The sequence below is a fragment of the Corylus avellana genome, chromosome 2 (assembly GCF_965113065.1).
Source record: "Corylus avellana chromosome 2, dhCorAvel1.hap1.2, whole genome shotgun sequence".
NCBI lineage: Eukaryota > Viridiplantae > Streptophyta > Magnoliopsida > Fagales > Betulaceae > Corylus > Corylus avellana.
Window position 1 is genome coordinate 25,682,584 of NC_142491.1, and position 72,089 is coordinate 25,754,672.

General features: G+C 36.3%; 2 protein-coding genes and 1 long non-coding RNA gene across 7 annotated transcripts; 1 reads left to right on the plus strand and 2 right to left on the minus strand.

The window, feature by feature from the left end:
* Nucleotides 1-23,681: 23,681 nt before the first annotated feature.
* LOC132167432 (uncharacterized) lies at nucleotides 23,682-33,104 on the minus strand. Of its 5 annotated transcripts, XM_059578401.2 has the most exons (4): nucleotides 32,916-33,104; nucleotides 32,418-32,476; nucleotides 25,260-25,362; nucleotides 23,682-25,165 (listed from the first exon to the last, which is right to left on the minus strand). In XM_059578401.2, exon 4 carries the CDS (start codon nucleotides 25,150-25,152, stop codon nucleotides 24,055-24,057), a length of 1,098 nt encoding a protein of 365 aa, XP_059434384.1. In that variant the 5' UTR covers nucleotides 25,153-25,165; nucleotides 25,260-25,362; nucleotides 32,418-32,476; nucleotides 32,916-33,104; the 3' UTR covers nucleotides 23,682-24,054. The 5 variants fall into 5 exon arrangements, with proteins under 5 accessions (XP_059434384.1, XP_059434383.1, XP_088370132.1 ...); XM_059578400.2 differs by lacking the exon at nucleotides 25,260-25,362; XM_088514006.1 differs by having other exon boundaries at nucleotides 23,682-25,320.
* A 1,767-nt stretch (nucleotides 33,105-34,871) lies between these two features.
* Nucleotides 34,872-45,398, minus strand: LOC132181789 (mitogen-activated protein kinase kinase kinase 1). Its single transcript, XM_059595024.2, has 8 exons — nucleotides 44,424-45,398; nucleotides 41,874-41,958; nucleotides 41,641-41,703; nucleotides 39,231-39,388; nucleotides 38,803-38,875; nucleotides 38,626-38,685; nucleotides 36,757-36,867; nucleotides 34,872-35,794 (listed from the first exon to the last, which is right to left on the minus strand). The coding sequence occupies exons 1-8, from the start codon at nucleotides 45,290-45,292 to the stop codon at nucleotides 35,576-35,578; spliced, it is 1,638 nt and encodes a 545-aa protein (XP_059451007.1). The 5' UTR covers nucleotides 45,293-45,398; the 3' UTR covers nucleotides 34,872-35,575.
* A 3,861-nt stretch (nucleotides 45,399-49,259) lies between these two features.
* On the plus strand, nucleotides 49,260-50,970 carry LOC132168014 (uncharacterized). The gene is made up of 3 exons (XR_009438746.2): nucleotides 49,260-49,279; nucleotides 49,822-49,868; nucleotides 50,778-50,970. It is a non-coding gene; the product is annotated as an uncharacterized LOC132168014 (long non-coding RNA).
* Nucleotides 50,971-72,089: the final 21,119 nt, after the last annotated feature.

Below are 72,089 nucleotides of genomic sequence, written 5' to 3' on the forward strand. Positions count from 1 at the left end.
CTTATGTTTCTTGCTTTCATTTTGTTTTGTTAAGGGACTAGTAAAATGTAAGTTTTGGGGTATTTGATGAGTACCAAATATTGTATATTTGGACCCCTTAATCTGCATTTGCGAAGCCTTTAGTTTTATTATTTTCTGATTTGTTGGTTAATTTTGGTGTTTTAGTGTTTTGTAGGTTGCTAAGGGAAAACTGTGCCTTTAAAGGGAAAATCCATTAATTTTGGGGCTAAAGACACTTCAGGGAACATTGGCAGCAAATTTAGATCGAGCAATGATTCGCACCCGACGAGTCCCACTAAAAAGACCATATCTAGAGTTGTAAAGCTCGGATTGCAGCGATCTTGGTGTCATTGGAAAGCTAACTCAAAGATCTACAAATTCATGCTTCACATGAGTTGACTAATTTCGCAGGTAGTGCACTTGAGCGCACATATATTCTGATTGATCGCACTTTTGCCCATCGAAAGTGGAAAGTGCATGCTAGAGTGCGATCGAGCGCACTCGGTCGACCTAGCAGCACTGAAACACTAAAATTAACTTATAAATATCATTGCTTTCTATTGTCAATGTACAGAGATGCACCAGGGGCGCCGTACTTTGTCAATTTTTTACTTTTTTGGGTTTTTGGAGCTTTGAAATCCAATTCTATGGTAATTTTTACATTTTTTTCATGATGTCAATTCATTTTGTTATGATTTTTGTTATCATGAGAGTCTAAAACCTTCAACTATGGTTGAAGATGAAGCCTTGTCATTGATAAACATTCACGTTCTTGTCATTTTATGCATACAATTCAATGTTTAATAAAATTGTTGTTCAAATTTAATTCAATTGCTTGATTAAATTCATTTAATTGAGACTTATATCCATTGTGATCTACGGACACAATGGATGATTTGCCTTTTATTCATGCAAAGTTTTATATTTGTTGTGTTTCATCCTTGGATACATCGAATGATTTGATTGAAACGTATATCCATTGTAATCTACGGATACAGTGGATGATTTTATCTCAATTTTATATTTGTTGTGATTCGTTTAACGGTTGGATTCATCGAATGATTTAATATGAATATTTACAAAATTTGAACAATGTATAAAACCAATTGTTTATTGGATGTATGCATAAAATGCAAGAATATGTTGTTTGATTTGGCGAGGCGGATTCTTAAAACCTTAGTGCTTTTCCTTTCATTGTTTTTAAAATTACCTTGTTTATTTTATTTTGCACCACACAATTTGAAAATTCGGAACTAGGTTGAAATAGGGTTAATTTAAATTATAAAAATTGGTTTTTGCAACACAACTCCTTGTGGTTCGACGTCGCACTTGCACACACTTTATTGCAAACGACTCGTGCGCTTGCTAGCACAATTAAATTTGTACATCAACCTTGCTGTAAGACCTTCATGCTGTTATCAGGTTTGTCTTATGATATTAGTTGCTCCATGTCTTAAATCTTCGAGGATTGTACTTGTACCATGATAACTTATAGATTTCTCAGATTTATTTCACATTCCTATGCATTAACTCTAATAATGCTTAGAGGGGCAGTTCCGATTTAGCCACCAGTTGGTTAAACTGGGTAATTGCCAGTAACTCTGCCAGACTGGCCAAGGCCAATTTTAGGGGCGTTACACTTTGAATCAAGCTAATATCATTCCAAAATCTCTTGATCTGAGATTGAATTTTACCAAAATGGTTGTGATTACACACTTTAAGAGCTGATTTGGTGCTTTCTAATTTCTTGGATAAAGAGAATGCATAAGAACCTTCCAGACCACTGGACATAGACAGCTAGGCCCATGCTACTACATCATGACTAGAGAGATCTTGAGTCCAAAAAGCTTCAAATCTAAAAGGCTTTGGAAGATTTTAATAGGAGATTTGCAGGGACAAAAGCAAGTGACAATGATCTGAATTGGTAGCAGGGAGATGGTTGATCAAAGAATTTGGATAGAGAAGAACCCAGTCACGATTATCCAAACCCCTATCTAATCTTTCTCTGATATTGCCAGTACCCAGATGGTGATTACTCCAAGTTGAGTAATCAGACCATTTGAGTTGTTGTGAAATTTTAAGGTACTCGCAAGTGCACGAATCGTTTTGCAATATAGTGTTGCAAGTGCGAGGTTGAACCACACAAGGAATTGGATTTTTGAAAACCAATTGTATCTAAACCAACTAAATCTTAACCTAGTTTAGAAAGATGAGTAATTTTTCAATAGAAAATAAAAAGCATAAACTAGACAAAGTGAAATTAATCAAATGAAAAGGCACTAAGGTTGTGAAATCCGCACTCACAAAATCATAATAACATATCCTCATGGTCATCAATATATCAAAAATCGTATGTATGTTCTACTTTGCTTAAAAGAATTAGGGGTAACTTCATTTTAGTCTCCTAAATTACCACCCGATTTGACAACCCTCCCCCCCCCCCCCCCCTCCCCAAAAAAAAAAAAAAAAAAATTCAAAATCTCTCAATTTGAACCCCTAAACTTTCAGTTGCAGTCAATTTAAACCCCACTGTCAGATTTTAAATGTTAAAAGTGAGACAATGACGTTTATACCCCTAATTTTTTTTTTTTAATTATCAAATTCCAAATTTACCCTTTTTCTATTTCTTTTTTGTTTTTTAAAAAATAAACGAAAATCAGGGATATTTTGGTCTCTTTAGGTATTTCCGTTAGAAGTTAATGGCTAAATCTGACGGAGAGGTTCAAATTAACTATAATTGAAAGTTTAGGGGTTCAAATTGAGATGTTTTGAATTTTGGGAGGCACTTGCCAAATTGCGTAGTAATTCAGGGGTCTAAAGTGAAGTTCCCCCAAAGAATTAATTAAAACATCCAATGTATCCATTCATGGCACAAATCACAAAGGACACCCAATTTAAATTAAATCATCCAATGTATCTGTGAAACTAAGAACAATAGATACCCAATTTAAACCAAATCATCCAATGTATGTGTAGAACAAATCACAATGGGTATCCAATATTTTGACAAATGAAAACACAAGCAATCAATTAAATGAAATTCTTCCACTAATTGAATTGAAATAAAACATTTAGAACATCAAACTCATATAATCGGAAAATATCAAATTACATGAGAACATGGTTGCTATTCGTCAATGAGGCTTCATCCTCAACCTTAGTTGAGGGTTTAACCTCTCATGAAAGTGAAAAAGAATACAAGCATCTTTGAATCAATAGAATTTGAGAAGCTTACAAAATGAAAACCCAAATTAAGAGCCACAAAAACAAAAACAAAAAAAACCCTAAGACTTTTTTCTCCTTTTTGTTCTCCCAGCCGCCATCCTCTTTTTCCCTTTTTTCTCTTTTTTATTCTCTTTTTCTAGGGTTATTTCCCAAAAATCGGTGCTTAAGTGAATGGGGCCGAATTTTTTCCCCACTGTCTGATAAGTGCGCTCGAGCCCATTGAGCGCACTCGTTCTCGTGGATTTCCCTCCTACGGCGCAGGCACTCGAGCGTAAGTCAAATAGGCTCGAGTGCAGGTGCACTCAAGCCTAGAGTTGGGGCGCTCGATCCCTATTCCACTTGAGGCCTTTTTGTAAAAGCTATCCGCAATTTTCCTTAGCAACCTGCAAAATACTAAAATCACAGAGCTAACACAAAACATTAAATTATAATGCAACTAAAGGATTAACAGATGTAAATTAATGGGCTCAAATATGCAATATTTGGCACTCATCAGGATTGAACAAAATCCTCAAAGCTTCAATGAGAAGACGACCCATAAGCGTGACCACCACTCTTCTTCGAATTAGAAATAATGGAATTGAAGTCCCCAAGAAGCAGCCAAGCCTGGAAAAGACCTATTGATTCTAGAAAGCTGCTCCAAACAATGGCTGCATCTGATGCTGATGGGTAGGATCAGAGTAAACAAGACAAGTGATTTGGTGAGCATCTTGTTTAATGGGCTCTAAATCAACCCTATTCTTCCATGCCAAAAAAAGACCCCCCACTAAGACCAACAAGAGGATTTGAACACAAAGAGAGAAAGCAATTTTTTTGCAAAACCGATTGAATTTTAATCAATTGGATTTTTGTTTCAGACAAAAAGATAATGTCAAGCCTGTGAAGCTTGGTCAGTGCTCAAAGAAAGTGGATTCTCAGGGCTCGACCAACTCCTTGACAATTCCAAGCCAAGACCTTCATTGATGAGGGGGAGGGGGGGGGGGGGGAGAGAGAGAGAGAGAGCAAAGGCCGCCACCTTAGCCATTTTGGACTTGCCCGGAGAGACATTGTTGGTAGCTCATTCCATATCCCTAAAAGATCTAAGGGATTACTAGAGAAATAGCCAAGGTAGCCATAGTGGTCATAGCACCATGAGGCAGACACAAAGCTTGACTATCCGGCATTTCAGCTAAGGTATGAACAACTACTGTGGAAGATAGAAAATCCATATGTTTTGAGCAGTGAAGACCTCCCCTATCAGGGTGCAAAGGATTAGTCAAGAATGCAATGACTAGTCCCATTTGAGGAAGAGAATGTTATGAGAATGGAGTTTTATGTGGAACAATTATTAATATTATGATATATTAAAATATATATGATACAATAGGATATTTTATTGTGTTTATTTTTATTTGATATTGTCTTTATTTTATTCCATGTAAGAGTCTTGATGACTCGGCCCTAGAAAATATTGTAATAGTTTGCCTATTTAATGGCCATTATGTTATGAATAAAGGAAGCAGAAAATTATTCCAAATCTTGTATTTGAAAAAGATTTTAGGTTTCCTTCAACGAATCTAAATGGTTTAGGTTCCCTTAAAACCTAACAATCTACCATGTTGCGTGTATGTGAAAGCATTCGCGTAACATTGGTATTAGAGACAAGTTCAATGGCGGATCAAATAATGGATTGTTTGGAACAACAAATTGATCATCTTGAAAACATGATGAAACGTGTGATGAAGAAGATGAAATAAGTTAATGCCAAATTGGATGGAGTTCTCTGTGAGCAGCCACAAAAGGTACAATTACTCAAAATAGAATTGACTCAAACACAACATCTCATTCCTCCACAACCTATATCTAACCCTAGCCACCACCCAGTCAAACTGCCTGACCCATTCCTAGCCACTGTTAGTGTAAAAAAAAAACAAACCCAAAACAGAACCCTAATGGAAGAAACCCACCCTTGATAGCGTACACTACATCCTCAGTCGCAAGTAACCCATACGTACCTCTACCAACCACTACAGCCAACAACCTAGGGGAATCCAACCACACCCAAACCGAAAGTCACAGAGTCCACCGCCACTGCCATCCAAGACCTCAAACCCACTACTCTGAATGTACCGCTCTAGCAATGTTCCCACTTGCTAGCGTCTTCTGCGATCACTACTGCTCTACCATCTTGCGCGTCAATCCACCATGCCCACGGAGGTGGAATTGCATCCACCAGTAAAATGACCCACTAGAAAGGGGTTGAAAGGTCAAGATGAAAACACTGCAAAGCTCTCATCAACGATTAAAATCATTCCTTTCTAAGTTAGAAATTGTAGGAGGTGCTGAAGGCACCGATAGAAGGAAAAAAAAAATGATATTGCGTCAGAAAAGAGAAAAGAAATTGAAGAATTGTGATAAGGAAACTCAAAACTTTCTCCACTTTGACACTTGGTAGCCACATGATGATCATTATGGGATATGATATCTTGTCATCTCATATATTTCTTAACAGAGACATGAAGACCACGGAAGACTCTATGCAAAGGAGAAGTCAGCAGAAAAAAATAAAATAAAATAAAAAATAAAATGTGGGTCAGAATTTTTGTTTAAGAATTCATGAATCCGACTTCAAGAGCCGGTCTGGGTCATTATGGTGCTTTTTCAGTATTGTTAATTGGTTTACATTATTAATGCATACATGATACATTTGGCAACCAACTTCAAGATCAAGATTTTAGGACCTTGAGGACAAGGTCTTCTTCAAGGGGAAAGGAATGTTATGAGAATAGAGTTTTATGTGGAACAATTATTAATATTATGATATATTAAAATATATGATGCAGCAAGATATTTTATTGTGTTTATTTTTATTTAATATTGTCTTTATTTTATTCCATGTAAGAGTCTTGATGACTTAGCCCTAGCTTATATTCTAATAAGAGCTGATGACTCAGCCCTAGAAAATATTGTAATAGTTTGCCTATTTAAAGGCCATTATGTTATGAATAATGGAAGCAGAAAATTATTTCAAACCTTGTGTTTGAAAAATGTTTTAGGTTTCCTTCAACGAATCTAAAGGGTCTAGGTTCCCTTAAAACCTAACAATCTATCACGTTGCATGTATGTGAAAGCATGCACATAATAGAGAACCTTTTATATCTGTCAAAGTGAGAGCTGCTATTTTCATGCTTGTTAGAGAATCAAAAAAAGATTTCTCAAGGTTCTTCTGCTTTTTTCAGAGCAGTTAGAGAATTATTATCATCATCAAACACCAATCTTTTTATGGCCTTTGGGGTCAAGAGGGATATTTGGGGATGGAGGGGGGGACGTTATGGGAGGAGGGGGAGAGGAGTTAGTAGGGAGAGGAGGGAAGTAGGGGTCGTGTTTTTGGAGGGTAAGGGTGAAAATGAGTGAACTATGAAGAGGGGATCTTGGGTGATTTGTTGAGTGTGGCTTTTGGCTAGGGGTGTAGGATTGTGGTGCTCGGGTGGGTTTTATCGAAATACCCAATTGGTGATCCATGGGAGGCCCTATTTGAAAAGGAAATGGTGGAAAAAAGGAGTTGGGCTATGTTTGAAATTGAGCCCAAGAGGAGAGAGGAAATCCTTAAAATGGTTTGGGTGGGCTAAAGGAATTGGATCATCAGAAATATCTTGGATTGGAAAATGAGAGCGGTCTAGTAAGGTGGAAGGGGCGTAGGCACAGAGAGTGCAATAATCATCAAGCCTCTCATACTAGAAGTTAACCCAAAGTGGCTCCTTACCATGGCGAGGGATATGAAAACCTGGAACGAGACTACAAGAGGCAATTGTGTATTTAACTCTACCTTTAAAAATAGATGTTGTCAACATATAAGGCCAAAATTGTCGTGGTTTTCAACTTCCAGTAGCGTACCCAAAGCTTTGCCAATCCTTATGGCATTTTGGGTTGTTATATTTTGCAAAGGAAGCATGCCCACTTGAATCCAGAATAGTGCAGCAAAGTACCGATTAGTGCAGCAAATCTTCCTCCTATCAGCGAATAAAGAATGAGTTGGCAGTTTGGTTGAAGAAAATAGTTTATAGTTTTGTTAGTTGTAATTAGTTAGCATTCTGTTAAGTTAGTTTGCTTACTGTTAGAACTGTTATACATACGGTTGAGGTTAGTTTATAGTCAAGGAGTATATATAAACAAGTTAGTTGTAAAGGTTCATTTACTCAATGTTATACAGAGAACACAAATTCCTTCTCCAACTCTTCTTCAATCTCCATGTTCTTCATTTCTCTTTCTCTAGCTCTCTGTTTTATATTGATGTTGTATTGTAGACATGGTATCAGAGCCATAGCAATCGTGCAATCTCCACGCCTTCTTGATTCTTCTTTTCTTCTTCTTGCCTTCATCCACCATGGATGATATCAATGCTTCTCCAAGTTCTAATCCAGCACCAAATTTTGGTTCAAATTTCCCTGAAAACTCTATTGATGAATCATTGGACTTGTTTTATCTCCATCATGGAGATAATCCAGGGACAATTCTAGTACAAACTCTTCTTTCAAGTGAGAATTACCACACATGGAGCTGCTTAAAGGAGATGGCACTAGCTGCGAAGAACAAGCTTGAGATGGTTGATGGATCCATGCCACCACCTGCAATCAACTCTCCAAATTACAAAGCTTAGAAGAAATGTAACAATATGGTTCTAACCTGTATCACGAATTGTGTTTCAAAGGACATTGCAATAAGTATCCTCTACATCACCAAAGCTAAAGATGTATGGAAGGATCTCAAGACTAGATTCAGTTTCTGTTCTTTCACAGAAATCAAACTCGGTGAGCACATATTATACTCAATTCAAAGGGATTTGAGATGAACTTTCAAATTATCGTCCAATTCCTCATTGGTCTTGTGAAAAGTGTACTTGTGGATCAATGAAGAATGTAACTGAGTTTCATCTTCAAGAATACATTTATTACTTCTTATTGGGTCTGAATGACTCATTCCATAATGTTCATGGACAAATCTTGTTAATGGAGCCATTACCTCCATTTAACAGAGTATTTTCCATGATTATGTGAGATGAGAGACAGAGGCAAATCTCATCTTCTGCATTCTTTAGTGATAGTGCTGCATTTTTATCACGAGCTCCTGCTCTTGCTCCTATTGCATCTTTTAGTGATAATGCTACATTCTTGTCACGAGCTCCTGCTCCTGCTACTTCTATTCCTTTTGGCAGAGGTAATTTTAGAGGCAATGTGCACAAGGATAAGCCTATTTGCAGTCATTGTGGTGTAGTGGGTCACAACATTGACAAGTGCTACAAACTTCATGGTGCCTCTTCTGGTTTTAAGTTCACAAGGAGCAAACCTGTTTTCAATCCTGTAGCAAACCAAGTCCAGCCAATTAATAACCAACCCTCATTTCCATTCAATCAAGCCCAGTGTCAACAGCTGATGGATTTTATACAGCACAATAATCTAGCAACATCACACACACCATCAGTTCATCAAGTAGGTAGTATTTCTACCGATGATCATCTCTTTGCCAAACCATCAGGTAACCCTTCTGTTTCATCTTTTCTTGATCCAAAGCATTCTGTTTGTTCATATTGTCATGCATCTATGCTTTCCAAAGGTTCTGAAATCTCTCAAACACATACATGGATCATTGATACTGGAGCTACTAATCACATGCTATGTTCAATTTCCTTATACATAACCATCACAACCACCATTTCCTCAAGATTAAGACTACCCAATGGTAAATTTGCCAATGTCACTGACATTGGCACTATCAGAATTTCAGAACATTAACACTCACTAATGTTTTATGTGTTCCTTCATTTTCATTCAATCTACTTTCAGCCAGCAAAATCATTAAGTCTTTCAATTACTATTTTGTTTTCTAGCTAACCTTTGTTTCATACAGAATCTAGTGTCATGGGTGACGATTGGTGTGGGTGAGGAGAAAGATGGGCTTTACTACTTGCTGCAGAAACCAAAGTCCTTCCAACCAGATTCAACATTCTCTTCAAAGTCTGTTTTTTCATCTCTTTTTTTTTTTTTTTTTTTGCTTCTATTAAGAATGTTTCATCTGATATTTGGCATTATAGGCTAGGCCATTTATCAGATTCTACAATCAAGATGTTATAAAATTCAAACCCTTAAATTTCATGTAATATCGACCATACTTGTACTATTTTCCCTCTACCAAAACTAAAACGTATTCCATTCCTTGTTAGTGTTAGAAGATATCATGCTCAGTGTTCTCGGGTTCCACGATCGAGCGCAAGTCTAGTGCGCTCGATCGCAAGAACTCAACTACTCTCGGGTTCAGCGATCGATCGCAAGCCCAATGTGCGTTCGAGCGCAAGTCACGGTGGAGAAACTCAAATACTCTCGGGTTCCGCGATCAATCGCACACCGAGTGCGCTCGATCGCAGCTACTCAGAAGTTAGAGGCGGTGCAGATTCTCAAAACCAATATGGAAAGATCCTACAGCTCCCAATCAAAGGGATTCAATCATACCAAGATTTTACACTTGTGCAACAAGGAAAACGTGTTCCTTGTACAACAAGGAAAACGTTTCCCTTGGTATCTAAGGAAAATCTTGTATTGTAATTAACTTTGATACCCTAGGTTTAAGGCTATATATATACGACACTTATGTATTGAAAACGTTAAGACTTTGAATAAAAACTTCATCAAAGTTTACATGGTATCAGAGCTTCTTAGGCCAACGCCATAATTTTTCCTTTGATCCTTGCAGCACTGTCTACACCATGACAGCAGCTAATTCAGTCTTTGTCCCACCTACTACCACCCAAAACTCTCTTCTCAAGCTAGATTCAGGCAACTATACCAGCTGGGTGACACAGATCAACCCCATTTTGCGCACCTATGATCTCATGGCAATTGTGGATGGTTTAGAACCATGCCCTCCACAAACAATCACTGACGATGAAGGGAAAACTTCTCCAAATCCAGAATATACCAACTGGAACAAAAAGGACCAATTCCTTCTCAGCATCATCACAGCATCTCTCTCAGAGAAAGTCCTGGCCATAGTTTATGGCCTTGATACCTCTCATCAAGCATGGACTGCCTTAGCAACCAAATTTGCTTCTAAATCCAAGTCTCGGATTGCCAACCTCGAGAAACAACTTCAAAGTCTACCACAAGGACCCAAATCCTGCTCAGATTATATTCAAACTGTAAAGAATCTTGCAGATCAACTTGGTGCAGCAGGTAACCCTATACCTGAAGAAGAAATCATCTCCTCTATCCTTAATGGTTTGAACTCATCCTTCACCCATTTCATCACCACATACTCATTTCACACCCGTACAAACACCATCAACTTTGAAGACTTTCAGGATGAACTCCTTAGCCATGAGATGCTGCTACAACAACATCACACACCTGTCCAAGATCCATCAACTTTTGCTCTCACAGCACATAATCCCATACACTCTCAACTCTCCAAGGCCAAACCTCCTATGTCTTCTAGATTTTCATCCCGGAACTACTTTCCAAGACAAGGCAATAATTACACAGCACCTAGGCCTTACTCTCAACCACTTAATCGTGGCCCTCCATTCAGCCGTGGTCCTCTACAATACAGCAGAGGTTCCAACCAAAACCAAAGAGGCAACTTCTCCTTCCCAAATCAGCAGTACAACCGAAGTCTCAATTACAGCAATCAATATCCCCCAAGGCAGTCCAATCCGAGCAATAACTATCCCCCCAAACAGCATATGCCTAACTCATCATCAACTTATCAGGACCAACCCTTCTCTCATGGTCCTAGAGCTCCCTATCAGATTTGTGGAAGAACTAGTCATACGGCATTTGATTGTTTTCATAGAATGGACTATGCTTTTCAGGGCAAGCATCCCCATGACCAATTGGCTGCCATGGTTGCACAAACCACTCCAAACTATGAAGAACAGCAGTGGATAGCAGAGAGTGGTGCCAATGCTCATATCACAAATCAGCTTGAGAATCTACAAATTTAGCAGCCTTTCCAGCAGGCAGAGGAAGTTACAGTGGGCAATGGCTCTGGTTTGGCCATAGAAAACACTGGTTCCACTCTTCTCTCTACACCCAACACTGACTTTCAACTTACCAATATTTTACATTGTCCTCAGGCCTCTACCAATCTTCTTTCTATTCATAAGTTTTGCCTTGACAGTTTTTGCTACTTTATCTTAACCTCTTCTCATTATTTTGTCAAGGATCTGCTAACCCATGCAACACTCTTGGAGGGGAGGTGTGAGAATGGCTTGTACCCCTTGAAGCTTGGAAGGACCTCTCACAGAGACACCAAGAAATTTATTGCTTTGCTAGGAATAAAAACCACCTCTCTAGTATGGCACTTTAGATTCGGAAACCCTTCTTTGGATATTGTTAACCGTGTTGTCAAGAATAGGGGTGAAGTCGTCTACCGGCTTCGACTAAACTGATATAAACCGTAGCCGATATGCCGATATCCTTATCGGTTAAAAAAAGTATACAGGAATTCGGTCCGGTCCGGTTAAGGTGTTCTTATCGGTTAACCGGTTTAACCGATAAGAACCGGTATACTGTTCACCAAGTAGAAAATGACGCCGTTTTAGTGTAGGTTTTAAATTCCCTTTTTCGGTTTTTTTTTTTTTTTTTGTTAAAGTCGAATTTCAAACCCTAACTCCTAGCTCCCTACCCACTGACCGTCACCCACTGTTTGCGCCGCTCTCTCCCCAGTCCCCAGTCCAGTCCCCTCTCTCGCAACTCGCAAGCCGAGTCTCTCACTCTCTCGGTCTCTCCCCTCTCTCGCCTCTCTCGCAACTCACAAGCCGAGTCTCTCACTCTCTCGGTCTCTCCCCTCTCTGGCCTCTCTCGCGAGACTCGAAGTCTCGAGCGGTCGAACCCAGTGAACCCACTGTAACTCTGTAAGTGCACCGTGCACGGCCGTTGCTCACTTGCTCCGAATCTCCGATTGCCTAGCCTATTCACCCAAATCCACTCGTCCCAGGCTCCCAAAGTCCCAGTACGATCAGAAACTCTTGATTCCTCGCCTCTCTGTTACAGGTAAACCGTAAACTCTGGAATTTTTTTTTTCTTTTGTTGTTTTCTTATCTAGCATCTCTAACCCTCAGGCAGTGCACCGTGTGTGAATTATTTCAGTTCACTTCCAATTTCTGACTTCCCACCAAATCAAGCTCTGATCCCTTGCTTCAGGTAACGAAATCGTTTATGAATTATGCTCAATAGTTTGGAAAATCTTTGGTTGTTGGTTGAGATTTAGAATGGGTATTTCAGTGTTGTGTTTTGATATTATTTCGTTGTTGATTTGTGGGCGGTTGAGAATGAGAAAACTTTTCTTGGCTTATTTTATGGTACCCACGGCCACGGGTTCACTGGATAACACATTACACATGCATCTTGAATCCTTGATTTGCATTTTGCACTATTAGGTGAAAAACTCAGTTTATGAACACCATAAATCAGCAAATTAGTTTTGCTAATTAAAACCAACCATTAGTTTGAGTTTTAGTCATAGCCCATAGGTCAAGCATTGTCACATTAGCTAATTAAAATCAACTATTACTTTTTACTTCAGAAGTTCATATGGCTGCACCTCGACCTTCGACATCAACTAGTGCTTCTTGTCCCATAGGCATAGATGATAATGAAACCTTTGATGATATTGATGAATCTGATGAGTTTGATACCCAAGGGATTAGATGTGCTGGTTCTAGGGGTTCTAGGGGAGCATCTCATGGTCGTACTCGTGGTCGACGACCCCCAATCCCTTGTAAAAAAAGATTAAGAACAAAAAGATCTTCAGTATGGGACCATTTTACTAAAGATGCAAATAGTTCTGAAGAGGCTCCTATTACAAGTTGTAACTATTGTGGGGCTCAGTATAAATGTCATGGGACAAACAATGGCACCTCTAGCATGTTGTACCATTTCAGAAAATGCCAAAAGTATAAGAGCTTAAAAGCAAAAATAGATGGCTCTCAATCTAAATTCACCTTTATGGCCGGGCAGAGTCAGAGTGATGGTAGTATTGGTAATAGCCTAATTGTTGGGAAGTATTCTGAAAAACTTATTAGGGAGACTCTTTGTGAAATGATCATTGTTGATGAATTTCCTTTTTCAATTGTGGAGAAGATGGGTGTTAAGAAAATGTTTAAGGTTCTTGAGCCTCGTTTTGAGCTTCCTTCTTGCTATACAGTGATGAAGGATTGTGTTAAGTTGTTTATGACCAAAAAAGAAATAATCAAAAAGAAGTTGTTGATGGTTGGTCAAAGGGTTTGTTTGACAACTGACACTTGGACTTCGATTCAGAATATGAATTACATGGTTGTAACGGGACATTTCATTGACTCTACTTGGAAATATCACAAAAGAATATTGGCATTTCGCCAAGTGTCGGATCACAAGGCAATAACGATTACTAAGGAAATAGAGCAATGTTTGGTGGAATGGGGGATTACCCGTGTGTTGGCGATAACACTTGACAATGCAAGTGCTAATGATAAAGCAATTAGTGAGTTTAGTAAAAGAAATATGTCCAATGATGATGTTATTTGTCGCCATGAGTTTGTTCATGTGAGGTGTTGTGCCCATGTTCTAAATTTAATTGTGAAGGAGGGTATGAAGGGTGCCCATGATTCAATTGAAAGGGTCCGAAATATGGTGAAATATGTGAAAGGATCCCCCCAAAGATTAGCCCTCTTTAAGTCTTGTGTAGAAAGGAAGAATCTTAGGTGTCGGTCTTCCTTGACTCTTGATGTTTCCACTAGATGGAACTCTACTTATACCATGTTGGAGGCGGCACAAAAGTATGAAAGGGCATTTAATCTTATGTTAGATGAAGATTCGAATTTTGTACATTATTTGAATGATGATTGTGGAGGGAGGGATGTGTTGGGGGCTCCAAATGAAGATGATTGGAATAAGGTTCGACACATTGTTAAATTCTTGCGTGTGTTTTATGACGAAACAATTCAGATGTCGGGTTCCTTGTACTCAACTTCTAACTTGTTTTTTGGTATTCTTCAAAATGTTTATCATTGTTTGGATGAGTATTGTGAAAGTAACGATTATTCATTGAGTACCATGGCAATGCAAATGAAAGAGAAATATGATAAGTATTGGGGAAATTTTTTGGCTATTAACCCCTTGTTGTTTGTTGCTTCGGTGCTTGATCCACGTTACAAGATAAATGTCTTGGAATTTTGGTTCCAGACGAATGTGGGTCTAGTAAAAGCAAAAGAAATTGTTACCAAATTAAAGGATGTCTTGAGCCGGTTAGATGAGCAATATGCTAAGAATGAAAGTGGGGCTAGGTTTGTAAATGAAGAGCGTAGTTGCACAAGTTTCGAAGGTGTGGGTGTGGGTACTAATAAGAAAGATGCTTTAGCTATTTACCATTCATTTCGAGCGTCCAAAAATGTGATGATGTGTCGGACAGAGATAGAGCAATATTATACGTAAGAGGTGGAGACACCAAGTGACAACTTTGATATTTTAATGTGGTGGAGGGTAAATAAGGTAAAGTTTCCGGTTCTCGCCGAGATAGCACGAGATGTCCTGGCAATTCCACTTACTTCTGTTGCTTCTGAGTCAGCCTTTAGCACCGGAGGTCGAATCATAGATCCTTTTCGGAGTTCTTTGGCTCCGAAAACAGTGGAAGCTCTTATTTGTTGTCAAAATTGGTTTAGATCTTCTCCCAATTTTCAGTATGTTGAGTCACTCTTGCCTGATATTGAAGATCAAGAAAGCTACAAGCTTGAGTCGGGTAATATTTGTTAATTTCAAATTTATTCATTATTCTAATTATTTGATTAAATTATTTTTACTAATCCTCTAAAAATTTCATTGTGGTAGAAATTTTGTCTAATTCCCTCACATTTGACGCGAATTAAGGCTTAATGGATGAACTTTGCGGGGTAATGTTTTGTTTAAAGTATTTGGTAAGTTTTTTGCATCTTATTTTTTTCTTATTTGATATTTATTTCTTACTCTTTAATATTAATTACTAATAGCGATTCACTTTATTTATGTTTTGATTTGTTGGATTATTGAAGGAAGCAAATTTAAGGAATTGAAGTCTTGAAGATAATCTATGTTTGAGGTGGCTCAAGGAAATTATTGTGTAACCGTGTTGATGTTGATGTTTATCCATATTGATCACTATCTTTATGTTTTCTCACTTTTATATTTGTGTAATGGTGTTGCCCATGACTTATTTTCCTTTTGCTAAGTGACTTTAATTAGTTAATACTTTATTTATTATTCATTAATGAATTTTATTTTAATTTGGGTTTGGGTAGGTTTGATGTTTTTTTTTTAAGTGATGGCATTTGATGGGATTTCTTTGCCTTTGGTAAAAGCGTTTTTCATTAACTAGTTTTGCTAGTCTAATTAGCATTCATTATGTTAATTAGTCCATTTGCTTTGGAAAAATGTATTTTATAATATAAAAAAAAAAAAAAAAAAAAAAAAAAAAAAAAAAGGTTGAAGTGGATCAATATAAAAAAGCTTCAATTTTTAGCCCAAAAAACAAATATTTGGGTCCCAACAAAAAGTATTTTGGCCCTAAAACAACTCATTTTTAAGAAGTTATTTTATCCCAACAAAAAGTATTTGGGCTCTCAAAAGTAAAAAAAAAACTCATTTTTGGTTTTTGGCCCAACAAAATAAATCAATATAAAGCTCTCGGTTAAATCGGTTAACCGGTTTAACCGGACCGTTTAACCGTGTACCGTTTTAACCGAAATTATCGGTTAAAATTCTTATTGGTTCTGTATCGGTTAATAAACCGTTTAACCGAAAATTATCGGTTAATAACCGATAAGGTCCTTAACCGGACCGTTTTGACCGATACCCAGGCCTAGTCAAGAACACTTCTCTTCCTGTTACAAGTTTTAATTTTAATAAAAATTCTACATGCATTTCATGTCAACTTGGCAAGAGTACAAAGCAGCCTTTTCAAGTATCCAATCGTGTATCCAAGCAACCCCTTGAACTAATCCGTTCTGATGTCTGGACATCGCCAATTCAATCGGTTAGTGGCTACAAATACCATGTTATCTTTGTTGATGATTTTTCAAGATTTACTTGGATCTATCCTTTACGTACCAAATTAGAAGTTTTTGAACACTTTGTAAAATTCAAACTTCTAGTAGAAAATCAGTTCACCTCCCAAATCAAACAACTCCAATCTGATGGAGGAGGTGAATATAATTCTCTCCAGTTTCAATCCTTTCTAACAAAACATGGTATACTTCATCGGAAAACATGTCCTCATACCTCTCAACAAAATGGTTTGGCTGAAAGAAAACTTAGACACATTCTTGAAACAGCCCTAACCCTCTTAGCTCACTCCCATCTATCCAATAAGTATTGGGTTGATGCCTCTCTCACTGCTGTGTATGTCATCAATAGGCTCCCTACTCCAGTTTTGCAATATCATTCACCATACTTTAAACTCTATCATAGGGAACCAAACTATCAAAAACTCAGAGTGTTTGGCTGTCTTTGTTATCCTCTCCTTAGGCCCTTTGGTTTGCACAAACTAGAAAATAGATCTAAGCCATGTATCTTCCTAGGCTACAACTCTGCTGGGTACAAATGTCTAGACCCTGTCACTAACAAAGCATATTTATCGAGGCATGTCATCTTTGATGAGCAATCATTCCCTGCCAAGGATCAAGTCAACTCACATCTGTCATCCAAGATTACAGCACAAGGTGATGCTCCCTTTCTTCTCCCTGTTTCTTGTTCCATTCCATATATTATGCCAACTGTTTCTAACCATACTGCAGCTCCTGCTGAGACTTCACCTGAACCAGCTCCTGCTCCATCTATCCCTGCATCCCCTATTCACTCACCATCTCCCTCAACATCTTCTGGATCAACCTCACCAGTAGCCTCTATCCCATCTAAACCACAACTACCTACTCACCCTATGACTACTAGGTCTAGAACTGGATCACTACAACCTAAGTCCTTCCCTGATTTCCAACTCTACCAAGCCACACTACCTGAGTTTGAACCAGTGACCTATAGACAGGCTGCCACTGATCCAAGATGGAAAGCTGCAATGCAGTTGAAATATGATGCTCTCATTCAAAATTGCACTTGGACTTTATGCCCTAGACCCAAGTTTCACAATGTGATCAGAAACAAATGGGTATTTAAAATCAAGAGGAAAGTCGATGGAAGTATAGAGAGGTTCAAGGCAAGACTAGTAGCTAAGGGCTTTGATCAACAAAGTGGTATCAACTGCACTGAAACCTTTAGTCCCGTGATCAAAGCTTCTACCATTAGAATTATTCTTACTCTTGCTATCCACTTTAACTGGCCCATCAGACAACTTGATGTGTCTAATGCATTTTTGCAAGGGTCATTGGGAGAAGAGGTATATATGGAGCAGCCACCAGGTTTTGTTCACACTACGCCACCTGATCAAGTATGTAAACTTCACAAAGCCATTTATGGTCTCAAGCAAGCCCCTAGAGCCTGGTTCACTTGTATCTCTAATTTCTTGTTGGAACTTGGATTCAAGGGATCTTTAGTGGATACCTCTTTATTTATTTACTTACATGGCTCTATTCAAGTGTACATGCTTGTTTATGTTGATGATATTTTTATTACTGGTACTCACCCTGCCATTATCTCTACCCTCATTAAGAAGTTGCAGAAGGAATTTCCTCTAAAGGACTTAGGGCCCTTAAGTTTCTTTCTTGGCATTCAGGTTACTCGTACTGCTTCTGGTCTTCATCTTTGCCAAACCAAGTATATCCTTGAGCTACTTAGCAAAGCACACATGGTAGACTCCAAACCATCCAAATCTCCCTGTGCTTCTGGCTCCAAACTCTCTAGATATGAAGGTGATCTTTTGACTGATCCCACAGTTTACAGGCAAATTGTAGGTGCTTTACAATATTGTACACTTACACGTCCAGAAATTGCTTACTCCGTTAATCAACTTTGTCAACACATGCATGCCCCTACCTCCGCTCACTGGGTTGCAGCCAAACGAGTGTTAAGGTATCTTAATGGTTCTTCCAATCATGGTTTGTACTACACCAAGAGCAACTTGCAGATCAATGCCTTTTGTGACTCAGATTGGGCAGGATGCCCTGATGACCGCAGGTCCACCACCGGCTTTGCTGTCTTTCTTGGTGATTGTCTTATTGCTTGGAGTGCAAAGAAACAGGCTGTGATCTCTCGATCAAGCATAGAAGCTGAATATTGAGCTCTCTCCCTGACCACAGCTGAACTCTTCTGGATTAGGATGTTGTTCAAAGAAATTGGCATATTTCTCAAAGTACCCCATGTTCTATGGTGTGATAATCTATGTGCTTTAGCCTTGGCATCCAATCCAGTATTTCATGCTCGTACGAAGCACATTGAGGTGGATTATCATTTTGTTCGAGAAAAGGTCCTCAATCGTGATGTTGTTATCAAGTTCATCTCCACCAATGATCAAGTTGCAGATGTGTTGACTAAAGGTCTTTCATCTTCTCGGTTCCTCTCTCTTAAGTCCAAGCTGATGGTGGTTCCTCCACCTATCAGCTTGCGGGAGGGTGTTAGAAGATATCATGCTCAGTGTTCTCGGGTTCCACGATCGAGCGCAAGTCCAGTGCGCTCGATCGCAAGAACTCAACTACTCTCGGGTTCAGCGATCGATCGCAAGCCCAATGTGAGTTCGATCGCAAGTCACGGTGGAGAAACTCAAATACTCTCGGGTTCCGCGATCGATCGCACACCGAGTGCGCTCGATCGCAGCTACGCAGAAGTTAGAGGCGGTGCAGATTCTCAAAACCAATATGGAAAGATCCTACAGCTCCCAATCAAAGGGATTCAATCATACCAAGATTTTACACTTGTGCAACAAGGAAAACGTGTTCCTTGTACAACAAGGAAAATGTTTTCCTTGGTATCTAAGGAAAATCTTGTATAGTAATTAACTTTGATACCCTAGGTTTAAGGCTGTATATATACGACACTTATGTATTGAAAACGTTAAGACTTTGAATAAAAACTTCATCAAAGTTTACAGTTAGCTCTTCTATATCCAATAAAATTTTTGACATGATTCATTGTGACATTTGGGGACCCTTTTCTGCAAGTTCCATAAATGAATGCCATTATTTCTCAACCATTGTAGATGATTTTAGCCGTCATGGGTTCATTTGATGAAATCAAAAGATCAAACTAGAACTTATATTCAATCATTTTTTCATCTCATTGAAACTCATTTTCGTTCCAAAATCAAACATTAAGGTCAGATAATGGTCCTGAATTCAATATGGCAAAATTTTATTCTAATAAAGGAGTTCTACATCAACTAAGTTGTGTAGAATCACCTCAATGCCAGAGTTGAATGGAAGCATCAACATCTCCTCAATGTAGCTAGATCGCTTAGGTTTCAAGCTAATCTACCTATATCTTTTTGGTATGATTGTATTACCATTGCTGCATATCTCATAAACAGAACCCCAACTCCTTTACTTTCAAACAAAACTCCATATGAGATGTTGTTTTCTAAACCTCCTACATATTCACATTTAAAGGTGTTTGGATGTCTTTGTTATGCCTCCACACTTTCAAGAAATAGAAATAAACTAGATCCTAGAGCCAAACCCTGTTTGTTCTTAGGATACCCTACCAGATACAAATGATATCATTTGTTAGATTTAGCCAACAAATCTGTTTTTGTTTCCAGAGATGTAATTTTCATGAGTCTATTTTTCCATATATTCATGGTCTCATTCATCCTAATTCCAATGGCATTTTTCATTCATTCATGTCTAATCTTTCAAATAACCCTATTCTGCCTGCATTCATACATGACACATCTAATTCACACTCCAATTTAGATTCTCATGACTTATCACTTCCTGATTTGTCATTCAATGATGTGTCATCCCCTAAACCAGTTATTTCAGATCAGCCACAAACCACCTTACCTGAATCACCTAATGACATCTCATAAGGGAGAAAATACAAAAAGGAATCATTCGCACGGTGACAATCCTAAAGTTCCTTTAGGGTATTTTTAGTTGACCCATAGGTTTTTTAAAAGGGTTGGCTTAAGTTAACAATGAAAATGGACCACCGAATAATATATATATATATATATATATATATATATATATATATATATATATAATAAAAGGAAAGAAAAAAAAAAATGAAAACCCTAAGCTCGCCACCTACCCTTTGAAAACCCTTTATGTTTTTTTTTTTCTCTTCTTGCCCACCCTATTTAATTGTATAAGACAAACCCTATACAAGTCAACCGCTCTTATACTCTTACAGCACACCAAAAATTTCTTAGTGCTCTCTTCTCCTCAGTGTGCGTGTCAGGTATGGTTCTCTTGCCTCAAAGATTGCTTTTTCTTCTTCTTCTTTTATATATATATACTTATTTAAGAGCACAAGTGTTTTGGTCAAAATTTTAGTATTTCTTGCCTTGGTTGCCGTGTGGTCTTGTAGTAGGAAAGAGGGATTGTTTTTTTTACTCTATACGTGATTCCATTGCCATATCTCACCACTACTTGTCCTTAGAGAAAATAAAGTTATGACTATGTGCCAAACTCACATTTTTAAAACCAGCCATCTTGATTGTCGTTTTAATAGGTTCTCCCCATTAATGTTATTTTCTTCTTTTCCACTCTAGCCGTAGACCCTCACTGTCATCTATGGTTATGTATAAAATATATAGTTATATATGTATAATGTTTTGAAGGATTTATAAATATATACATGAGGACTACTTTAAAGTATATATATATATATATATATATATATATATATATACTTTAAAGTAGTCCTCATGTATATATTTATAAATCCTTCAAAACATTATACATATATGAGATATATAGTTGTAGTACCTCGGCGTGTATATATAGGTGCAACAAGGTTTGAAGTATACTTAACTATATACGTATATAGATATAGAATAAATGAGAGTAATTTGTTATAAACAAAATAATTTAAAGTACATTGAGATATATTATATAAATATATGTATATGAATCCTAACGAATAAAATAAGTTCTGAAAATTTTATGGGAAAACATACTTAAATACTTAAGTAAGTTCATTTTCAATTGATTAGCAAGCCAACTCTTAGTAGTAATAAAATGCTTTACTGTGACGTGTATGAGGGTAGTAACGTGTCTGTATTTCCTTCAGGAGACTAGTTAGCAGTTAGAGGAAATTTTTACTGCAGTCAAGAGGTAAGTGAATTTACTATCTCTTCCAGAAAAAATATCATGTCATGTTATTTATGCAATTTTGTTTCAAACTGCAAATGATTATTTTGTTTATATTATGAAATTATGCTGCATGCATGACAAGTTTAATAAAAATAAACATTGTGAAAATAGTGATGTTTATAAAGAGAATTTTGAGAAAATGATAATAAACCCTCCTACATGTGGCCTTAAAATGAACCTAGAGAAGTACAAGAAATGAGAAAAGAGTTATAAAATGAGGGCACATGTAGGGAGAAGTGTATTTTTGGCCCCAAGAGAAACAAGAGAGAAGCTCAGTATCGATGCTATAGATGAAGGCGCAACCGTTGAAAGAGGCTCTACCAGAAGGTGGTTCCATCATAGTGTTTTTTTTTTTTTGCCACGCTGAGTGCACCCAGAGTTAATCGACTGGCCAAGGGGATGGGGTTGTAGCCACAGTATCTCATCCCAAGTTGCAGGGACCGCGCAACCCTAGTATACGGGGTAACAGTATACATGGGCCCTAGTATGAGATAAAGACTATCAACAATTTTATTGATGATAATATATTTTATGTGCTTTCTGTTTTCTTAAAAATATACTGGAAACATATGTAATTATGAGTTCCAATTTTCAAAACGGAATAAGGAGTAAAATTACTTATAGTTGTGGTTATCACTTACTGGGCCCTCTTTGGACTCATCAGTTTTATTTCTTGTTTCATGTGGTGATCAGGTTGCACTAGGAGGCCGGAATGGGGATGTTACACACACTTTGCATGTTACTTCTCAACATCAAATTGCTGATTTGTTTACTAAATCTCTTGGTTTGGGTCCTTTTCTGTACTTATGTCCAAGATGAATGTCCTTGACATCTTCCCTTCATCTTGAGGGGGAGTATCAGTGAATGAAGAATGAGCTGGCAGTTTGGTTGAAGAAAACAGTTTATAGTTTTGTTAGTTGTAATTAGTTAGGCATTCTGTTAAGTTAGTTTGCTTACTGTTAGAACTGTTATACATACGGTTGAGGTTAGTTTATAGTCAAGGAGTATATATAAACAATGTAGTTGTAAAGTTTCATTTACTCAATGTTATACAGAGAACACAAATTCCTCCTCCAACTCTTCTTCAATCTCCTTGTTCTTCATTTCTCTCTTTCTCTAGCTCTCTGTTTTATATTGATGGTGTATTGTTGACACCTCCAAGCAATAGCTGAGAGTGGAGGGGCTTGAGCGTGAGCAAAGTACCGATTAGTGCAAAAGTTTCCTGATTGGGTAGTACTTCCTCCAGAACATCTAGCTGTTCTAGAAAATTCCGTCCAAGGGCTTCAGTTTCTTCGATCATGGCTTGGAGAACAGCTTGAGAAGCATCCATCACATACAAAGAAAGAAGAAAGGGCAAAAGACGTAGGAGAGGGAAGGAAGTGAGGAAGGGAAACAGGAAGGAAGACAAAGTCTTTAGCGGTTCTATCCATGAAGGAGAGAAAGAGGGAGCTCAGAGAGAGCGAGAGCTTAGTCTTCTCTTTCGCTTAACAAAAAACAACTTTGCTCATAACTACTTGCAATTCAACGCATGCATTGTTTTAAGTAAGGGAAAAGTCCCCTCAAATTACTACTCAATTGACAATGTTTTCCTTCGAACTTTCAATTGAGATAATATTTCCCCGAAATTATCAAAAAATTGACAATGTCACTCTCTAAGGCCATCAGAAAAAATTAAAAATTAAAAAAAAAAACCTAAATTTTTGTAGTAAGACAGCAATACCCCCTATAAATAAATAAAATTAAAAATTAAAAATTAGAATTTTTTATATTTTCACTCCCTGTTTTAGTTTTTTTTTTTTTTTTTTTTTTTTTTAATTTTTAGTAATTTTTTTAAAAATATATTGTCAATTTGCTAGTAGTTTGAGTAGTTTGTGGGGACTATGTTGACTTTTCCCTTAAAGTTAATACAGCCTTCAAGAGGTGATTAGTTACCAAATTCAGAAATGATGAATTGATGCACATTGAAGCCATCCATTTTAGGGTAAAAGAAATACTGGGTCCTTGCAATCTGATGTTCATGCATTTTGACTCATGAATAATAAAATTCCATCCATAAATCTTCAGAGAAGAACCAACCTGTTGATTGCTGCTCTTAAATCAAACGTCTAGTGTTCAATGTTTTTGTAATGTAATTGGTTAATAAATTCAGAACAAAAACTCTGTTATCAACAAATAAAAGCATTGCCACTAATCTACCCACATCAAAGGGTAAAATGTTCAGTTGCAATTGGATTCATTACATGACATTTCAAAACAATGCCAGATGGTGATGAAAGCAAATCACATGTTTACATACATAAATGTCACCTAGGGAGGTGATCGAAATTGAAAACGGGAGGAGGATTGAATTTGGAAATTACATCTAAAAAGAATTACACAAAAGGGAAAGAAACACAGCCATCTTTCCACCTTTCATCATCCTGGCTAATCTACAGCACAATACTAATGAAAAGCAATGGCTCAATGCAATGTGACAAAGTCAAATCCTTAATGTTATTTTCTAATTTCTTTTCCCCTACTGAAACTATGTACCTACGAAACTTTTCCCATTCCTCCCTCCTTTTGCCAGTAACATTTTTTTTTATCTACCTTTGATCCATTATGCCTTCTCTACGTCTACGTCTCCTACCTGATCGTCCCAACAATACTCTGCCATGTCGACGGAGGCGGCTAACCAGTGACCCACCACCATCATTATCATCACTGTTATTATTGTCATCTTGATCAGAGGAAACTGACCCACCAACAGGAGAAGTATGGTGAATGCCAACAGCATTCTGATCTGGTGGATGGTGAAAGTTCCTCTCAGGCTGCCTCAGCCGTCTACCAAGGTCATTCCCTGATGGTCCAAATGCGTGCAACAGAAGGAAGACATTCACCAGATTACTATCAAAGCCCACCTCAAAGCCCCCATTCCTCTCTGCAGCATTTACATCAAAAGCCCCATCCTCTTCATCTGTATCGAACCCATTATGGTTACTTTCAATTACATAATCTCCAAAAACCATTGCCCCTGGCATTGTTGACCTTATTGTGCTGATCACATCATCATGCTCCCGCTCCCGCTCAAGCCGTCTCCATTTCTGTTCAAGTGTGGGATCCACTTCGCGTGGCCGTGCAGAGGGGTGCTCTGCCCTTACATGCTTCCTCAGCTCCTTGTAATTTCCAATAAATGAGCAGTTATCCTGCATGCAGCTTCTCTTTTTTGCATTTAGATATTCTCGTGCAGGTTCAACCACAGTCCAACCTTTAACCTGGCCCCTGCAAAGGGGGCAGGCAAGCTCAGTGAGTTCACACCTATCAACAGTCCCACTGGAATCTGGCACCAGAATGGGATTATTGACAGAGACATGCAGGTCTTGTCCATCATTCGATGATGAGATTACTTTAGTATATGCTTTCTTGTACTGGTCAAGGCAGTTGGAGTACCGAAAGCTAGTTCCACACATGTAAGGACGACAACCCTTGTCATGAGAGGAACAGAGGAGAAGAACGGCATTGTGAGGGCACTCCATGCACACAGAACATGTCACATCTTCCCAGTCCTTTTTATCCAAAGCCTTGGAGCATTTCTTAGGGTACAAGTCCACTGAAACATCCGAGTTATATGAAGGCAGTCGATAAGGAGTTACCCTGGACTGTCGGGAAGCCATCCTGCGTCGTCCTCTGCTACTGTTCACCATTTTCAATATATACCTGAAAACCATATTGCAACATATATGAACATAAAGTTTCCACATTGTCCACAAATACTTTATGAACAAGAAATAAAATTTAGGAATTTCCACACCGAATTGGTAGAATTGATCAAAACTGTTGTTGCATGTCAATCTGCTTTAATCGCCACTGTTCTATCCCATGACAAGGAGGCAGAACATAAGTAAAAATGCAGCCTGATTATTTATTGAAAACAATTACTTGAGAATCTTACCCACCAATTGTGACAAAGCAATATACACGGAGCAATCATTAATAGATTTACAGAAAAATAATCTGTCGAATTTAATTAGTCGGCCAGGATTTTCAAGAATTGCGGGCCCTGCAATACCTAATACAGGAATCTCAATCCCGCTATCACATAGCCCCAATGGGTCAAACAGAGGGTATTGACAATAGTATATCAGAAAGGAACTATCACCAAGGCCTAGGTAACCAGTCTCACTCGGGGATATCCTACAGCAAATGTGAACGACACATGATTATGGTTAATTTGTTAAAGGACTAATAATAAGAAAAGGATAGAAAATATGATTGGCTATTAAATAGCCCTAAGGGGCAGAGGGGAGGGTAGTGGCAATAAAAGCCAAAATGATAATATTATAGTAAATCATATAGAAACAATCCTCGTGGCTTGGGTAACCAAGGCATCACCAAGAATACAAGAGCAAAGGACTAAAAGGCATTAGCTACCATCAGGGAGCAGAGCTTATGGGACACTTGTCTTAAAAAATAGAAGAAAGTCCACATACGCCCCTCAAACTTGTTTTTTAATTTTTTTCTTTAAATAAAAAATTTCCTTAAAAAAAAAAAATTGTAGTCTAAAAGAATTTTCGTTTTTTAAAACAAATTTTTTTAAAAAAAAAAATCGTTTTTTTTTAAATAAAATTTTCCATTTAAAAAAATAAAAATTTAAAAAAAAAAATCGTTTTTTTAAATTAAATTTCCATTTTAAAAAAATAATAATAATTAATTTTTTTTAAATTTTTTTTTTCAAATTTATAGGGGTATTTTTATCTAATTGAGAAATCTAGAAGAGCATTTTTATCTTTTTGCTAGCCTTGAGGGGGACATTAACAATGTTTTGATAGTTTAAGGGGAACATTGTCACAATTGAAAGTTTGGGGAGATATTTTCAATTAGGTGGTAGTTTAAAGTGGGTATGTGGACTTTACCCTAAAAAATATTATATTTTGGCTGCAGCATGTGAAAATTTTGAGAGAAAGCTAACTTATTAAGAGTGTCTGTCCTCAATTGTTTGGGCTGGTGATGCTATTTCTCTTTACTACGGTGTCCGCTACAAAGCTACAGCCAGCAAAACTACATTTTGCACCAGACGCATTATATAACTATTGCAATTAGTCACTTAACAAAAAAAAAAAACCTATTGCAATTAGTCACGTATAAGTACTCTCCAGAGGAATGCACCTGAAACTCAGTTTATCGTTAAAGTCACAAGGAAAGGTAAACCAGGTGGTCAGAATTTACTTCCTCTTTCGAACTCAACCACATTAGCCTAGATTGATCTAAAAATTACTACACTAATATGAAGATGTTAAGGGTGAACATGATTAGCATGGCAACACCTCCATCATTCTTTCACACAAAGCACCAACCATAATACCAGTATTCTTTAGATATCATGTTTATATGCTCCAGAAAAGTGAGGCTGTTAAAAGAAAAAGTAAAATTATTCGCTAAAGACCATGAACTTATCACTAAATAAGATTATCTCAGAACCTATTCTAATGCACAAACATGTAAGTTGTACCTGAAAGCCACCCAGAGAAATCTCATATTACAATAAGTGATAATGATCAAGCTATTGACTAAGCACTGGCCTTTCTTGAAGCTCAATATTACAAAAGAAAAACCCTAGGTTTGATAAAACCGCAAGAAACCAACTTAGAGGCTAAGCAAGTAAGCTGCTGACTAAGAAACTAGCAATTGCTTCATGGTGAAGCACTTAAGGGCCAAGTACGTGATGATAAGGAAGCTGTTGATAAGGAGTTAGCCTTTCTTGAAGTTCCACAATACAAATCTACTCTATGTTTGACCAAATTACAAAATATTCCCATATCGCTAAAGCTCAAAAATGAAAATATTAAAAAACTTTGTCATCGAAGTATTGAAATCAACCTTAATTCACATAATCATCTCTCTGTCCCTCTCCATTGGCAGGTTCTGCCTCAATTATGAACAATTGTTTTGCAGTACATCGATACCCGGGAGTAAACCATTCGTTACAGCTGAAACAAAGCCTTTTTTCTCGTCTTTGTTGCATTTCATCCCATGAGAGCTTCCTCACTTGGGTTTGTGAGCCATTGGGTTGTGGGGTGGAGTTTGATGGATCAGCTGGCGGCTGAGTCATTTTTGAGCGTTGTAATTCATCCTCCCTCGTGCGTGCAAATTTCACAGCCTCTCGCAATGTCCGAGGCTTAAACTTCCATACATTGGTGGAGATGTCAGGCTTTAAACCTACCACAAAAGTGTCGATCAAGGCCTTTTGCGGCCATCCAACCACCCGATTGGCGAGTCTCTCAAACTCCTTCACATAATCCCTCAAGATGCCCCACTGTTGCACACGTGAAAGGGATTCATCATAATCTTCAAATTCAGTTGGCCAAACTGAGCCAACATCTCCTTCTCAAAGATGATCTAGGTAATAGCTTTATTGTCAACACGGTTAACCCTTTTTCAGCCATTGCCACCACTGATTTGCCTCCCCTTCTAGGTAAAAGGCAGCAAGCGTGACCTTCTGGCCATCCTCGGTCTGTTGAGACTCAGAATTGAGCAGCTTGATCAAGCCACGCAATGGGATCGTCCCCTGAGAACCTAGGAAAATCCATCTTAATAGGTTTGGTATAATGACCATCCCCACGGTGATCACAGTTGTGTCCCTACCGAGGATTGGTAGAATCTCAAGTCTCCGTCTCCTGATTCCGTTAAGTCTCGCCAAAGGGTTTGGCAGAGTTTGTTGTTTGGCGGAGTTTGTTGACAGCTCCTTCAAGGTACATTCAATAGATTCCGTAGTTTTGCTCAACCGTTCCGTAGTTTGGTGTAACCGCTGAATAGATTCTTTGACCTCTAGCATATCGGCTTCCAGCTTTTCAATGCAGTCCTTGTAGGTTGTCATTGCTCTAATACCACGTTGATAGGATCTTACTAAGATAATTGGCATTGGTGGTTGAATGTAGGAATGGAAAAGGGGAATATTATTGATAATTCTTCACTCAAGGTAAGAGACACCGTTACACACAAGGTGTTTGCTAAAATACTTCAATGATTATTTCTTACTGCTAATGCTACGTGAACACCTCTAACTCTTAAGATAAAGATAACAACAATCCTACTTATCATACTAAGCCTAACAGAATGGAATTGCTAAGATAAAGATAAAGATAAACATGAAGAGATAGCTTTTCCCATATCCCTCTCCTATTCTCATCCACGTGCTTGAGCTAATCCAAGTAATAGGATTGGAGGACTCCTATCATCAATCTAGTCATTTAGAATCTGCAATGAATTAAGAAAATTATGGCAAAACCTAATGCTTTATTAGCTAATGACATAGAAGGACAACAACTTATTGATGCCAGACAGTTTCTAAGAGTAGTAAAATCAGCTGTATTGTAGAAACAAAGAAGAAGAGAAAATAGTTTGGAAGTGTAGCACCTCACTAAAACAAGAAGAGTCTCACTTCCTTTTTTCTTCATAAATAAATGTAATTAAAAAACACAAAAGAAGCAACCTAAGTATACAACAAGTGTACAAGAGAAACACCTAGCTAGAAGAAGAAAAAAGCTCAAGAAAAGCAAGAGAACAGAATATTAGACTCAAAAGGCAATTGTCCAAAGATAAAGGTCTTGAAGAAAAAAATCTTTTAGATCCCCCAATGTCCGTTCACGGTCTTCAAAACATTGATCATTTCTTTTCCTACAAATACACCACATAAGGCACAAGAACCATCTTCTACATAGCAGCATCCTGAGATCTACCACATTGACCTTTCTAGCAAGCCAAAAAACTACGTGATTGGGCATAACCCAAGCCAACCCTACAAGGCTGAAAATGGTATTCCATAGGGCACCTGACTTCCAGAACCACCTCACTTCTTGATTTAGACTCTTGAGGAATTTCAAGAGCCAGCAAGCTCTAGAACTCTTCTTCAAATTCTCTTTTCTAGCTAATAATAAAACCAAATGAAGTAGGCTGATAACTCTTCAGATTCTCCTTGATAAATGATATAGTTACAAACCTATTTACAGTCTCACAAAGGAGTTTACTTACTGCAAAGAACTTGAAGGCTAAGAATGTAAATAAAATGCTAAGCAAGAAGTGGTTGCTTCATGGTAAGGCCCTTAAGTGCTACATAAGTGATGATGAGCAAGCCGCTGGCTGACTAAGCAGCTACCACCTCTTGAAGTTCAACAGTGCAAAAAATGAACTTGTGTCTTCAACAACTACAAAATAAGTCCCTAAGAGGTTAACTCAATTGGCTAAAAACCACGCAGAGATCACTAGTTCGAATCTCCCATTGGGGACAAAAATTAATATATATATATATATATATATATATATATATATATATATATAACCTACAAGAAATAAGCTGGTAGTCTTATAACAAGAATGATATTTTGCAACCCATTTATAGCCTAACTTAAGTAGGTTACTTCAAGATGAGGAACTTATTCAAAGTGAGTACACTGCTAAGAAAGCAATTACCAAGTTGCTTAAAGGTGAAGCACTTTAGGACTGAGTACAAGATGACAAGCAAACAAACAACCAATAACTAAAGTAGGATGCTAAAGGAAATTTTTGTAACATCTAACTGTAGTGATGAGTGGATACATTATATACACGTGGACGTATTGGGTATTTACGGTGCTAAAAAAATCTTCATACGCATTGAACATAAATTTTTGACACTTCACTTTATGTTTTCCTCTTTTCTTTAGTGAAAAGTAATTGCTCTGCTGTGCACTTTGAGAGAGAGAGAGAGAACCCAAGCGAGTCTAATTGGGATGAGGAGGCACAATACCCAAGAAAATCAGCTAGCAAACTTTTCAACCAAGGAATTTTTTTTTTTGTTTTTAATCTTTATAAAAATAAAGCAAATTCATTAGAAGCACAAAGAGCATAAGCCAAGTACAGAGGAAGTATACAAGATAAAATACCCAGAAAATCAAGAACAAGAAAAAAAAAAAGAGAACAAAAATATAAGTAGCTAGAGAACACAAGGTAAGGTGGTAGCAAAGCTCCACTCAAATGAGGATTTGAGAAGACTAATCCGTAGATCTGCACTCATTCTCTCTTCATTAAAGCTCTGATCGTTCCGTTATCCCATATGCACCAGAATTAGAAGGTATTACATTCCAAACAATAATGTTGTCATTCTGGCCAATCCTCTTATTCCAACGCCAAAAGTTCCACCACCCATTTAGGCCTAACCCACTCTACACCAAGATTCTGAAAAGCCATAATCGATAGCTCTCTAGCGACATCAAAACGAAGAGGAAGATGATCCAAAATTTCCCAACTCTTTTTTTACACATACAACACCAATTTATCACTATGATGTGAACTAGCGTAGATTATCCAAAGTGCGAATTTTCCCCAAGGAAAGCTGTCCACATAAAGAAAGGCAACCTCAAAGGAGCCTTAATCCTCCAAACGCTCTTTCAAGGGAAAGGGGAAGCAACGTTAGGAAGTAGAACCTTTAAAAAAAGTTTTGACCTCAAAAGCTCTTCTTTTTTAGGGCTTCCAACATAGGCTATCATTACCTTCCTGACCCACTCTAACAGAATCCAAAACGTGGAAGAAAAAGGAGACAGAGTCCACCTCTCAATTACTGACAATATATACAACCAACTCAAACCATTAGGCCCTTCCAAATTTTTCTTTTACAAGTATAAAAATACAAACACAAGGAAAGACATTCTTTAAAAGTAAGCCACTGGATATAGCAAACTTCGTGAGGCCAGAAATCCACTCACTAGTGTAACTTGACTCCAAATCTCTCAACATATATACTAGCAGCACGCACTTCCCTCCTAATAATTCGCATTCGACATTTAAGAAGTTAACGTTATGCCTGCATTAGAAAATTGCTATTTAACCTTTGAAAATTCCAGGGCATGAATTTTCCTGCTCCAAATAACATACAAACTAATAAACACCAGTCCTCAAACCTTAATTGCCCCTTTAAACCATCAGATTGCCTCACATTTTCAAAGTCTGAGATACTCTAAGCTCAGCTCTGAACAATGCAAGTAGTGTTGCTGCCTCCATATTGACTTGTCCCACTACCAGATCAATAATAGAGTCTCAGCAGACTACCTAACAAAGTAATTATTTTATCCAACCACATCAGTGAAATGTCCAATCAAGGGACCCATTATATTATGAAAAGAAGTCATAAACACTCTTCGAGGATGGCTTAGAGATTTTATTTCTGGATCATTCAAAGAATTACTAAATTACTGTATTTATAACCTTTTTTATTTTTTAAAGTGTCCTAAATCTATGCCAATCCTTAAAATTCAGATGAATATAACATGAGGAATTAGTTGCACAACAAGAGAAAGTAACTCAGTTTTTTCATAAGCATTTTAACATACAAGGAGGAAAGAATCCGATATCATCTGAACAAAAATATTAAAAACTATAAAAATAGCAACTCCCAAGTCATCAATATCAAAGAGATCCAAATAATCCAGTTCTCAAATGAATTATCCAAGGCTAAAATACAATTTCAAAGACAACCCAAATTGTAAAAAAATTAATGATAATGATAACAAGATATGGAAAAGAAAATTTAATCTGGAAAGTTATTACCTGAGGCAAAAGAAAAATACAGAAGAAATCTACCAGCAAGCAGTTGAAAGAACTCAAATATTATAAATACACACACACACGAGAGAGAGAGAGATTGTTATTAAGCAGAAATATATTACAGCACCATCGATGAATCCAAAGTAATATAACCAATAACAAGGAAAAATCATTAGTTAAAATAGGCGGCCATGTTCTATTCACTTTTGTCTTTATTTATCGGCGAGTGTATACGCTGTTATGTCCAACCATGTAAGAACTGGCAATCAAGCAAAAAGCAAAGCGCTAAAGCCTGATTTAAACCAATTCAACAAAGAAATGTACAATTACAAAGAATAACACGATTCCGAGCGTAATTCAGCAAAATGATGCAGGCAAAGAAAAGAAACCTCACCTGCCTCGCAGTTGCAGCAAATCTAGATTTACAGACAATTTGCAAGGACCAAAGTGCATCTGATATCATACCAAAAACAATGCAAAGTCAGAGGTTGAAATACAAATTTCCGAATAGAAAACGTGCATAGCCGAAGAATCACGCAAAAGAACAGTTAATGATTAAAATAATACGAAGCTATGATGCGAGGGCACATGGCTTATGGCTAGGACCATTATCCATCTGAGATCCAAACTAGTATTATTTTAAAAACATTTGAAAGAAAAATAAAAGAGATAAAGGGTGAAAGTAAAAAAGTAAAGGTGTTCAAAATTATTCAAATAAAAAAATGCTTTTGAAAACTGCCCGTGTTTGGAAGCCAAGAATACAAGGGAAAATTAAAGGAAAAATGAGAACTTCAGCGGAGAATATGGTTTCCCAATTCCCATATCTTGCAAATTTTCAAAAGGAATAAAAAATGTTAAAAAAAAAAAAAAAAGAGAAGAAACTTGAGAGTACCCGAAATTGCAGTTCAGAATGGAGAATCGCTCATCGGAGACGAGAATCCAGAGAGAGAGGGAGAAAGAAATAGGGTTTTCTATCACGAAACGAGAAGCAGAGAGAAGAAGAAACGGAGGGCAAAGGAAGAGAGAGTTCTATCGGATTCGTCGAGTCATTGCTACGCTACTCTGTGTGGCTGTGACATCAGAGAGACGGAGAAAGAAAAGTGGGATTAATTAGAATTAGTTCAGAGATGTGGGGCGAGTGGGGGAAAATGCTTCACGCGCTACTAAGGAGAGTGCGACCAACGCTCACGTGGCTCCTTGTTGTGGCGTCAGTTTCCGCCATTAACTTCCACGTAGGGAGTGGGAAGGCGTGAGTTATGCTCACGCGTTGGCATGAGCGACGCCGGACTTCATTCGCTTCTTAAAAGTTGAAACTTAGAAGCCCTTCTGCGAAGATTTGTTTGGAAAATGGTTGATTGTATTTTTACATCAGTATTTGTTTGATCCGCACGCAAACGTAAGCTTGGTTTTCCAGAAAACACGCAAATATATTAATATCTTTATTTTTATTATTTTTTTCTGAATAATAATTTTTTTTTTTCACGTATCTCCGTATGGGTCATGATACACAGAACGCACGTCAGCCAAAATTTTTTTTTTAATATTTTTATAAAAATTTTGGCTGGCGTGCGTTCTCTTCAGCATTATCCATCCGCGTAAGGAGAGGAAAATAAAATTCAAACTAGTAACATCTGCTTTATGAGGCGTAGTCCTCAACTGATTGAATTACTAGTTTAAGACTTTTTTAAAAGTAGTTGATTTAAAATCCGTTCCCCAAAACATTTTTTTAAACATTTTTTTGTTGGCGCATTTTTGCATTTAAAATCTATTAGAAATTGTTATTTATGATCTCTATTTTATAAAAACCCAATACAAAATAATTAATTTTCTACGATTTGGTTTAAAATTGTACTTTTCCTCTATAAAATCAAATGTCAAACGCATTCTTACTAGACTGCTATACAATTGTTATAAAATTTGATAATGTGGCAGCAAAAATCAACATTTTGATCAACACTTGTAAAAAATTAGTTGATTAAATTTTTATTTTTAGAATTTTTTTCAAAAACAAATTTAATTTTATAAAGGGTATTTTTGTCATTGGGGATATTGAGAAGTTTTTGATAGTTGACAAACTTGATAGTTTGAAGCAACCCTCAATTTTTCTTTTTTTTTAGAATTTTTTTTAAATGGTATTTTTGTCATACAATTAGTAATTTGGAGGGACATTAATAATAAAATAATAATTTGAACGAGTATGTATTTTTCCCAATAAAAATAAAAAGGAAAAGAAAAGAGGTAACAAAAAAGACATTTAATGAAAAAAGAAAAAAAAATAATAATATACAAAACTTAATCCCTGACAATTGTTATTCAACAGGTTGCCTCTACAGTTACGACTTACGAGGTAGAGTAAATGACAAAATCCCTGGCTTTTATTTATGGAATCGGCAGGAATGCATCGTGAATATTCTGTTTGCACGATCCCAATTCCCAGCTAACACGCTTGGGCGTGCCCACATTTTTCTACTTTTGGCGCCTACCAAACACAAAACTAAATGCAGTGCAGCAAGCAATCAGAGAGATCCTTCTGAAGGCCAAAAGCCAACAAAAGCAATAATAACTATTTCATTTTGAAGCACAAGAGCCAACCACAATTCATGGATAATATGGATATATAACAAGTTCAATTGTTCATGTTGGTGGATGCAGTGCAGATAAGGTGGTGATTCACACACATTTCTAACTTCAAAATCAATATTAATTAGGATTAATCTCCTTTCTAATCTAAGTTACCCCGGCGTGTAATCACAAATTATTCAAAAGCAGCAGGTGTTAGGAATAGTGTCCTAAAACTCAACTTCTTGTGTGGCATTTTCATTTAATAATAAAGTTGTTTAAACAGATATAGCATTTTGACATTTTGAGTCGACGCTCCAACGTCAAATTTACTTCAATCGGAGCTCTAACTCAAAAAAAATATGACTATTTTAGTTCGACTAGGTCAATATTGACAATATACACAAACTTTAATAAACATGACTTGGATCAACTTTTTCACCAACTTAACCCTAAACCAAACCTTACAACCAAATATATTTTGGCAATGAATTTGACAACCCTAAAAACCTAATCAAATATCTTTATATAAATTAATGTTAGAAATCACATTTTTATTCCACAACTATCTTACAATGTTGATGTAACAGTCTCAACCAATTCTTTAATTTTTTGTTTTAAAACTGGCACATCAACATTATAGAATAAATGTAAGATAAAAATGTGAGTTCTAACATTAAACGACATATATACATAGTCCTTATGTTGCAAGCTAATAATTTACAGTATTGGGATTGGCCGAATTGCATAATAAGTTTTTCCATAGAGTAGTCGAACTCTACTAGGATCTTGGGAAAAACTTGGTCACCAAGTCTATGATTCTTGGTTGAAAACGCCTGTATACGGAGATCTTGTGCATAAGAGCCCACCCTCTTGAAGCACTGGCCATTCATCATCAAAACCCTAGCCACATACCATCAAGGTATGCGATTATGCCTTGTTCTCTATCATGATGTTTTGTGTTTTTTAAAACACTAGTGCTAAGCTCGACTACTATTGCTGTGTTTGATTCACATATATGTTCCCAACAACAAGGTCAAAGGAATTTCGAAGGGGTCTCCTCACAAATGGATGGTCCAATAGCTGAGCTGCAGTAGGCCGATCATTTGGGTTAACTTGTATGCATTTGAGTATGAAATCTCGGGCGTCTCTTGATAAGGAATCAGGAACTGGAGGAGGTTCACCCTTGCCAATCATAAATAGTGCTTGCATCTGTCATGTTACAAAAGATATAATATACCAAAACTTTTAAGATCCAACTTCAGAAATGGCTATAATATGCCAAAATTTTAGTCAAACTGATGGCACTACAGAAACTCAACTAGTTCTTTAGGATTACAATGGTATTTGAAATGAATAATTTTATGTGATTGAGCATTCCTATGATTCCAATAGAGCCTTTCTTTTCGATACAACTCCATTAATGTTTTTTTCCCTTTTTCTTTATCTTTACATTTATAAGCTCCTTTCTTATAGGAACTACACCTGTCTAAAATTGGTGTACAGCCACTAGCGCTGAAAAAATTGGAACCATTCTAATCTCAAGTCTTCTCGTGCCCACTAATATAAAAAAGGATTAAAAATGTAAACAAGAATGAATATGGCCATGGATGGATTAGGAGAAAGCTAGAATAATTAAAATCACATACAAATCCCAAGCAAGCCTTGAACGGTCTCAGCAGAGTTACTTTATTGTCTCTTGAGACAGTGTTCTTCTTCCACTAGCAAATTCGAAATCAATGTTCTACTAGTAATTCTTAATGAACAATGTGATACATGTAACTACCAATTTTTATAGGTTCAGATCACCTTTATGTAAACAAGTTGATTTTGGATATCAATACTCCTGTCCAATAAGTTTGATATTAAGCTCATGCAGGAATGGTCACTAGATGATGAACCAGATTAACATCTAGACAGTGTCATTATTTCAAATTTATTTTTATCTTTTTAGAGGCCCAAAAAAAATGGAGAAAGTTTATCATGACAACTTCTTAGTTAACAACTCAGCGCGTGATGAGGTTTTAAATTCAACTTGACCGCTATCTGGCTTACATAAATTAACAGATACAGAAGGCAATTAAAAAAAAAAAATCCTAATTTATGAGCATGCTAAACATGAAAGCCATGGGATGAATGGATAATGTTCAATATACATCAAATGTCATACGTACGCTTTCCAAGTGTGAGTATGGTGGCTGACACGTTAACATCTCCAACACGGTACATCCAAGGCTCCATATATCGGCTGGAAGTCCATAGCCACGGTTCTTTAGATTAACAACCTATAATTGCAGGTAATTGGTCAATCCAGAACATCTATTATAAACAAGCATGGTTGGCGAATTGTGGGTCTAAGCATATAAATGCAAAAGTAGCCTTGCTTGTAAATACAAATATAGTAGCAAGCTTTTTCTTGATAAATACATAATAGCAAAGTAAAAAAAAATATTGAAGTAAGAACAGTTGCATCAGAAATCATATACTTCCTAGGGTTGTGCAACATATCCACTGATTCATCAAGTATATTAAGAATGTAATGTTGCACTCAATGTTTAGGGATATCACCAGTAGCATCCAGAATTCTCACGTTATCAATAGCCACTAAATGCCATTACACTATGGGCACTTACCAGAAATAGTGTGTGCACAACATAATCATGCTGTAGTCATATTTATTAAATTAAATTCTTGACATGCATTTATTTCCCTTTCTTTTTATATTAAGTTGGTTGAAGTAGAATCAAGAGCACCTATACGATTGTGAATTGGGCTCAGTAATATTGTGCTGTGTAAACCCAACAAGCTATATAGATGATTTCTATTATATATTTTGTACACAAATGTATTCATATATACTTATCAAAAAAAAAAAAAAACAAATGTATTCATATATACACTTAATATCCTTATATACAATATATATACAAATATAAAAAAGATTGCATGTTACATCATAATAGAGTTTTTTTGTCTAGTGGTCGGGTTCAAGTCTTGAGTTTGAGTCATATTTAAAGCAGTAATTTGTTGAAAACTAATTAAAACTCTTTAATTCCCAGAGTAGAATCCTTAGATTCATCAAGCAGCTGTCCGTTCTGGCCAAGCCTGAACTTAGCCCACAACTCATACTGTATTATTGACTAAGCTTGGGGCAAAGATGATGGCCCAGGAATCAGGCTAGGAAGCAAGCAAGCCCCAACCAGCAGTGGGGCCTGAATGACAGTTTCAGCATTTATGAAAAAAAAAAGGGATGTAAATACATATACGTATATGCATATGTATTATATATGATATGTCAACAGATATGTATAAACACACACATGCGCACAAACACACAAGCTAGTAGCCCCACGTGATGCATGTGAACTACCAGTGTGTTCTTGATATTTTGGTAGGAGATAGTAGTTTTAGAAGTGGATGAAAACAAAAGAAACAAAACAGGATTAGGCAATGTGCGTGAGAGCGAGTTATCATAAGTGGGAGAGACTAAGTCTTACAAAAGAAAAAGGTGATCTAAATGGGTAGATGAGTCATAAAAGAGAGGAAACTTGAGAGATAAGAATAGAATTAGAAACAATAACGGGAACCAAATAAAAATTTATAAAAAAATATGTATATGATGTATACCAAGTTATTGAGTTGGACCAACTCAAATCCTACACTTTATATGATTGCAGTAGGAGATGCCATCAAGGTTAGATTCTAACTGAATGTAAGAATTTTTATGTTTTTATTTAGTTTTTCAGGAGTGAAGGAAAAACACTGCCCTAAATTAACATACAGATTGATAAATAAATTGCTAATATAACAAAAAAGAGAAAGATCATATTTTATATTCCTATAACAGCTTAATCACTTACCAAACAACAGAAAGAAAAAAAAAATGTCAATCTATTAGCATTGATAATCTGGGTCAACACTACTAGCAGGTACTTGGTTTAGGCAAACTCTAACGAGCAAACTGATTTACAAATGCAAAGGAGGCTATTGCATTATCTAATACGCGTTAAAAAATATATAATTTCAATAGAAAGGAGGCAGACCTCAGGGGCCATCCAGAATGGACTGCCTTTGCAAGACTTAACATCATTCAATTTGGTTGCCTGAGAAGAAAAACAACCACAATACAACATTACATGGAAAAGCATTCATTAGTTTTATGAAATGGGCTGGGGGGAAGGGGTGTAGAAAAGTGATTCTACTGTATTGAACAAAGCTACCTTTGCCAACCCAAAATCTGCAAGTTTTACTGACCCAATTGCATCCACCAGTATATTAGCACATTTGATATCCCTTGAAAATTGGAAGAGGAAAAGACAAGTTTTAGCATAAAGCAATCTACATACTATTCAAACTATGTAAAGCAACTTTTCAAGTGCTCCTTCCATGGTCCAACTCTAAAATAAACATTAATGACTGGTATGCTTTCTTTTTCCATAAACTTCAATCAAATTGTAACATGTGGCCATTATAATCACTCTACCATAGTATATAACTTAGCATAGTTGATTCTAGTTTGATATCCTAATAATCCAAATATGCGGTTAGCAATATGATAAATTTGTGGTTTCAAGATTGAGGAATATAAGAACTATGATAAGGAAAGATATGAAACCAAAAAACTTGGTAGTAGTATCATGTATATCACCTGTGAACCACATTCCGATCATGAAGATACATCAATCCGTTCAAAATCTGTCTTGTGTAAGCAGAGACTTGAGAATCCCTCAAGCGATACTTATTATAAAGACTTGAAAGTGACCCTTTAGTTACAAGCTCGAGGAAGATATAAAGCTTGCTTTTATCCTGAAGCGACCATTTTATGAGCAAGAAAGAAAAGCTTAGTATGTTTGGGATTACAACCAGAAAAGAATTTAAACAGCAAATATATATATATATATATATATATATATATATATATATATATATATGGGGGAAACTACACTTACTCCCTAATGTCCCCAAACTACACTTACTCCCTAATGTCCCCCCAAACTTTAAAAAGTTGCAATGTCTCCCACAAACTACCTAGCCCTTTCACTTAACCCCCTTTGTTAGGGTTTTTTGTTAAATCTGGCAGCAAATGGGTCATGTTCGATACGCACAACCCAAAATGACAATAATACCCCTGCATCATAAAGTAGAAGAAAAACACCATGGTCCACAGCTCGATGGCCTGAGACCCATGGCTAGCCACAGGTCCCTAGCCATGGGGATCCACAGCCTACAATCATGGGGCTTCGTTCCTTACTCGAGTTTTATTGCATTTTAGGAAGTGGACGTGATTCATAAGCACTCTTCGCTGAAATCCTTCTAAGTTACCAAAATGAGGTGACCTTTAGAAACTCAAATGGATGATCCTCCTTATACACGACGAGAATAATCTATTCATTATTATATATATTGCAGCCAATTAGTCTGAAGATACGGGTGTTTCGGTTTCTTTCCAAACTTAAAATCCACATTACCAGTTTCAACATGGAGGCTACCACACCTCTGCACTTGGTAAGACAAAGAATGTTCATAGATGCGAAAAAAATTATAAGAATGAACACCTCATAGAATGGCTAAGTGAATTTTCTTAAAAAAGAAATTAAGGGATAACTTCATTTAACCCCACCTAAACTTCTATCACTTTTCCAATCACCTCCTAAAGTTTAAAAAGTTTGCAATAGCACCCCTCTCATTAGGGTTTGGGGTTAAATCAAACAGCAAATGGGTGAAATGACCTTTATACGCATGTACAATTTATAAAATTACAAAATTACATTCATTAAATAATTTTTTTTTTATAAATAAAAAAAAAATGGATATTTTGGGAATTTACAAGGCCTCCGTTAGGATTTAACCAAAAACCCTAATGGATGTTGATTCTAACAACTAATTGCAAAGTTGATCATTCGGACCTTTCAATTCGTAGATGTGGATCTCGAACCTATGAAAACTCGGCAAAATAGCCTAGTAACTTCGAGAGAAGGGGAGCCTCCTCACAAAGGAGGTCACAGTGACCTGTTTACAAAAAAGGAACCCCTCTCTTTTAAGAGGATTCGCGGCATTATGGGTGACATTGCAAACTTTTTAAAGTTAGACACACTAAATTAAGAGTTTTTGAATTTTAGGAGGGTGATTGCAAAAGTGATGAAAGTTTAGAGAGGTTAAGTGAAGTTTTCCCAAAAGTTAATCTAACAGCATAATTGTATTTTCACACATCTCATAGGGATATAATGGACATTTTATGTTATGTGTTTGTCACATAATGCATTTGCCGTTCAAATTCACATAAAACCCTAACAATGCCGGCTAAGTGAAAGGGATTTGTAGTTTGGGAGACATTAAAACTTTTAAAGTTTTGGGAGGACATTGCAAATTAGGTGGTAGACCGAAAGGAGGTAAGTGTAATTTCCCCAAAAATATATTGACTACATTACCCAAAGCAAGTAAATGAATAAAATCATCAAGCCACATGATCACTTAAAAGTGGTACCCCCATAGAAATTATCAGCAGATTATATAATCTACACAGAATATAAAATGCAGAAACACTAAGCCCCCATAAGCTAAGTCTTACATCTCAAAATACTTGAACACGAAAAAAAAAAATGAAGAAGAATTGCAACAGATCCCCTCAAATTTGCAGAATGTCCAACTTCCATGGTTGTCCTGTTAGGACATAACTCCCAAAGAACAATTTGATCTACCTCACAAAGAGAACAACGATACAGGATCTCAATGATAGAACAATTTGATCACGAGTAAAGTTTTCAACAAATAAACAATGGTACAGGATCTCAATGATAGAACAATTTGATCACGAGTAAGTTTTCAACAAATAATCCATCAGGCTTTCAGAAGAAAATATATACTAGATCTACCTCAGAGGCAGCAATTCATTGCCCAAAGGAAAAAAGGATTGCATAACAACAATATAAAGAGGTTTTCATTCAGGAAATGCAGCAGTCAAGAATATGCATTACAAGAACAAAATTATGATTCTATTTCCATGATTGCACATTGTAGGAACAAACGATTAAATCCTAAGTCAGAAGTAAGAAGCATACCTTGTCTGTGCCAAAATACCGAACTATATTCTCATGTTCAAATTGACTTAAGAGAGAAATCTCCTAAAACAAATAAGAAGGGTATTAGGAAAAGGAATCTCAATATGAAAAAGCAATAGCTTGGGGCGCAAATTAAAGTATTGAATTGAATTTAGCTGTCATTTGTGGAAAATAAAATGAGGAATAATAAACAACAAGTGATGACTATTAGAGAAAGAGCAACTCTTTTTCACCTGCTCAAGTTGTAAAATACTCTGCTTGCCCTGGCTTCCTTGATCCAGCAACGAAACCTCCTTAACAGCAAAAAAGAACCCATCTCTACAAAAAATCAAAGGCATGAGAGAGAGAAAGAGAGGAGATGGAAAAGCTAAAAAGATAGCATGTTAACAACGCTCAATTAGAACAACTATAGTTGGATCTATTTTCAACCTCTTTGCCCATCTTTTTTAATTTTGGAAGTTGGCTATACAACCTCAAAAAAGTGATGCAGTTTATCATTTTCTGTAGTAAACAAGTTCTGTTTAATAGAAAGGAATGTTTGGAACAGAGAAGAGAAGAAATTTCTTTGCAAAAGAGGCAAAGGAAAAATAACAAGACAAAATGCCAAGCACTAGAAAATTTTGGGTTATCTACTGATTCTACTCTAGGAAATTCCTTAGATGGGGGGTCATATTTTTCTTGAAAAGAAAAATATGTATCCCCTCTGTCAATTAGTTTTGATAACTTCCTTGTTCGCTTTTCCCTTTCTAGTTAGGTGTTTCCTTTTGTATACCTCTAGTGTACTAAGGGGCGCCTTACGCTTTTAATGAGATTAGATTATTACTTATAAAAAAAATGTCTTTCAAGAATTTGGCATAATAATGTTCAAGTACTTATGATTTTGGGGTGTAGCTACTTGGACAGCACCTAATCCCATACCCTACAACAACTCAACTCCACCCCTGATTACTTTTCTTGGAACATCAATCAGATCACCCACAAGAATCATAATGTTGTCAGCAGGGGATGCTGTGAAACCCAGTAAACAGTTCATCTAAAGTCCAGTTGAAACTATGCCAAAGTATCTTTTCAAGCACCATTACAGTTAGTAGAAATAGGAAGGAAATAGAAATAACAATGAAATAGTAAGGGTAACACCAAATATATACAACAAAATCCTAGTATGATCGACCAATATAGTAAAATATAAGATTGTGTATCATTATATAACATATAGCCACACAAGCCTTTACCCTCTGTCTCCCTATTGAGATCCATCCCCCCCAACCCCCCACCCTCTTGAGTGCTTGGGGAGGAGGGAAGAGCTCCCGCCTATTCTATCCTCCTTAGCCCTTCTTTTTTTCTTTTTTTTCACCTTTTTTCTTTTTTCCTTTCCCTTTTCTGTGTTTTGTAACCCAAATCAGCCTCTGCCCACGCACCCCTCCTCCTGTCAACCTCTTCTCCATGTATCCCTCTTTTGCTTCCTCATGTATGCGCCTCACACACCGCGTAGGGTGGCAGATTTATGATTTCTAAGCAGTAGATCTACCGCTTTATGTCCACCCCCTCCTTCCACACCCCCCTCCCCCGCCCTCATCAGCCTCACCCCCACCCCCACCCCCACATCCCTCCCCCAACCGCACGTGTCCCATGCACCACCACAATCACAAGTGGGTCCATGTGCCATCTTCTTCATGTTTCTCCCCTTCCGAGAGGCAAATATGAGGCTTTTGTATTGTTTCCCCTCTCTTCCGAGCTGCTGGTGCTCCTTTTTGCTAAGGAGTTTGCAAATATGAGATGTCTCCTAATCACTAACTGCCAGGCACCTCCTTTCCCAGAGATCAGAGTGAAGTTCCTATGCTATGACTCTATCTCAATTGATCTCAATGCAATCCTCCCACTGTGGCAACCAAGACCCCTTTGTCACAGCAGGTTTGCCTATCAGCAACCAATCTTTTGGTTGGCTACAAAACCGCTTTTTTGGTGGCCTGTTTCTTGATCAGTGGACCAAAAAGCTATTGGACTGAATCAAGTATCAACTGTACTGGGGAATTTGTTTGGGTCCCCCACCCCTCTATGTATCTTGTTGTTATTTAGATAACGAAACTAATCTTGCCCATAAAAAAATAAAATAAACACACATACACAAACCCTTACGAGATATTCTATGTTAAAGAAGCAAGAGACCATACTTATCCAAAAAAAAAAAAAAAAAGAAGAAGAAGAAGAAGCTAGAGGGCCATCCAAAATTCATAAGTTTTTTCTTCTGGATCTCATTATCTCAGTCGTATTCTAACTTTGACTGCACTTAAGCAGATTAAAAGGGCCCTCTTAGGAAAATTCCTTCCAAACAACTAAACATAACCCACTACAAATCCACATATCCTTAGATTTTATTCCTAACATATGATCCCCACAATCAATCCTACCCTTTACAAGTGAGCTTATAACACCCACCGCAATCTTAGCCAGTTAGCCCCAGGACTATTTAGCTCAACCTGAAACCAATCAAGTTGTAACAAATCACTCTAACAACCGTTCACCAGGCGTACACCAACCTCGGCCTAAATTTTGGCATGCTTTCTTGAGTCTATCATTGCATTTTACCAGGTAATGGGTTAGTATGAATGGTAAATATATTGAAATTATCTAACAGCTAGCCACATTCCGCTTCACCCACGTTGCAATCCAATTTCCGATACACTCTCAAGTCTCAGCGAAAACCCTCATTAAATAATTTAATACCAGCACAAGAACTAGGACAAAAAGAAGTAAAAGATATGGTACGAAATTTCATGGCTTACTCAGTGAAGCCCTCATACACGGTTCCGAAAGACCCACTTCCCAGAAGCTCACCCTTTTGCCACGACGTAATGCTGCGTCTGAATTTCCCGCTCGGCGAACTACTACTCACCGAAATCACGCTAGACGTGCGAACGACAATATCATGACCACCATTATCGTTATAGTTCGATCCAGACGAAGAAGATTCCAAACGGCAGTCCGTCTCGCCCAACCTCGCCCCCTCCTCTGAATCTTCCCCCTCGCTAATTCCTCCACTAACTTCCTCATTCGAAGCGGTATCGCTTTGAGGAGCAGCAAATGATTTCAATATATTATCCACCAAAGGCCGCAGCATCACCGGCGGCCGGGCACCCTTAATTCCTCCACTGGGCCCCACCGTGACAGAATCCAAGCTAGCCCTTATTCTACTGCTCTCGAGCTCAGCTAAATTGGAACGATTTTGCTTGGAGTCGCCAGCACCAAGGCCAACCCTAGCTTGAAATTCGGCCGAAAATTCGTTGTGGGGCTCCGGTTTAGCCGAAGAAGAGTGGTTTCCGCGGCGAGAACGGAAGGAGATGTCGGAGGAAGAGCGGGCCGTGTGGGCCTCCCAGGCAGCGGTGGGTATGGCGAAGTCTTCGGGCCCAGAAAGCCCCAAGGAGCGGCAAATGAGGTCGAATTCTCCTTCCACTCCTTTCACCCGGAAGCTGGTTTGGTTCTCGGAGAACGGGAACAGCTCGAGGGAGCGACTCCGGAGACCCGGGGGCGGCGAAGAATGGTCGCCGTCGAAAGGGGAAGTGGTTAAGGAAGAGGGCGGCGGGTTGTACTCAATATTCTTGATGGCGTTTCGGCGGTCGAGTTTCGGCCTTAGACGCTTTTGCTTGGCATCCATGGCGCCTCTCAGTTGCCCCAGTCAAACAGAAGAGAAAGCTGTGGAATTGGTATGGAGGAGATACTTGAACCGTTGGCGTGTGGTCTTTGTGACGCCTTCGTTCTGATTTCGACTGCCAGGCCGCCTACTGTGACACTGGTCAATTCTCATATGTGACGTCAGCGTCTCTAATTTTACCTTTTTTTTGGGAAAAATATATTTAAATTTTCATCACATTTTTTTATTTAAGCTTTCAAATTAGATATTTTTGTATACATTTTTTCTAAAACATCTTTAAAATTAATAAAAAAAATTAAAAAATAACCATTTGAAAAAATATTAAAGGATTAAGGTTCCATTTGTTTTCAATGAAAAATATTTTATTAAAAAATAGCTTTAGGTGTTTAGCTCTTACGAAATTTGTAAACAAATTTATATATATTCATTCAATCATATTAAATTTTAAATTAAAATAATATATAGTCCCAGCAGTAACATGGCCGAATCCCATGAGTCCTAATCAGCGTTAGGTCCCCATGGTGGCTACCGCTTTTAGTTTTTGATTAAACCTTGAATCTGGTCCATCCTTACAGCCTCCATAATAGTTTGACATATCAGATAAAGTTAAAAAATTGCACAAAAATACCCTACGAACAAATACACCAGATTGAAGGATTTAACAAAGAGAGAAATGAGAGACCCAGCCACCCCAGCCATGGGTCTGGCCATGACCCTGTTATGAGAGTAGAATTCTACAACAGAGAGACTACTTGCAAACATGAATCTTATGAAGCTCTTGAAGTATTTGAAGTTATCATGTCTTTATCTTATCTTGGAGTAGAGTAGTTTAATAAATATTTTAGAGTAATAGTAGTTTAATTACTTAAGGAGACTTAGCTAGTTTCAATTGTTATCCATCAGTTAGCAATATCATTTATATCTTTATCTTTCCAATGTATCCTTATTTAAATACCTTCAATCAATAAAGAATTAATTAGAAAATTAATCTCAAACCTTGTGTTTGAAAAAGGGTTTTAGATTTTTTCAAAATCTAAAAGGTTTAGGTTCCCTTATAACCTAAATTCTATCCCCATTACGTATTCATGTAACAGACCCACTAGGTTACACCAAATCCAGCCATGGGTATGGCCACCAAATCCAACTATGGGTATGGTGTGACCCACGGTCATCCTCTTTGGTGGATCTCGGATCCCTTTAGGGTGATAAAATCCTAAAGTGTTAACCTTCAAACTCTAACTTTTAGTTTTGAATCCAAAAACGAATTTTGAGGCATTAGAATCGAGTTTTTAGGCATTATAATTGAGTTTTTAGGTATTAGAAACGGATTTTGATGCGTTAAAAACGAATTTTGTGCTTGGATTCGACAAGAAAGTGGTTGGAGAAGGTGACCGTGGGTGGCTGGGCCCGACAAGAAAGTGGCCGAAGAAGGTGACCGTGGGTCACGGCAAACCCATGGCTGGGTCTGGCCGTGACCCAGCCGTGGGTTACGGCCAGACCCACAGTGCCTGGGTGGCTGGGTCTCCGGTGATTGGATTCGGTGGTGGCTGGGTCTCTGGCGATTGGATTCGGTAGCTTGTGGGTTTTGGGTTTGTGTTAACTAGTGTTTTGATCTTATTTTGTTAAAATGGAATGGATGATGTGTCAAAAGGGGATTGGAGGTTGCAAAATTACCATTTTGCAAATGATGGTCCGGACCTAAGGGACTCTCTTAGTTTTTTCAGTTTTATATTTTTTAAATGATTATTTTTTTACTTTTAAGTGTAATTTTAGAGAGAAAAAAAAAACAAAATTAATTTATTCAAACAAAGTTGTGCGTGACCAAAATTGATATACTTTGACGTATGACAAAAGCAAACGTCGTTTGTTTTTGAAACAGCACCTTTGTCTTTTATGGTTGATCCAATCCTCTTATCATTTTCTGAATGTTGTTGGGATCATAATCGCATTTGAGTTTTAGAGAAAACCCTAATGAAAATCGTTATCCTTAATCGTAATTAAGAAGTTCAATAGAGATGTTTTCCCCTCTTGAAAGCTTCCAGTCAACTAAGGCTCCATTTACTTCGACATAAAATAGTTTCCAGAAAATGATTTTCGTATTTTACGGTGTTTACTTCGACGTAAAATAGTAGTCAACGGAAAATATTTTACTTTTGACCGAAAATTCTTCTTTAATTTTCGGAAAATGGTTTGGAAACCGTAAACTATTTTTCGACTATAAGCTTCTCATTCTTAAATCGATGAACCTTCCCAAGACCTGCCCAGAACCTCACCAGGACTTGCCCGGACCCGCTCGAGACCCTCCCAGGACTTGACCAAGACCCACCTGGGACCTGCCGGAGACTTGACAAGGACTCGCGCCGGGACTTGACTGGGACCTGATCTGGACCCTCCCGGGACCTGCCCAGGACCCGCACGGGACCTGCCCGAGACTTGACCGGGACCCGCCCGAGACCTGACCGGGACCTGCCTGGGACCTGCCCAGAACCCGCATGGGACCTGCCCAAGACTTGACCGAGACCCGCCTGAGACCTGACCGAGACCTACCCGGGACCCCGGTGGGACCAGCTTGAGACTTGGCCAGGACCCGCCTGCGACTTGCCTGGGATCCGCTCGGAACCCGCCCCGGACCTGACCAAGAACCTCCCGGGACTTGACCGAGACTTGCCTGGGACTTGCCCGGAACCTAACCGGGACTTGCCTGGGACCTGACCGGGACCAGACTGTGACCTGCACGGGACCGCTGCGGGACTAGCTCGGGACTTGCCCAGGACTCGCCTAGGACTTGCCCGGGACCCGCCTAGGACTTGCCCAGGACACGCTCGGGAACTAACCGGGACCTGCTCGGGACCTGACCGAGAACCTCCTGGGACTTGACCGGTGTAATACCCTGAAATTTATACTTAGAATAAATGTGATCTTATTATCAAGGATAAGGAGGATTTGCAATTTTATTAAGATTTATATGGAGTTAGGTAAATAGACTTAATGTGAAAGATGATGGAAATTGATAGTTATAATTTTAGTGGGTTATTGAAAGAAAAGTCACATTGTTTTAGACGCCGAAAATTCTTTGAGTGACCTTAAATAAAACTGTTTTAATACCTTATAGAATGATGAGAAATGAAGATTTTAAAAGTGGTTTCATGATTTTTGGATGCTTGTAGAAGGAGTTATGATTTTTAGAAGATGCAAGTGTCAAAACAGGAATTTCAGTCAAACAAAGGCACCGAATTCCGTGGGACTTTTGAGGTACCAAACAGTTATGGGTTAATATGATTTTTGGATATGTTGTGCATCTTTGAATGAGGAAAATTTCAAGCCAAAGTTTGTGTTATTTGGAGTTAAATTGAAAGAGTTATGATTTTTCCAAGTTTAATAGGTCAAGCTGTCGAGTAGTTGAAATACCTGCAATTTGGAAAATTAATTGGATGGGTTACTGATGTCCTTAAGCCACGATTTTTGGGTATGTGGTAGTCAAAAGGTTTAGGTTCATTGAGGATTAATTGTAGATTTTTATGACCATGTTCTAACGTAAATGCATGAGGATTTTAAAACTTGACAAGTCACCAAGCTCAAGTTGACACATGGCATTGTATGAGAAGTTGCTTGGGGACCAAGTTTAAGCTGCTTGGTTGACACCTAAATTTACAGATGGCATACAGCATGCTCCCACAGCTTTCTCGGTGAACACCTGGGCAGCTAATGTGTCAAGCTTACTTGACACTTGTACTGGTTCAGCAGGTGGCTAGAGTGTATGTGGGACAAATGTCCCACATACGGCCAGCTCTTCATCTTATAAAGGGGAGAAATTTTCCCCATTTGCTCACAGCTCAAGTGAGCGTGAGACGAGTGAGAGAACCGGAAGAAGAAAAGAGAGAAGGGAAAAGAGAAGAAAAGAAAGAAAAGAGAGAAGAAGAAAAGAAAGAAGAGAAAGAAAGAGGAGGATGAAGAAAAGAAAAGAAAAAAAAAAAATGAGAACTCTCCAAGGTAATATTTTCATATCTTTTATGGTATTTTTAGTATGAACTAAACCCTAATTTTGTAGTCGGAATTAAATTGGGGCTTTTAGTGTATGAACACTTGAATTGCTATTTGTAGAAGTTAATTATATTTAGAGTGTTGATTGATCATGATTTGTTATGGGATCCATGGAAGTTGATGCTTATTGGGTTTAGATGCTAATACGTCTTGTGATAATTAGAGTGATTTTTGTAAATGTTTCTAACCTTTTGATATTGGGAGTAAGTTGCTAAATTAAATGGCTTAGGAGGAGATTAATAGTATGGCTAGATAAACTTCTTGATGATTCTATAGTAATAAGAATATTATAACAGTTGAGTTGATTATTAGAATTTTATGGGAAGTATATAAATCAAGCATGGTGGGGTTTGATGTCACTATAATGTTTTTGGTTAAGGATAGACGATGGTGGGATAGAAATTAGAGTTAAGATCCTTAACAACTAAAGTAATGCATGATTGAGACTTGAAAACGAATTGATGACTAAGGTACTCTTACCTCCGTTGTAGGAATTGTGACTTAGATGCGGATTCAAAATAAGGGTATGCAATGTCAGGTAAGGGGACACAACACCAAAAACCCCAACAGATTTTATTATAAGTCTTTTAGAAAAATGTTGGGGATTTTATAAAGAATCCACTTACATGATTTTCAATTGCACTTCCTTCCATATTTTAATGACAAGTTTTATTTATTCATATGTCATTGTTTTAGAATTTCAAGTGATACAGTTACCCTATTTCATGATTTATGCATGACTGAAATTATGAATGAAAAGAGTTCTCAAAGTTCATGGCACGGATGAGTTTACCGATCATATAAAATGTTATATGTGCATTCATGGCATAGTATACAGTTACAGATAAGTTTACAGATCATATGAAATGTTATATGTGCATTCATGGCACAGTATACAATTACATATGAGTTTACAAATCATATGAAATGTTATATGTGCATTCATGATTAAAAATGTTTAACCCGAGACACGATTACAGTGACGATCAGTACCATATAGGGTAGCATGGCAAGCACACCGAAGGATGGTTACGAGAAGGTGTGTGCTACCGGCCAGGTGGCCTTCACCTAGGGAAGTTCCCAACCTGGTAGCTCTCCCCTGTGACGACAGGATGAGCATATAGGTCCTTAGGGACACGCCAACGTGCGCTGCTCATGGTAAAATTGTGGCGTCGGGTCAAAGGGTAAAACAATAATTTTAAAAGAAAAGCAAAATGAAGTGTTTGCATATCTCATAACTTACTTGCGATTCTTGTATTAATTGTCAATTACTCATTTTGCAACTATCATGCTTATTTTGTTAATTATATTATTCTGCCTAAATTGTTATTGTGCATAATTGAGATTCTGACATAGAAATTTGTATAGCATGTTTTATAGCATCTTGGTTTTGTGGCTACTTACTGAGTTGTCGAACTCATCCCTTCTCCCTATATATCTTTTTCAGATTGCTCTATATATATATATCGTAATATTGAAAACATGGGTACTAGTGGGCCTTTTAGTTGTTAAAAAAAAATCCTATCGCTGCTTTATGGTCTAGTAGGAGCAGTAGCAGTAGAAGTGTCTGGGACTCCAATCTATAGACGGCTTGGGCTAAGCATAGACGGTGTAATTTAATTGCTTATAAGATTATTGAATACTAGCACATTATGTATTTGTGATTTTATAAATGAAAAATTATAGTACTTTGGTGACGTTATGATCTTATATTAGGAGAATTATTTTTATTTTGTTTAAATATGAATATGTTACAATTGCTCCCAATCACTCTACCTCTAAAACTTGGGGCGTTACAACCGGGACTTGCCCGGGACCCGCTTGGGACCTGACCGAGACTCGCCCGGGACCTGACCAAGACTTGCCCGGAACCCGCCCGGGACCTAACCGAGACTTGCCCGGGACCCGCCCAGGACCTGGCTGGGACTTGCCCGGGACCCGCTCGAGACTTGCCCGGTCGGGTCCCAGTCAAGTCCCGGTCAAGTCTTGGGCAGGTCCCGGCGAGGTACCAAGCAAGTCCTGGGCAGGTCCCGGTCAAGTCCCGGTGAGTCCTGGGCGGGTTCCGGTCAAGTCCTGGCGGGGTCCCGGGTAAGTCCCGGGAGGGTCCCAGGCAAGTCTCGAGCAGATCCTGGGCGGGTCCCGGTCAAGTCCCGGGCGGGTCCCGATCAAGTCGAGGGCAGGTCCCGGTCAGGTCCCGGGCAAGTCCCAAGCGGGTCCTGGTCAAATCTCGGTCAAGTCCTGGTAAAATCCCAGCGAGGTCTCGGACAAGTCCCGGTTAAGTTTCGGTGGGGTCCCGGGCAGGTCATTGCAGGGTCTCAAAAAAGTCCCGTGCAGGTCCCAGCGGGGACCTTATTGGAAAAAATATATATATAAAAAGATATTAAAAACAAGATATTTTCCGTGTGCAAGGTAAACCCCGTAAAATATTTTCGACAAAAAATATTTTCAAGGAAAATGGCTTTCTTAAAAATATTTTACGAAGAAAACCAAGTAAATGAAGCTTAAGAAGGAACCAATTTCAACTTGCACCAAGGTGGAAGTTAATTAATTAACAAATATTCTCCTTAAACTTTTAATTAATTAATCAACCAATTTTAATTTCAACTATCACTTAATTAACAAATATTCTCCTTAAACTTTTAATTTCGACAATGTTCTTCCTAAACTACCAAAAAATTAACAGTATCGCTTTAAAGCCAGTAAAAAGACAAAAATAATCTTCAAATTTTTTTCTATAAGATAAAAATATTCTAATAAATTCGAAAAAAAAAATTATTTTTTTGTTCTTTTAAAAAAACGAAAGTTTTTTAATTTTTACACCCTGGATTTTTTTTTTTTTAAAAAAAGTTGTTTTAATTTTTTTTATTAAATGTATTTTCATCATATTGAGAATATTATCAATTTTTAATTGAGTAATAGTTTGAATAGTAACGTAGGTTGACTTTCTCAAAAATATTTTAATTTCAACAAAATTCAGAAGATATGGAAGGATTGACGAGATGCATTTTTGTTTGTAAATTTTGGCGTGAAGTTCGGAGCAATCATGAAAAATGATGTGTTGCTCTTGAAAAAAAATGTCTTTTATTTTGCCCAAATTGTCAAGCATGTAAATTGAACCTTGAAAAGTCCAAAATTTTCAGTGAAGATGTCCAATTATTTTACCCAATATAAGCTGGATTCTATACTTAAGACAGATTGATAATCACAAAAGAATTTGGAATTTGAAATTTGGAGGAGAAGAACATGAGTGAAAAGACTTGGCTAACCTTGGGGCCAACCATTGGAATTTTGGTCAGCTACGGAAGCCTCTTTGTGAGACGTTTCTGCATGTTCTGTCTCAGTTGTTACGTAGGACTTTATTGCATGTTCTGTCTCTGGCATGCTGCCAAGTGGCAGCACGTCCACCTATTTCCTGTCCCTCCTTGTCCTTCTCCCTTGCCTTTTCCAACTCCGACGTAAGCAGCTCTTCGATTCTCGTTCACATATGTGGAAGGGAAAAGGATGTCTAAAAGAGATATGCTATGACGCATTCTCTAAACCTTCTACTCACCATCTCTGCCTGCGTGGCATGACACGTCTTAATTTTTTTTTTTTTTTAAAAGCAAAAATCAATTTCTCACATATTCAACTGGAGAAAAATTTAAGTCTCTCCCCTCACCCTCACCCTTTCTCTCTCTCTCTCTCTCCGGCAGCCGACGCTCTCTCTCTCTGTCTCCGGCAACCCCACGCTCTCTCTCTCTCTCTCTCTTTTCGGCCGAAACCCACGACGCTCTCTCTCTGTCTCCGGCCGAACCCCACTCTCTCTCTCTCAGTCTACGGCCGAACCCACGCTCTCTCTCTCCGGCCACTGCTCCGGCTCAGATGGGGGCAAACCCAGCTGCTCGTCGCCGGAGATGGGTTGCTTGACAGCATAGCGTGGGTTGCTCAACAGAATCACGTGGATGCTCGTCGCCGGAGATGGAGTTCTGTCCTGGTGGTCGACGTTGCTGCTCGTGGTTGGCTGTGCGTGAGTGGGGGAGAGGGAAGATGGAGATGGAGGGACAGATTTGGGGATTTCAATTTTGGATGAAATTGGATTTCCTGAAATGGGTTGTAGGCGAGCAGCTGGGTTTGCCGCCGTCTGAGTCGGAGGAGTGACCGGAGAGAGAGAGAGAGAGAGAGGGAGAGCGGGTTCGGCCAGAGAAAGAGAGAGAGAGCGTGGGGTTCGGCCCAACTCAAATCGTACATCAGTTACACAAAGCATTTAGATCAAAGGGCATGTAACCATTGTCCTTCGGCTTGATGAGAAACAGATATAAAGTGAATTTCTAGATCGATATAAAGTGAATTTCTAAATCACTTATAATATCTCATTACCTGAAATGTGAGCCGTTCCGTTCACGCCCAAACGCCAAAAATCCGAAATGCCCAAACGTTTGAGCCGGAGCAGTGGCCGGAGAGAGAGAGACAGAGAACGTGGATTCGGTCAGAGACAAATAGAGAGCGTTGTGGGTTTCGGCCAAAAAGAGAGAGAGAGAGAGAGAGAGAGCGTGGGGTTGCCGGAGAGAGAGAGAGAGAGTCGATTGACGGAGACAGAGAGAGAGAGCGTCAGTTGCCGGAGAGAGAAAGGGTGAGGGGAAACACTGCGTGAGGGTGAGGTTCAAATTTGGGTCAAATTTGGAGCTAAATTTTTTCCCCCCGCCGGATATGTGAGCAATTCGATTTTGTTTTTTTTTTTTTAAAAAAAAAAGACGTGTCATATGCCACGTAGAGACAGAGATGGTAAGTAGAATGATAGGAGAATGCATAGAAGCATTTCTCTGTCTAAAATGATAAGTAATATTATCTTAATATTAAAATTAGAAAACAAAATTTATAATATTACTTTTTATTTTATACTAAGAATCTATTTACTTTGACGTAAAATAATTTTTGTCGAAAAATATTTTTAAAGAAGTCATTTTTTCTGAGAATGTTTTTCACTGAAAACATTTTACAGTGTTTACTGCGCGCACAGAAAATCAATTTTTTTTAAAAATATTTTCAATAACAATTTTTAATTTTTTTAATTTTTAAAAAACTATTAATATAAAAAAACTATTAATTTTTATATAAGCTATTCAACTGTACTGAAAATCAATTTTTTAATTTTTTTTAAAATATTTTATTTCAACCTATAAAATATAATTTTTATTCAAAATATAAAAATATTAATATAAAATAATTTATGTTTGATTGTTAAAATTTGACAAAAACAATCAACCTCTCTGAGAATATTTTTGAATTTTTTATTTTTTTCAGAAAAAAAATAGATAAAGTACTTTGAAAGTACTGTATCTAAAAATGTCCATACATCAATATTACAAATATTCCACATCTAGGAAGATTGATATATATGAAAGGGCAACTGGAACAGATGCCCGAATATGAGTTTCATCTATTGCTCCAACACAATCTTAATGAAGACCAATACAAGTTACGTTAATTTGATAAATTACTTGAATTTTTTTTTAAGAAAAAAAAAAAAATCAAATTTTAAAACTTACCTTAAAGTATGGGTAAAACTTTCGGCTATTCCTTATTTCCAGAGAAGTGGAGTTATCAGGTTGTTTAATTAAATGTTTATATAGCGTCAAGACTCCAAGTACAACCTTAAAACATCGATGAATAGACCTAATCGATCTATAGAACCTTCCACCAACCACTCGAAACCTCACATTATGTCCAATAATGTGTAAAAATATCAACACTTGTTCCTTAATAGACATGTGAATGGTCTCACGTATAAGGTTGTTCTCAGAAATAATTTTACATAATTCAAAGAACGATATATGACTCATTCTTATTTGGTCAATACAATCTTGTCTGCTTTCATAAAGAATATTATCCATATAAATCCCTCTTTCATACTAACGATTAACATGAGGTTCCCTACGTAATACTCTCCTAGATCTAATATCTTTTAAGATTACAAGCCCAACAGCAATAACAGATGCGACTGTGGTCGTAACTGTCGAAAGAATTGTTTCATCCATCTACAAACAACATAAAAATAAGCAATAAGTAATAAATCATATATGCATTGTTTCTCTGTGACAAATGATTAATAAATTCCAAAAAATTTAAGTCTTACATGGTGCAATAAGCAATGCAATAATATGATATGTGGAAAAATGATAGAAGTTCAACAACCAAGTGCAATAAGCAGTGCTTGATACTAGAAAAGTCTTTTGATGTATTTTTTAGATCCAACTAAAAAAATGTATGTCCTATAATTATGACGATTTTCAACTTTAACAAACAAAGGAAACTGTAGCTTGATATTTCCTTTAATCTAGGCACACAAAAGACTTTCAGTATTGTTGGATAGCCAAAATTATTCCATCTCAATTAGTCACAATCAATCAAAACACTAGATTATCAATACTATGAACAAACTTAACCAAAAGCTTACAAACTAACTAACCAAAAAGCAGAAACAGAGCAAAAGAAACCTCAGCAACCAAGCAGAAAAGACTCAAAAGCTACTTAAACACCCCAGCAAACCACTCCATAGCAACCATAGAAATTTATAAACTTTAATAGACTCAAAGTTAATGCATGAGTGGTTTCATATAATGTACTCACACATTGTAACCATAGAAATCCTATGGGTCTCGGATTCCAATTAAATCCAAAAAGAGGCAATCTCATCCCACTCTCCTATAGCTTAATTCCCCATACAACACAAACAAACAAATAAAGGACAGGTCGAGACAAGTTGATTTCTTTGTTTATTTTCCACTCCTATACTCTCAATTTCCCTCTATCCTCAACTTACAACCACTTTGGGCAACCAGATAACTTGGCCATATTTTAAGAAAAAAGCAGGGCATGAATTTTCAGTTAAATACTTTGCAAGAAACAGATGCATTTACTCTGCAGAAAGAAGCTTAACTAGTAATGGGTTTTAGTTATTACATACAATGAAGTCAAGCAAGCGGAGCAAAAATCAGGAAGTTGAAGAACAAAACTGAACACAACATTTAGTATTTAGAACCCCAACAAGTGAGAGCGACAGAGAAACAAACGTTGATCTATAGGAGATAAGACAACATCTAGTATAACCTGAATCGAAAATCCAACCAAGACCTCACATAGCAAAACACCAAGCAAAGAGCCAAGAGCCACCGAAATTCCCCCCCAATCTGCCATCACACAACCAAAAAATCAAAAGGAAACAAAAACCCATTCGGTTGAGGTTCATCTCAAAGTCAGAACTTCCAAGAATCAACAACCAAAACAGCCCATAACAACAAAGATCGCAGAAGTTCTCATTTTCCAAAATCCACACCCTAGACCCAAAACCTAAATCGCAAATCTGATACATTAATAGGGAAAGAAACCAAAATCAAAATCGCTCCATGATTTCCAGTTTGTCCAACAGAGAAAGAAACCAAAATCAAACAAAAATTACCAAGAGAAATTCGTAGATTTGAATCGCTCCATACATATGGTTCAACAAAGAAAGAGAAAGATGAGAGTACCTGTGTCGGGTTTGAAGAGTGAAGCTTGGCCGAGAGAGAGATGAGCTGTGCAGGTGAAGGAGAAGCTGCAGCTGCAGTTGTGCGTGAAGGTGAAGGTGAAGGTGAAGGAGAAGCTGCACGTGAAGGTGAGGAGTTGGGGTTTTTTGGGTTTTTTTTTTTTTTTTTTTTCTAATCAGAAGAGCGTCGGGTTTTTTTTGGGTTAAGCAGGGAAAATGGTTTACGAAATTAAAAAGTGTAAACCATTTTCCCTAGAAATGTAAAGGTTTTTTTTTTCGGTTTGATCACTATTTTACGTCGTAGTAAACATCGTAAAATGTAAAAAACATTTTTTGAAAATCATTTTACGTCGAAGTAAACGGAGCCTAAATAAATACTCTTCATTTCATTTGAAATGGAGAGGATCCTATTCCATGTGGAAAAGCCAAAGAGGGATCCTCTCCATTAGTTAGTTATGCACGGAGAAGAATACTAATTCAACATAATTAATGGGATATACTCTAGTTTATTTGAAAAAATGTAACTAACTGAATATTTTTTAGTTTAGCATGTAATATTTACCAGTTCAACATAACTCAATTCAACATATAATATTTTTTAAAAAATGTTGTCCATATTTTTATTATTTGGTGCGACCGAAAATAATAATCAGATAAAAAAAATAGCTTGAGAAGAAAAACTTCTTTAGTTTCGAAAAACGGTTTCTATTTTTAAATTTCGTAAACTATTTTTTGAGTTTGAGTTTCTCATTTTTAAATCATCAAACCACCGCTAGAGTTCATTGGACCACCATCGAACTATTGTTGGACCACCGCTGAAGTTTGCTGAACCTCCACTAGAGGTTGCCAAAAGTCCTCGACTATTTTCTATTGTCGTTCATTTTTCGTACAGCTCAAACACTGAAAAAAAAAAAGAAGGGAAATCATCTTTTTTTAATAATTTTGTTGAAAACATTTTCATGCGGAAAGCATTTTACGTCAAAATAAACGAAAATTAAAGAAAAATGAAGGCAATGTTTGATAAACCTTTTTAAGATGGGGTTTTCGTGTGATGTAAGGTTTAAGTTTTTTTGTGAGTGTTAGTAATTGGACTTGGGGAATTATGTGAGTGTTAGTAATTCTTTTTGTTATGCTAGTAAAAGAATTTGGTAGATCTAATTTGGTTCCAATAAAGTTCTAATTTAATTTAAATTGTTACATATTTTTTAAAATAAAATTATGGACCTTTATAAGTTTTATAGAGTTTTGTTTTTTTTTTTTTTAAAAAAAGAAAATTCTGGAATTTTGAACTTAGGCAGCAAAAGGAAATTTTGTAGAAAATTTTTACTGTTCTTAATTATACCTACCAAAATCACTGTTCACGCCTAAAAGAAGTAATGAGAATTGCAACACTTACAAAGGCTTTTACAAACAAAGCCTTACAAACTGATGTGGTAAGGAAAAAGACAAAAAAAAAAAAATGGGACCAGCTGCCCGTAAAAGACCAAGCTGGGTCGCGGGCAGACCCACGGCAAGTCTGGCCAAGATCCCACTCTGGGTCTGGCCGAGACCCGCTGTGGGTCTAGCCGAGACCCAGCAAGGTTAGGCTGGCGGGTCGTTGCCAGACCCAGACCCACGCTGGGTCACAGATTTCTTCTTCTCAGACCAATTTCTTCAATCAAAATTCTACATACCAATTAACCAACCAGTGATCCTCCATTTCAAGCTCAAGCCCTGCAAAAAAAAAAAAAAAAAAAATGCATAGCCTTAAACGCATAGCAGCATCCACCTCAATTACAAACCAATTTAAGAGATTCTCTTCCACAATCCCAAAGCCCCATTCCAGAGATTCCTCTAACAAACCATCTTCTTCGTCCGTTGGCCATGTTGTGCAAATTTATTTAACTCGCAAGTGCACGAATCAATTGTAGTTAATAGATTGTGATAAGTGCCAAATATTGCATATTTGGACCCCTTTATTTACATTAGTTAATCCTTTAACTGTGTCGTTATTTAATGTTTTGTGTTTTTAGTGTTTTGTAAGTCGTTGAAGAAAAACTATAGCTTTAAAGGGAAAAATGCAAAGTTTGAAAGAAAGCATACTTTGAGAAGACCTAGATGATGTGGTTAAGTCTAACCAAATTCAAGAAAAAGGTTAAATCAGATTAAATTGGATAAAAGATCATATTGGATAAGATTTCGGATCGCATTCAAATTCAGATTCTATATACATCTCAGTATTTTGACTGTACCTTTTCGCTCAAATATCGGATTGAAGTGATTCAAACGACATTGGAAAGCTAACTCAAAATACGACAATTTACTGTGAAATAAGATTTTCCTAATTCGGACGGTTACTATGCCAAAATCGCCCTGTAATTAAAGGACACAAATCTGGACGAATCCTATTCCGATTTCAGACTTCTATTTTGACTGGGAGACAGACCTCCGAATTATCTAGGTTTAATAGGGCTTTTAGGACTTTTCTAAGCCTATAAATAGACCTCTTTGCATTCAAGAAAAGATACACAGAAGTCCAGAGAGCAAACTTCTACAGCTTTTCTCTTTAGTTTAGTTTTTCTTTAGGTTTAGGTTTAGGTTTAGATTTTATTTTTATGTGGAGTTAAATTCCCAACTAAAGTTGGGGATGAAGCCTCACCGATGAAGAACGACATCACTTTTATGTAAGTCTTTATTTATTCGATTTTATTGAGTTTTATATTACAATTGTTGTTTTACTTCTAATCAATGTGTGGGGTGATTCTTGGATATCTCTTGTGATTCAAAGTTACATGTGATGATTTGAGATAATTTCATATGATTGATTGCTTGGTTTTTAACTCATAAAAATTGGATATCTCTTGTGATTTGTTCTACGGATACATCTGGTGTTTCAATTGAATTTGGATTCCTTTTGTGATTTGGTCAATGAATGGATACATGAGATGGTTTTGATTAATTCTTTGAAGCATAGTAAAACATACATAAGATTTAAATTGTGAGAACTTCGGATAAATATTGATGAACATGGAATATGTTGTTATGATTTGGTGAGTGTGGATTCCTAAACCTTAGTCTTTACCTTTTGTTTTATTTTATTTAGTTTATATTTATCTTTTAATTTTAAAAACAAAAATTCAAAACCCTTTTGGAACTAGGTTAGGATTTAATTAGTTTAGATTTAAATTTCTCTTTCAAAAATACAATTCTCTATGGGTTCGACCTCGTTCTTGCAATCCATTAAACTACAATTGATTCGTGCACTTGCGAGTTAAATAAATTTGCATAACAAGTTTTTGGCGCCATTGCCGGGGAATTGTTCAATTTTTGAAACCAATTTATGTTTAAATTAGTTTTATTCTTCTACTAATTATAATTATGATTCTATTTTTCTGCAATTTGTTTTGTTTTACTCGTGTTAGTAATATTAAAAAAAAAGAAGAAGATTTTTCTTGTTTTTTTGTTTTGTTTTGGCTTGTTTTACAGTTCTGCCGCAGCACCTTCTGCGCAGCCCTATAGCAAAGGCAGCAACTGCAGTAGTTTTGTTGATTTTTGCCGAAAATTTATTTTTGGTCCTTTTTGTGAGTTTTTAAATTTTAGTTTTATTTTTTTAGTTAGTTAGTTGTTTTTTTTAATTTAAAAATAAAGAATAAAAATGGTTAATGTTTTATGTGGGATATTTGCATGCTAAAAAGTGAGGGGAAAGCATGAATTTTCATTTTAATGATTTTAATGCCTCTCCTAGTTATAGGATACCAGCTCTTACCAACTACCCTAAAAAATTTTACTCACATAAACCATGTTCATATTGTTTCAATCCTTATCATGAGGAAAACAATTGTCCAGATTTGCGAGCTGAGCTCGATGACTTATGGGACAAATTAGACCAAATCAGAGCAGCTAGATCTAACTTTTCATATGAACAAATGAACACTAGTTTCCCCAGTCCGGGGTTTGATTCAAATTTCAATTGTTATAACCCGGACTAAAACAAACAATCTGATTTCTTAGGATCAGCTCAGGCTATAGGAAATTATGCTCACCAATTTGATGAATTGCACCATTCAGAATATCTGCAGTTCGATCATCAAGCTCAACCTCCTGTTTATCAATCCATTACTCAAATGCCACAGCCTGCACCACAATCATCATGGAATACATGATGAAAACATTAATAGAAAAAGTCGACAGTCCAACTCCCAAGCTATACAAGAGCTCAAGAATTCCAACTCCCAAGCTGTACAAGAGCTAAAAGATTTTACCAATCAAGCTGTACAGGAGCTGAGGAATTTCAAAATGGCTAATGGCAGAGACATACAAGAACTTAAGCAGGCCATGACCAAGATAGAAGGACAGATTGGTCATCTAGTTGCTGACTTCAACGGAATAGAGGAAGAAGAGCTTCAAAGTCAGTTGATGGCTGAAAGGCACTACATGATTGATGAGGATGATTCCGAAAATTCTTATCATGAGCATGCCCAAGTCACCATCACACTTAAGAGTGAGGAAATTGTGGATAACAAAGAGGAGGAAGAGAAAGATGAGCAAGTTGAGCACCATGAAAATAGTGAGCCCCTAATGGATCCTAATTTGCCCAGTGACATGGAAGTGAGTACTGAAGCTCCTGGCTACATCACTGTCCCTCTTGAGACACATCAAGAGCCCAAAGCTTCATCGCTTGAATGTCTCAAAGAGCCATCTTATGTCAAGATACTCAAGGACTTGTGCACACAAGCACACAAATCTAGGAACCACTTTCCTAAGAAGAACCTTCGAAGCAAGAAATTCTACATAAGATGGCGAAATATCCGTCCAGAGGGGTATGAAGTTTTGAAGAAGAAGGGGTGTAAGGGATTTGTTAGACATCCACATGATAGGGGAAAGCGCTGTAAAGTTTTCTTCTCCAGTTTATTTTTTGCACTTCACTCCAAAAATTCTTTCTTTCCTTTTTCATTACATGTTAATTTTATTTGTTTTTGTTTCTAACAACAATTAATCTTTTGATATATGTTTCTATGAAAAAAATATTGCTGTTAGTTTTTGTTGACAGGTGTTTTGGTGTTTAAGTTTGGGGGACGTCCTAGCCTTGTTCACACTCAGATTTCCTTACTTCCTGTAATGTATTTCTATTCTACACATTGAGGTCAATGTGTAATTCAAGTTTGGGGGTATAGAAAACACTTTGTTTGTTTATTTTTATTTGTCATTTTGTGTTAAAAAAAAATAAAAATTATGCTATGTTTTTGTCAAGTTTGAGTTAAACTGTGACTGCGATTTACATTTCATTAGCTTGCTTAAAGAGTTGAACACATCATTATGTCATTTGAAGTCTGAGTCCTTTGACTTATTTTTGGATAAAAGAGATTTCACTTATTTTGAGATAAATTTTCATGAGCACATTAGCATGTTTTCTGTGAGGTATGATGTTTGAGCTTAAGCTTGTTCTCTTTGAGATTTGTTGGATGACCTATTGATGAATAACCATTGGCTTGCAAGATATAAAAAAAAAAGAAAAAAAAAAGAAAAGAAATAAATAAAAAAAGAGAAGGAAAAAGAAAAGAAAGATCATGTTGAGTTTTTCATTGAGTAACTGGACCTCTTGCCTCATTAAGCACTGAATATTCGCGTCAAAAGGTGTGAAGTTCAGTGTTGATTTATGATATGGCTAGTCTGACTTCGTAACATTTTTTACTTAAGTTAATAAGCCTTTAGAGATGTTCTACATCTAGTGCTCTAAAGCCACCTGGCTTGGGAGTCATTGGCCTAATACTTGTTAAATGGGTCAATTAGAAAGCTTAAGGAAGTTAGACATTGTAGAGCCTATAAAAAAAAAAAAAAAAAAAAAAGAAATATGCATATCTTGCCTTGGTTGTTTCATTTGATAGAGATTTTTACAAATTTTATGAAACTTGTCTTGAGTTTAAACTGAAAGCTTCATGATTGTATGCTAATTACACTTTACACTTTTCAGAACATATGATTTCTCAATTGTCCATTTATGAGTGATTTGATTCTGGATTTCCTTTTGACTATTATGATGGTGTTTGTCTTTGTCTTTTTAAGTTTGCTCATGAATAAGAACCATGGTTTATGTGAAACTTCTTTCTTGTTAACAACATAGTGCACAATGTTTGTGGGTATCATTCATGTTAAGCCCTCACGAGACTTCACTCGTCCACTAGGGATGCCTAAGGGTTTAAAATGCTTGTTGCATATGCTAAATGCAATCGTCTCTCCCACGAAAGAGGATTTATGTTTCTTGCTTTCATTTTATTTTTCGTTTTGTTTTGCTAAGGGACTAGCAAAATGTAAGTTTGGGGGTGTTTGATAAGTGCTAAATATTGCATATTTGGACCCTTTTATTTACATTAGTTAATCCTTTAGCTGTGTCGTTATTTAATGTTATGTATTAGTTTTGTGTTTTTAGTGTTTTGTAGGTCGTTGAAGAAAAACTACAGCTTTAAAGGAAAAATGCAAAATTTGAAAGAAAGTATACTTTGAGAAGACGTAGATAATGTGATTAAATCTAACCAAATCCAAGAAAAATGTTAAATCAGATTAAATTGGATAAAAGATCATATTGGATAAGATTTCGGATCAGATTCAAATTCAGATTCTGTATATATCTCAGTATTTTGACTGTACCTTTTCGCTCAAATATTGGATTGAAGTGATTCAAGCGACATTAGAAAGCTAACTCAAAATACTACAATTTACTATGAAATAAGATTTTCCTAATTCGAACGGTTACTATGCCAAAATCTCCCTGCAATTAAAGGACACAAATCTGGACGAATCCTATTCCGATTTCAGACTTCTATTTTGACTGGGAGACAGACCTCCGAATTATCTAGGTTTAATAGGGCTTTTAGGACTTTCCTAAGCCTATAAATAGACCTCTTTGCATTCAAGAAAAGATACACAGAAGTCTAGAGAGCAAACTTCTACAGCTTTTCTCTTTAGTTTAGTGTTTCTTTAGGTTTAGGTTTTGGTTTAGATTTTATTTTTATGTGGAGTTAAATTCCCAACTAAGGTTGGGGATGAAGCCTCACCGATGAAAAACGACATCATTTTTATGTAAGTCTTTATTTATCCGATTTTATCGAGTTTTATATTTCAATTGTTTTACTTCTAATCAATGTGTGGAGTGATTCTTGGATATCTCTTGAGATTCAAGGATACATATGATGATTTGAGATAATTTCATATGATTGATTGCTTGGTTTTTAACTCATAAAAATTGGATATCCCTTGTGATTTGTTCTACGGATACATCTAGTGTTTCAATTGAATTTGGATTCCTTTTGTGATTTGGTCAATGAATGGATACATGAGATGGTTTTGATTAATTCTTTGAAGCATAGTAAAACATACATAAGATTTAAATTGTGAGAACTTCGGATAAATATTGATGAACATGGAGTATGTTGTTATGATTTGGTGAGTGTGGATTCCTAAACCTTAGTCTTTACCTTTTGTTTTATTTTATTTTGTTTATGTTTATCTTTTAATTTTAAAAACCAAAATTCAAAACCCTTTTGGAACTAGGTTAGGATTTAATTAGTTTAGATTTAAATTTCTCTATCAAAAATACAATTCTCTATGGGTTCGACCTCGCACTTGCAATCCATTAAACTACAATTGATTCGTGCACTTCGAGTTAAATAAATTTGCACAACAGATTGCAAGTGCGAGGTCGAACCCACAAGGAATTGTATTCTTGAAAGCAATTTTAAATCTAAATTAATTAAACCCTAATCTAGTTCCAAATTTTTGAGAGATTTTTTTATTTGAATGAAAAAGCAAAAGCATAAGCAATTTAAAGTGATTGAAATCTTATGACGAAGCACTAAGGTTACGGAATCCGCACTCACAAATTCATTACAACATAATTTCATGATCTATAATATTCCCTAAAGTTCTCACATATAAATCTTAAGTTTGTTTTACTATTGCTTCAAAGAATTAATCAAAAGATCCCATGTATCCATTCATAACCTAAGTCACAAAAGAAATCCAATATTCGATCAAATCATTAACTGTATCCGTAAATCACAAGAAAATATCCAATCTTTATCAAAACATCAATTGTATCCAGAGAATAAATCACAGGGAAAATCCAATTTTTAACAAAGAAAACCAAGCAATCAATTGTATTGAATAATCTTAAATCATCAAGTGTATCATTGAATCACAAAAGACATCGAAAAGTTATTCAATCCAATTGATTAGAAGTAAAACAATAGAGCAATTAAATCATTAAATTGGAAAATATTACATACATGAAACAAAGTTGCTAATCATAAGTGAGCCTTCATCTTCAACCTTAGTTGAAGGTTTAGCCTCTCATGTTATTGAAAGACAAAACAAAATTGATTGAATTCATAATGTAAAATCGAGTACTTACAAATAAGAATCACAAAGTAGAGATCCAAAAGCTAGGAAAATCTTAAACTCTCTTCTTTCTCCTCTGCAATCTTCAAATTCGTAGCCCCCTCAACTAATTTGATAATTCCTTATTTATAGACCTAAAACTTAGGGTTTTACAAGTTGAAATCGGATAAAATTCGTCCAAGTTTGTACCATTTTATTGCAGGACGATTTTCGAATAGTAAAAGTCCGAATTAGGAAAATCCTATTTCACAATGAATTATATAATTTTGAGTTAGATTTCCAATGCCACTTGAATCACCTCAATCGGATATGTGACCAAAAAGTTATGGTCAAAATACTGAGACATGTGCAGAATCTGAATTTGAATCCAATCTGAAATTTTATCTAATCTTATCTTTAATCCGATTTAACCATTTCTTGGATTTGGTTAAACTTAACCACATCATCTAGGTCTTCTCAAAGTATGTTTTCTTCCAAAAAGTAGTTTTTCTTCAATACCTACAAAATACTTAAAGCACCAAACAAACAGAACATCAGATAATAACACAGCTAAAGGATTAACACAAGTAAATTAAGGGGTCCAAATATGCAATATTTGACACACATCAGGCTGCAACTCAAAAAATCCTGACAACCAATTGAACGACTCATGGGAGATGGCTTGGTTGCCGGAGGACCTCTCGCCGAAGCACCCGGCCCCCTGTGAGACTGACGTGAATTTCCCATCCTCGGACCAAGGCGTTCGTGGGGGACATGAATGAGAATTGGAATCAGAGGAGAGGGTTCAAGGCCAAACAGCAAGATAAGCAACAGAGGTTGAAGAAGCAGAGGATTCACGCCGGGTTGTGGGTGAAGGAGATTGAGAAGCAGGAGGAGGCCAAGTTGGGGGATTCCATCACGGGCAGCTGGTCCCAATTTTTTTTTTTTTTCGTCTTTTTCCTTGCCATGTCAATTTGTAAGGCTTTGTTTGTAAAAGTCTTTATAAGTGTAGCAATTCTCAAAAGTAAGGGCAACCTAATTTTTGTTTTCCTTTATACCAGCCACGTCCTAAAAGTTGCCTATAAATAGCCTCCATCAGCGACATATTTTTCATTCAAAAAAATATGTTCCTCTCTTCCCCTCTAAAAAAAAAAAAAAAAAAAAAAAAAAAAAAATTCAAAGAATAGAAATAAAGCTTTGGAGCTATTTGAAGTGAGATTATTAGGTATAATTTTTTTATTCTTAGTTTATGTCAATTATAGTTATTAGAATTTAATTTATGTTGTTATGATGTCTAAATTGCTTGGTAAAGTGTGATTGAATATCTTAGGAAAATATATTATATTCAATCATCATTTTAAATATTACAAATGCATCATTGTGCTACCTAAATTTTATTAGGTATTTTACAATAGTATCATTGTTAGAGGTGTCAATGCGGTTACGGTTAGCGGTTATTGGCAAAAACTGCTAACCACAACTGTCTAGCGGTTAGCTACTAACCGTCGGTTAGTGGTTAGTAAAACATGTAATTGTCCGCTATAACCGTTTTTTCAAAATTGGGCTTTTTGGGCTTTTTTGGGTCATTTTGGGCTTTTTTGGCTTTATCAAGATATAACCAATTTTCAGTTTGGGGCTTTTTTTGGATCACTGTAGCATTTTTACCTCATTTGTTTTTGCATTTTTATTTTTTAGTGTCTTCTTGGGCCAAATTGCTATAAAAAGAGCCCATATTGAAAAATAAAAAATATTTGACCATAAATTTACATTTACTTGTACTTTAAAAAAAAATTCCTTAAATATAAATCATAACCTGTTAAAATTTAGTTTTAACATGTAAAAAGTCTTTAAAAGAACATTTAGTTTTAACAAGGATTTGTACATTAATAATATAATTAACTTGAATAAAGTATTTGAATTATCATTAAATCATATGAATAAGTATTGATTTTATATATATATATATATATATATATATATATATATATATATATATATAATTTATAACATATATAGACTTATAAGTTTATAACATACATTGGAACTAAGTCTCTAGGTACTTAATTGCTATATTAGTATGAATTGGTATATTTATGACTTATATCATATTATATATGCATAATTTGTTATTATATAATCATATAAATTAGAATGATAATACATTAATACTTCAATTATGGTTATAAGTAACACATTTTTTAATCAAATGCCAATTACTTAATTTGATATTATACGAATCACATTATCATTGTACATTAATAATATGATTCACTTTAATAAGTATTTGAATTGTTATTGAATCATATGATTAAGTATTGATCTTATACATTATATTATTCAATATGCATAATTCCATATATGTATAATATATAATTATAATTTATAACATATATGGACTTATAAGTCTATAGCATATATTGGAACTAAGTCTCTAAATACTTGATTGTTGTATTAATATGAACTTGCATACTTATGACTTATGAGTTATGTCATATTATATATGTATAATTTGTTATTATATAATCAAATAATTCAATGATCAATTGATCATGTGATATAATCATATAAATTATAGTGATAATATATTAATACTTAAATTGTGATTTAATTATCTAAAAAAATAAAAATAAAATTGTGATTTAATGATCAATTGATTATGTTATATGTATAAATATTATTATAATTATAATTATAAAAATATATTATATAAAAAGTCGGTTAGCGGTTAGTAAACCCAATAACTTCTAACTGCTAACCACTAAGTGGTTATAGCGGTTAAGCGGTTAGCGGACGGTTAAGTAATGACTAGGAATGTCATTACTTAGGCATTGACACCCCTAGTCATTGTAATGCCTAAGTGATACTAGAGATTTTTACTAAATAGTACATAATGCCGTAGTAATGCTTGTATGAAATTATGAAAAAGAAAAAAATGCTATATAGTCGTTATGATGCCCAAATAGTATTAAGATGTTTAGATATGTTATTATGATGCCCAATTGATACCAAGATATTGTAAACATGTCGTTATGCTGCCCAAATTTTTAGGATAAGGGCAAAGCATGAAAATAATGTTTCTTGAGGTATTTTAAGGATACTAGAATTTAAAAATGAGGCTTAGAAATAAAATAAATACATGCTAATGTGATAAATACAATACTAATGCAGAAAGTATGCTAATGAAAGAGACTACATTTAAGGAATTTAAGCTCAAAACCCAGTAAGTTCAAACTCACCGACCTTGCATTATTTTACAAAAACATATTCTATATGTTTTGTTGAGCCCTATTTTTTTAATCACATGTATGAATATATTTTGAAATGTTTTACATATGTGTTAATGAAAATGTGTTTCCAAAAGAAATGATTTATAAAAAGAGGTTACGTTTTGGAAGGAAAACGTGATTTGCAAAAAATTATAATATTACGAAAAATATGATTCATGTATGAATGCATGTAAAGCCCAGCGGTTAGATGGGAATTATGTGCCTGACACCCCAATGTTAGGGAGGGGAAAACAAAGTTGCCTAACAGCCTAGCAGTTAAGTAGGGTCACATGCTTAATGCTTCAAAGTTATGAGAGAGATAAATTATTAGCAACCTTGCAGTTAAGTGGGGAAACGCTTAGCGAACTCTTGATGATAAGTGGAAGTATAAATTCACTTATTGTTATGATGATAACAATGGTTCCACCAAGTTTTCTAATGTGCTACTTTTTAATTCAAACGAAGGGCAAACAACTTTGCCTTTAAGCTTGTGTTTAAATTCCTCATAGCTTTTGATCACGGAACTTAGGATTTCATCAATATTGGATTGACTATCCAATTTAGCATCAAGTAGATTGAGTTCTTTCAAGTTGTGTATCTGATAGTCAATTGAAAACGCTTCAATCATCTCGGTATCAATGTCATGTTTGGGAATGGTGTAGCTCTTCCCAAACTTTGCTTCCAGATATCTGAAGCATATCTTAAGTCTTTCAACTTCTTATAAGTCTCAAGTATTAATGATGTCAAGATGAACTCTCTTGCTACATTAATGTGCTCCCACTGACTATATGTGACTATAGTACCCTAATGGAATCTAAAGAATGTGCCTCTGGTCTTAGCTGCACAAGATTGTGCCCCGCAACTGTCATTGACAAGATGTACTCTTGTCTCTAATCCTCATAGGATAAATTAGTTATTATAGATATAGGACCAACATGATATGTAGGTAAATCATAAGGATCATATGATAGATAAATTGAAAATATTTGAAGAACAAAATATTAAGACATATAATTTAGCATATCACATATATATGAATAAACTCATAAACAAAACTCATAATATGAACATGCAACGACTACCCAATTTATGTAATTAAAAAACACCCTTTGTAGGGAGCAAGGCCCATGGCCAAGGTGAGGCATTCTTTAACTACCATGATCTAGGCGAGATTTACCATCTCATAATAAACATCCCAAAATGTTAATGTCTAGCCATATTGCTGCAGCCTCTAATTATTAAGATAACATAGCTCATTGGGGAGATTAATATCTTAAGTTAGTCAAGTGTGTGCCATCATATATATTAGATGTGATTGCCATAGATTTAATGTTAGCCGTGATTGCCTTTTATCGAATCACATCTTTTCTATCCTTTTTGGGGAATCACGTTATAATCTATGAGGTGTTGAGCACCCTCTGTAGGGAGCAAGGCCTATGGCCAAGGCGAAATGCTCTTCACCTCATTCTTTATGGTGGATCTTAGATGTAGACCGCTATAATCAAACATAGATGATTCTTTTACACTTGATATTTTAAGAATATGGGTTTTGACTACTTGCCTTTTAATTGGATTTTCTATCCCAAACTAATAAGTGATCCCAACTTGTTAGGTTCCTTATTTTTAGGCATTGATTTATTATTGGTTAAAATAAGAAAATTCCAATTACTTTCCAAAATAGGTGCCCTATTGTATATGACATGGTTAACCCTATAAAGTTAGGGTATAATCCTTTTCCAAGGAACTCTGTCATATTTTAGGTGCTAGGAGTTAAAAACTCCCACTCCTTATTTAAGGAAAAATTCAAAAAACTCAAACCCCAAAACTTTCCAAAAATAGAAACTTACTATAAATAGAAACATTTTATCCAAAAAGACATTGTTGACCCTAATTAAATTAGGTCAATAGATATCATGTCTAAGTTTATGGAGTTCCAACTCCCAAAACAATCCTATTAATAATTTTCCTTAATCATGATTCTTAAGAATCAAACTCCAACCTATTTGGAATTTTTTTTATGTTTGAGGAATGATAATTCCCTTGGGAAATTATCATTTACCAAATTATTCTTGGGAAAACAAGATCCCAAAATATTAGGCTAAGGATCTTTGGATCTTTACTATTAGGGTTCATGGATTAGTTTTAGGGTTTTGGAAAACCCTAAATAATCCAAGGCATAGCCACCCCTAGATTACATGAAGCCTAGGTATTGCACTCCATGAGTGGCGGTTGACTACCTTTTTTTTTTTTTTTTTTTGACATGTCCGCACAAGAAGAGGGAGGGGGATTCGAACTAGTGACCTCCGCTTTATTATGCTTGGTCCCAGCTGATTGAGCTACCTCTTGGGGACGGTTGACTACCTTTTCAAGTCTTTTTCTTAGTCATGGGTTGGACCCATGGCTAAGGCCCATTGAGGTGCAAACAAGGGTTGGATCCATGGTTCACCTTTTTGCTTAGTTGTGAATTCAATTCATATCTTAGCTTACATTGTGATTAAATCACTATGTAACTAGTCACCATTATAATGAATGCAAACATATCTCATTGAATCCAAACTCTATTATAATCAATGACAATATGTAAACTAGCACTCAAAAATCAAAATCAATTGATTTCATCTTTATTAGTTTTATTTCAAGAACTTGAATATAATTCAAAATCCTTCATAAAACACATTCTGATGATTTGCAACTTATTTAATTTTTATCGAAAACATGTTATATACATTCTATAACATATTTCATAATGAAAGAAATTTCTTTCTTTGATCAAGCATCAAAAGAAAATCTTTTACAAATCAATGTATGTAGTTTTAGTTCAAAATTCCAGATTTGGTTTGTATTGGAAAACTGACTCAAATGTGTTGAAGTAAAATTTAAAACACTGTTTCAATTTTTCCAATGCATCAACTAACATCTTTACATGCAAAATCAATTGCTACTTTAATTTTTAAGCACTCACAAATCATGCATAAAATTCGTGATAAAATAGTTGCTGCAGGAATTCTGAAAATTCCAGATCTGTTGACTAATGAAGAACGAACCATATCTCTTTCTATATTAATGGAAACTCGAATTAGTTCAAACCATCGCATCAACCACAGATTTTTCATGTCGAAACAAGTTCCCAATTAATTTTAGGACTTGTCAAGACTTCCAAAAAAAAATTGTAATTATAGCAGCTATTGCTATGAAAAAATAGCAACACCGTTCTAACAGATAAATTATATATAAAATATCAAACTTGCTTCGTTTGACTTGAAATGTTCCAGATCATTACTTTACATGTTCATAAACATGTTTTATGGTTTGGAACTATCAATTAAAAATCTAGAGTCTTATACTTAACAAAAGTAAAAACAATCTGAACAATGTTTTCTCGAAGTTGGCTCGGATACCATTCTGTTGGGATCTATGCGTATGTTTGAGAAGGTAAACTTCAAAAATTTTCTTTTATACGAAGTGGATTAAAAAGATTCCCAAAAACTTTTTTCATCAAGATAAACATATTTAGATCAAAAGCAACCATATAAGTTATAATTACTTACATGTAGATTCGGCATCTCCTAGGCATGAGGTCATAGAAGTATCCTTTGATTCTTTTGTCATAGTTGGACTGAGTAATTGAAGTTCCAATGCG

What these genes read in the sequence shown, in the direction of transcription:
- LOC132167432 (XM_059578400.2), bottom strand. Translation starts at nt 32,476, where the DNA reads ATGCACTTTGGTCCTTGCAAATTGTCTGTAAATCTAGATTTGCTGCAA. An exon ending in TTGCTGCAACTGCGAGGCAG is followed by an intron (nt 25,166 to 32,417) that starts GTGAGGTTTCTT and finishes TATGGTTTTCAG; the next exon opens with GTATATATTGAAAATGGTGA.
- LOC132181789 (XM_059595024.2), bottom strand. Translation starts at nt 45,292, where the DNA reads ATGGATGCCAAGCAAAAGCGTCTAAGGCCGAAACTCGACCGCCGAAAC. An exon ending in CAGATTTTGGGTTGGCAAAG is followed by an intron (nt 38,686 to 38,802) that starts GTAGCTTTGTTC and finishes TTTTCTTCTCAG; the next exon opens with GCAACCAAATTGAATGATGT. An exon ending in CATTCTGGATGGCCCCTGAG is followed by an intron (nt 36,868 to 38,625) that starts GTCTGCCTCCTT and finishes CTGCAATTATAG; the next exon opens with GTTGTTAATCTAAAGAACCG.